Genomic DNA, 60,948 nt, shown 5'->3' with positions numbered 1-60,948 from the left:
TGTGGGGTTCACTGACCGTCGAGGACCCGATTTGTCAAGGGCCCGAAATAAAAAAATTATATACATACAATTTCTGGATTATCTACATAATTGGATTGTCTTGGGCTCATTAAACAATTAAGGCAAATTAGAAAATAAATAATCCCACCTTTTACGTGTTGACCGATAATAATTCTGTCTTTAAAATCCATGCCAACAGTCAAAGATTTCGACTATTTTCCTCTCATTGGCCCTCTGTTAAAAGACACTTAACGTCGTTAAGTGTTTATATCGATACGGTGATTCAAATGACTTGATTTTTGTTAATTGGAAATTCAACCACCTGAATTGAAACACTGTTTCGTCGTTTGGATCTCCGTTTCGAGATAAATTTTACACCAGTCAACCCGTATCCTTCTTCCGATCAAAAGCCCAAAAACATAAGGTTAAAATTAGAAAAAAGAAAACTGTTTTTTAATTAATGCCAAAAATACTCGAAAGGCTATTAGATTTTTAAAGACAAAATGGCAAAAGACGTCCTTCACGTTTGTCTTGATTTTCATTAGACGTCCTTTAATGATAGAAATAGCGAAAGACATAATTCATGTTTCTAATTTGTTTCACGTTACGTCCTTTGTCACTAACCCAGTTAAATTTTTTTGTTAATCTGCTCATGTACCTTGTACATGAGAGTAATTTTGTAATTTTATATATAAATTATTTTATATTAAAACTAACATATAAAATACACAAAAGGACAAAATACTCTCTCTCTGCCCCCCTCCTTAAGCTAATCGGTTTCACACCCACCCCCCCCAGCCGCCGCCACCGCCACCGCCACCACCACATTCAATTTCACGAACCGCCATCGCCATCGTCTCCAACGCCCCATCACCATCCCGAACTAAGCCACCATAACTGGTACCGCACGATCGCCACTCTGAACCGCCACCATCTCTTCATCACACGATCACCACACAAACCACCCACCTACAATAACCTCTTACAGTTACCGGTAATACGAAGCGAGAGAGGGGGTAGCCGGCGAGACAAAGCGGTAAATTCCTGCCACCACTCCCATATCTCTCGCATTTTCCAGCCACCAACACACACCCAACCACCACCATCTCGTATCGCAGCCACCATACCTTCTTGTTTTCCGGCGACTCGAGAAGCCGCACAGCCACATAAACCACCACCACCACCGTGCTCCCACCACCACCACAATCTGGAACCACTTACAAATTTACCCATCTCAATTTTCATCTCCATCGGCAATTTTCATTAGAAAAATCATAGTTTCGCCGGAAAACCCAAATCGGAAAACCGGTCCTCGTGTAGCCGTAGAAGCCATCAGTTGTTGCCGGTTGTCTCAAAACCCATAAGTAAGATCGAACTAAGATCTAACTCAGATCCGGCTTCACTTCGATTTGGGGTTTATGACTTCAAACCCTAGTCCAGCGGTGGTGATGGTGGCGTCCGTTTGAGACGGTGGTGACGGCGGCATTCGTTGTAGACGGTGGTGGTGGCGGGTTCTTTTTAGTTGGTGGTGTGGTGGTGGTGGGTGGCGGCGATGGAGGTGGAGGACGGTGGCGGCGATGAAGATGGAGCGGTGGCGGTGATGGAGGGTAAAGAGGCAAATGGGTATTTTGATGAAATCTGTTTATAATTATAAAATATATTATGTGTAAATAATATATTTATAGATATATTATATGTAATATAATATATTTATAAATATTTTAATGAAATCTGTTTTTTAACTAAATTATTAAAATTTTTTATTAAGAAAATGAGTAAAATGGCCTCACTACCCTCATGTGCAAGGAAAATGACCAGATTTAACAAAAATATCTAACTGGGTTAGTGACAAAAGACTTAACAAGATTCGAATTTGAAACATGAATTATATCTTTTGCTATTTCTTTCGTTAAAGGACGTGTAATAAAAATCGGGTCAAAACTTAAATTACTTCTTTTGCCATTTTGTCATTTTTAAAAGTCGTACATAAATCCTGAAATACATCTTTTGGAAAACAATATCTTAGCCTCGCATAACCGCCGGCGAATATGACATCAGCAAACGGGAACTCTGAAATCAGAAAAGGCGCCGTCAACAATCGGACGGTCATCCTCTCTCCGGCACGATCTCGCCGTCCGTCGGACTTCAAATCCAAATCCGACTCGAACCGGAGCTCCGGCGCCGATCCACAGTGTCCGTTCTGTGCCGGAAACGAGCACCAATGCGCTCCGGAGATATTCCGGTCACCGGAATATTCCACTTCCGACTGGAAGATTCGTGTGATCGAAAACTTGTATCCGGCTCTCAGCAGAGATGTTGAGGTGAAATCGGATGACGTGGATTACCGTCACGCTGACGTCATCTCGGGTGAGGTGAGGTTGGGTGGGTTTGGGTTTCTTGACGTGGTAATTGAGTCTCCGGTTCATTCGGTTCACTTGCCGGATTTGGCACCGGCGGAAGTTGCTGGTGTGTTGCTTGCTTATAAGAAGAGGATTGAGCAGCTTTGCGGTATCGGTTCGATTAGTTATGTTCAGGTATTTAACGGATTTGTGGCTTTTAGAAAACAGTGCCTAACTAGTAGGATATTATGGTCATTTTACACAAAACTAATCGAACAAATGGATGAAGGTTAGTTGACTTGGAGTTAATTGCCACGACATACTGAAATTGCAAATTTTAAACTGTTGGACTGAAATAGCGGTTTCTAATGAACTAGGTGGGATGAAAACCGTAGTTTACTACTTTTAAATTTTAATAGGGTTGTAAAGGATTAAGGAACTGAACAAAACGTTCGATGAACTGTTTGGCTAGAAGTTCATTTATGTTTGTTCGGTTAGTAAATGAATGAATATGAACAAGGAATTTCGTTCGATTAACTAAATGAGCGAACACGAACAGACTCCATTTTCGGTCAATTGTGTTCGTGAACATTCGATGAGGTGTTCGTTTCCGTCTGTTTATGTTGGTAAATGTTTGACCATTAAAAGTTTGTTTTTTTAGGGAAAATTCCCAAAATAAGCAGTTATGAAAAAAATTTCTAGTTTTAGGTATCGTTTGTAAAAAATTCTATAAACTAGTTGTGACGAGTAGTTTATAGAACCAGTTAAAACTTGCTACGTATCCTTAAACTAACCGTAACGAGCACGTTCACTAATCATTTACTCATCACGACTAAATAAATTTCATGCTTCGTAATCAATGCCAATGAGTAAATCATAAGTCCTTTAGTCGCGACAACTAGTTTACCCGGTTTACATTCCCTACATGAGTAGTTTATTAGTAGTTAACTCGTCGTGACTAGTTTAACCTTATAATCTACTCGTTGCGACTAAATGACTTATAAATTACTCGTGGGTGTTGATTACGAGGCATGAAACTTATTTAGTCGTGACGAGTAAATTATTAGTGAACGTGCTCGTTACGGTTAGTTTAAGGACACATGGCAAGTTCTAATTGGTTTTTACAAACTACCCGTATAATACTATTTCTGGAATTTTTTACAAATGATACCTAAAACTAGAAATTTGTTTTCATAAATGCTTATTTTGGGAATTTTCCCTTTTCTTTAATATTTTTCTAATATTATCATATAGATTTAAGCAAAATTATTAACTATAAAACAAAAATATACTAGTATTAAAGAAAACATCAACTCAAATTTGGTAGCCGGACTAAATGGTTGACACTGACCATCATTCAATTAAAACATCATTTGTGTTTGTTAACCGTTCACGAAGAAGTTTATTTCCTTTATGAACGAACAAGAAACTTCATTCGGTTAGTTGTTCGTGAACCGTTCGGTTGTTTGATAAAAGCTTAACTGACGAACATGAACAATGCCTTGTTCGGTTCAGTTCGTTTACAGCCTTATTATAAATGTGTGATTTCAAAATTGGTCTCTATTTTTTGTAATGAAGGTATTCAAAAACCATGGTGCTTCAGCTGGAGCTTCAATGAGTCATTCACACAGTCAAATTCTTGCTCTTCCTGTTATTCCGTCAACTGTTTCGACTCGCTTCAACAGCATGAAGGAATACCATAATCAATCCGGAAAATGTGTTCTTTGCAATATCAACACAAACAACTTATTAATCGATGAATCAAACCATTTCATTTCCATTTCACCATTCGCATCAACTTTCCCATTTGAGACATGGATCGTTCCTCGTTATCATTCGTCTCACTTCCATGAACTTGACGAAGATAAGGTACTACACTAGTTCACTTATATTAGATTTATGATTGTTATTTATTTATATATTATTGAAATTTTGTTATGGTGTATATTTGCAGGCTATTGATCTTGGAGGATTACTGAAACTCACACTTCAAAAACTGTCAATCCAATTAAACGACCCACCGTATAATTATATGATTCATACATCTCCTCTTCAGGTCACTTCATCTCAACTGCCTTACACTCATTGGTACATACAAATTGTACCACAATTATCTACAATCGGTGGTTTTGAAATGGGAACAGGTTGTTACATAAACCCTGTCTTCCCCGAGGATGCTGCAAAGATTCTTAGAGAAGTAAAGATCCCCGCTTGATTAATCTTATTATAGTTTCGTCTTTTTGTAATACTCTAATTTCATAGTTTAAGACTTGTTTATGCTTATTATCATAATGTAAGAACACGAAAGATATCAAATTCCATAATGCTACAACAATATTATCCTCTTACAGAACATAGAACAGTTTAAGAAATTAGGTAGGCACGAGGTTGTTGTAACCGTCGTCTAGATCACGCATCCACAAGTAACAAACAACTGCAATGAACAGAACGAATAATGCGGAAGCAATGCTGACAGCCGGCAATATCTGCAGTTTTGATTTAACCTTAGTTTCAGGAACAGGTTGTTCTTGAGACAGCTGCAAATTACTGGTCCCGTTCATGAGGATGTCTTCAGTTGAAGACACTGATTCTGAAATGTTATTAATTTGTTGATCTTCGTTAGTGAAACTCTCGTTGAATCCGTTTTGATCATAGCTTGAATTAGGGCTCCAGTTGAATTTGCTAGATGGTGGGCTTCTGAATCTTCGGGTTTGAGTTTCTGAGCAGTCGCTGTTGGAAACCTGAAGAGACTTCACCAGCTTTTTAGGAGTCGCGAAAAGGTCGGTGTTGTTGACATTAACATAGGATCTTGATCTCTGAAACAAAAGTCAGAATTAGTTTGACTGCTTAGATGTTAAACGGGCCGTCGGTTTAGAAATGGGTTATGTGTGTTAACCCATTCCAGACCCGAGCCCATGAAGCCAGAACCTAAACTCGTCTGTTTTTAAGCCTAAAAACCCCTAAATTTTACGACTAGACGAATTAAAGAAATACAATTCTTGAAATAGTATAGCTTTTGACATGTTTCAACATGATTACTGGTTGTGACCTGAACCATATTTAACGGGTCCCCCCCCCCCCAAACATTTTATTCATTCTAGAAAAACATAATTCGTGAAATGATTTAACTTTTGAAATTTTGACTGGTTTCAACGTGTTTACTGGTTTGGCCTGTTTCAAAATTTTAACAACAGAAGAAAACATATTAATTAGTTTCACCTGAGGACTAGGAGTAGCACTTCTTGGGCTTTCCGAGACACCATTGGTTGGGCTTACGAGTTGAAAGCCCGAAAATCCGTTTTCGTAATCTTCTTGAGTCTCAGAACTATCAATGACACTTCTAGGAGTTAACTCGCCCGAAAACAACCCATCTTTTAACGACACGTCAACATTGCTCCAAAGTTTTCTATTTATACTTCTACTATCAGAATCACCACCTCGTGATTTAAAGCATGTTGAAAAAGGCGAATACGATATAGAAGAACTACCGTATTCACCAAAAGAGTCTACAATTTGCGATAGAGGCGATACGCTTCTACGCTCATGTTTCGAACCTTTCTTGGCTAATATTCGTTTAGCGGTTTGTATCGCTTCAAAAGCCGCTCCTTTGACATACGCCATTTGATCAGTTTGACACTTTTGAAACTCTTCAATCACAAAGGGTGATTCTGCCACTACACACTTGTAATCCAAACACCTCATTAAATAGTTAACCATTTGAATAGCCGACAACCGTTTCTGCGAGTTCTTCTCGGTTACACCCATGTTTAAAATCCCGACACCAGCCCGAATCAGCAGCCGTGCATAGCCTTCAACATCCGGCCCGTTATGTTTAGCTAAAGCCATAACTAACCCGATATGCGAGTTACCCTGCATAGGCTTTTCCAAAGCTGCAGCCACCCTTTGACAAACCTCGTTGACCATTTGACCCAAACAAAACCGCCAGTTATCCGATTCCACAAGTGCTTTTAAACAAAGGGCTGCACCGGACGATAAATTCTCATGGCTCGCTAAAAGAGAATCTGACAGGGGTTTACAAAGAGAGTGAATAATTTCACTCTTTTTAGCATCGGGTGTCGTGGGGTCCATCCCATATCGAGCTATGGCAGGGACCACCTTTGAGCAAGCTTGGTGAAGAGCAAATGAGCCCGCGCTTTGAGTCAAAGTCTTGATGATGTGACACATGATGTTGTCGATTTGAGGAACGATTTTTGGGCCGGTAACACGGGCCAGAACTTCGTAAAGTGAGATTGTGTATTCGCCTGATGTTAACCCTGTTTCTTTGGTCTCAGAAACTTGAGCGAGAAAGATTGGGATCGCCTTCGAATCCAAATCTTTTACATATGATTTCAATGCTTTCATGGTCAGTTTTCGACTGTCCGAATCCTTATCAAGATTTTCCAACTGTCGTCTAACCACCGGGCTCAAGTTTCTTCCCATTTTGAAACAAGACTGCAAAACCAGAACTCAAATTTAATGTGTCTTCAAGAAAACAAAACAAGTGTTAACGGCTCGATTTAGTTCATTATGGTCACTTTTTACCAAAGTTTTGAATCGACCCGCTAATTATAATTGACAGATTAGCAATTTTAACAATTTCTTTTATTCAAAAGCATAAATTTGAACTAGTTCTTTTAAAATTATGAAGATGGTTCAAGAATATAATCTATATACATTGTTAATGTAGATTAACTAAAGATAAACATCTAACTCAATTTGCAAGGTTCATGTTACAAATTGTAAACCATCAAACCGTAAAACCGAACCGTATATATTTCAAACCGGCCTACTTGCGTCAGTTCAGTTGGTTTCAACTATGTATGAGCACCCACACCATGCATACATTAACCTAAATATTAATTCTTTTACAGCTTCCAAGCAAGTTAAAATTTTAACAAATCAAAAAAGCCAGATCTGAAAATCCCATTTCTTCACATATTTTCAAAATTTTTAAAAATATATTTACACCCTATAAAAAGAAGTCAAAATTCAAGAACAAGATCCTAACACAAATGACCAAATTCAGTGAAAAATGGTCAAAATTCAAGAACAAGATTTTAATCTTATAATAAAAAGATAGATCTGGAAAATATCAATTCTTCATAAATTTATATAACTCAAAATTTAAAAATTTAAAAAGAAAGTAAAATTTGTAAACACTATAAAAATAAGTCAAATTTAAAGAACAAGATTCAAACCCAAAATGAACAAATTCTCTAAAAAAATAAAAAAAAGGTCAAATTTCAAGAACAAGATTCAAAATTTAATCAATACCTGTGACTGTAAATCTGTATGCGGCTATTTTTCACCTTAATCTTTAATGAAATCTTTTACAGCTTTCAAACAAGTTAAACATTTTTGACAAACAAAAGAGATGGATCTTGAAATACCAATTCTTCATAATTTTTTAAACTATAAAATCTATTTTTTTTTAATACTATAATCTTAAAACCCTAAAGATTCAAACTTTAATCAATACCTGAGACTGTAGACCTGTTTGCAGCTGTTTTTCACCTTAATCTTTAATGAAATCAAATGGGTTTTGATTAAAATGCCAGAAAGATGAAGCCTTTAGAATCAAGAATCTTGAAATAACTTGGAGCAGAGTGTATTTCGGTGGGATGTAAAAATGGAGGAGTGTTTTAATTTGATCTGAATATTTCCCCCCTTTTTGGTAAGGACTTGTTTTTTAGGGTTTCCATATCATTTCAAATATTATTCTTTATTTGTTTTGTTATTTGACGAATTTGCCCCTAAGTAAACAAAAGTGATTACTTGAATAATAATGCTTTTTATTAATATACAATTATACATACATATATTATTATGTATCGTTCACTGTTTGGGTTATATCTCATCACACCGTTGTGCCGTCAGACTAGTGTTCACGGACGTTAACCTTAGGTGAGGGTTTTTCTCGAATCGGAAGACTTCGTTGAAGAATTCGTTGTCCGTTAAAAAAACATGCATATATATATATGTATATATTTTAATGATTTAAGAATAATATACCTCATTGTAGAGGTGTTTATAAGTCGGGTTTTATCGGTTTGATTTTTTTTTATTGAAGTTGGATTCAGCATGTCCAAAAATCGAAATGAATTCTGAATACGAGTTCAAAATCTCGGTAACGATAACCCAATTCGATTTCAATCGAAAACCGGATACTTAATTAGTTGGTTTTTAACGGTTTCGATTCGTTTTTTTGGGTATGAATCTGAAAATTGAATACTCATGCTCCATTATTACACTTCTATTGTCCATTAATAATAAAATTATAAATGCATAATATCGAGTAGGTACATTTAATACATGTTTTAATTATAAAATGCATCTTTTACTTTAGCATTTAAGAGAACATTAAATTGTAAAATGCAATATGTGGAAATAACAATAATTAATGGTTAAGAAGGTCAAATTTGTCATTTCAGAGTTTGGTATTTTAATCAGGCCACTTCATTTGATTTTTGCCGCCTCTTGTTTTCAAATTTTCAGACATCCAATCCAAACATGGAATAGAAGTCAATACACCTAGAAAATAATTAATAATACAAACAAATCCTTTTAGCCTTTTTGAAATGTTTTCGGATCCGGCCCGAACGTTGATTCGGACGCCTTACCGAGTCAAAGGTCGGACCGACCCAGGAGGGCGGACTGGTGTTTGACCCGGATGACGTCATAAATAATTTAAATATATATTTACATATATATATATATATATATATATAGGGTTAGGTTAAAATAAAAACTCACTTGAGTTGAGAAAACTCTGGAAACTCATTCTTAACCACATGTTTTTAATTAAAGTTTAAATTTTGTGGTCCACAATTAAAGTTAATAAAAAATGTAAATATAAATATAACATTTTCTCTCTTATGAAAACATATATAAAAATTTGTAAAAAAATATTAAAAAATAGCAAAACAAATTTTTTTTATGTTTCGATATTTTGTATTAAATGTTACAACATATATTACGTGTTCAAAAAAAACAACAAAAAAAAACGATGTTACATAGGGTTTTCACAGCTCAGGTTGGTTTTCATTCTATACTTCCCCTATATATATATATAATTCATATACATATAAAAAAATAATAATAATAACAAATTTAATGTTTATTTATGTTTTATACATTGCTTTTTAAATATATATGATTTATGTTTGATCAATAGAGACATCAATGAAGCTTGGTTGGTTGGCTGGCTCACGGAGTAATTATTAAAGCTTCTATCTTTGAAATGACACAAGTTTGAATACTAGCATTCACATTTCATTTTGGATTTAATAAAAAATGAGTTTTACCGGTTCACCCGCCGGGTCAACGGGGTCGACCGCCACCCGCAAAACCCGGCCGGGTTTTTATAACGTCAAAAATATACTGACCAGGATGGTATGGGGACCAGGTCCCGGTCCGACCGGCCGGGCCGGGTTTAAAAACACTTCTTTTTGTTACCATAAAGAATATTGTATTTTTTTTTTTAAATTATACTCGTTATTGATGGTTCACTATTTTACAAAATACCAGGATCTTGTTTCCTTACAAAATACCAAGATCTTGTTTCATTTTAGATTATTTTATATTTGGTAAATGTCCTAAATCTTACCAAACACATTACACACTATTGACTCTGTTCTGATTTTTTTTTATTTGTTCTGCATTTTGAACATAGATATATGCATATTCAGGGTTTAAGATCTTCGTTTCTCGTCAGTTGAAATTTATGAATTGAGATTTCTACGACTTTTGAATATGAAGTGAGATGTTATACGCATTTTGATGAACATGATAAAACAGCCTACGCATTTTGATGAACATGATAAAACAGCCGCGAACTAGTACTTTTTATCAAACATAATTATCAAATTTAAAAACATGGTATCCTGTTTGCAATTTAATCTAATTGGAGATTCACTGTTGAATTAATGAACCCGAACAAGCGAACACGACTCATAGTCTCATATATCTATTTGTGTCACAAGTCAAGCCACTTGTGAGTTATTGGAAACCAGCTCACTAAAAACTTGAATAGGGCTTAAACGAGCTCAACCCAAAATTTATGTTGAGCTCTTTCAATAAAGAAGCTCGAATTAGAGCTTTGCATGTACAACTTATATCATCTCTCGAGCTTAAACAAACGTTTATTTTGTAATTTTTTATATAATATATTAAACATATATTTTGATATAATTATTATTATATATGTAACTCTGATAAAATTGGCCAATGGTTATCCTATGTTATATTAAAAATTATAATGATGCATGCTGATACAAATTATTGCAAAAAGATATATATAAATATTTAAATAACTAATAAATAATTTTTTTTTAAAAGTAGAACTTAAACAAGTGTGGCCTCAAGCTTGAGTTTATATTGAAACTTTCTTAATACAGAAGCTCGAGTCCGTTGACTAGAATCACGAGGTTAAATGAGCTTAAACAAGCTATTACTTATACATAACTTTTATTTCATATATTAGATATAGTTTCAAAATAAATAATATTAAATACAAGTTTTGAACCAAAAAGTCAGTAAATATATATAAAAAATAATTTTTATATAGTTAAGTAAAATATTTAAATAACTAATAAGCCTAGTCGTCCTCAAGCTTGACACTCCTCATTTACATCTCGTACCTAGACACAAGTTTGAAATCAAGACATAGCCCGTATAATTTATTTACTTAAACAAGTCAAATGGATTGACAAATTGTAAACAAGTCATAAAAAAGTTGCCAATAAATAGATTAAACATATTGACGATTATGCAAATCAGCCCGAACACGACCTATTCATTCAAGCAAATCAACCTAAACCGGACTTAACTCATTTAGCTAGTGGATACCTGAGAACCCAAAACCTAAATATTTACACCCTAGGATCAAACTTTAACAAATAGTGACTCAGCAACAAACCAAACAGGTAGGCCTGTAAACAAATCGAACGTTCGGTGAACTATCGTGAACCGTTCGGCAAGAAGTTCGTTTATGTTCGTTTATTTAATAAACGAATGTACATGAACAAAAAATTTGTGTTCGTTTAATTAAACGAACGAACATGAATGCATGTTCGTTCGTTCATTTATGTTCATGAACGTCCGTTTATGTCTGTTTATTTATGTTCATTTATGTATTAATATTAATAGAAAATAATTAAGTATTATCTGGATAGATCATCTGCTTAAAGGTTTTATATTTGTTAATTTGTGTTCATTTAAGTGTTTTCATTTAAGTTCGTTTATATTTGTGTTCATTTACGTTTGTTCATACATGTTCGTTTATCTTTGTTCATTCATGTTAGTTTAGATTTTAAACAAACACACACAAATGTCCATTTTTAAATAAACGAACATGAACATAAATATTTGTTCGATTAAGTGTCTGTGTTCTTTTAAAGTTAAATGAACGAACACGAACATGCCCTTGTTCATGTTCATTCGATTCGTTTACAGGCTTTCTTATTCACATTGATGAATACATCGGTCTCAATCTCTAGGTTCTGCCGATTTTATTTGTGTTCGTTTGTGTTCGTGAACCGTTCGTGAACACATTAAGTTCCTTAATTAACGAACACGAACATAAAATCTCGTTCGGTAAGTGTTCGTGAACCGTTCATGAACACATTATTTACTTAACGAACGAACATGAACAAGGCCTTGTTTGTGTTCGTTCGGTTCGTTTACAGCCCTACAAACAGGCAAACACCACCTCAAGTATCAAGCAATCAAGCATTTTTCACCAAATGAATTTTGACAATTTACTGCAAAGAAACAACCTTATGGGAATAATTATGCTTTACTGCCTTACTGGTCACAGCTTAAACTTTGTGTTTTAAATTTATCATACAATCAAATCTGAATTTCTTTCTAAACAACCCCCAAAACATGTCTCCTTATTGATTGGAATCTTAGTTAACTGCTTTCAAGAATTTAATAAATTACATCAAACAGAGAAAAATAAGCCGATACATAAGTCGTGTTATACAACACAAAAACCCACCTGTTACAGCAAAAGTTGTCTGCAAGTTGGACAATACCACTTCCCCTTAAACCTGGTCTCAGGTGTCAGCCCGACACACGAATAATGAAACCACTCTCCACCTTGACACTGTCAAACACAGAAAAAAAAACAGTTCTGTTATATTATTATTGTAACTAACTTGTTTTCATAACCATGAATAACTCTATAATTATTTAAGAAACTAAAAGAAATTAAGAAAGTATGAACATAAAAACTTACATTCTCGTTGTCACACGCAATCATATCACCATATGAAACCTGAAGAGAAAACAATTATCCACGATGTTATTCAAATCATTTTTTACCGAGTGGCATTAAATTACACAATTTAAATTTATATTTAAAATTTTGAATGGACTTAGTTGGAACCTGATGACAAACACAGTAGGTGGGTTCGTTTGGATCAATTGGTTGATCGATCTCCAACGGGGCAGCATACTCTCTTTTGAATCCACCAGGTGGCGGCATGAGCTCAAAGTCCCGGTCCCGGTGGTCCCACTCCCGATCTCTATAATCAAGTTTCTTAGATTGTGGTGTTGAATATGGTAACTTCCGCTTCTCGTTTTTAGGAACTAAAGGTAATGGAGGAAGTATTGCAGGTTCATCTGCTGGTAATTTTCCCTCTGCAGATAACCAATATTTTTTTTTTCAATTAGTAGGCATTTCTAGAAACTGATTCCTGTATAAAAGATGTAATAAGTAACACATTTCATTTTGACCAGGGTCTAGGAGTGCTAAACGATTCGTGTTCGGCATGAACCCTAAATGAAACGAATATTCACGGGTTGACACAAACACAACCCGTTTAACGCAATCTTTTTTTCATATTAATACTATAATGGTACAAATTTACAGCAAATACAAATGCATATACAAATACGTTTAAATTATAAAACTTCAAGTCAGTTTCTCTTTTAGTTTTAAATTCTGGCATTAAAACGATTATAAGTTATTACATAATAAAAATTCAAAAAAGCATATACGAGTCAACCCACGAACCCATCAGTTCAGCCCAAAGCCATCCCGTTTAGCTAAATATGTTCGCTGGTTCGAACGGAAACTGACCCAAACCAGTGGATTTCGTGTTAGGTTCGTGTTGTGTCATAAATTCGCACCCATAATTTTGAGTTATGCCATAAAATGCAAAGTTTCTGTTTTTCTTTTTTTGTTGGCATTCAATCTTTATTATAGATTAGTAACTTTGACCATATTACATGAGTTAACTTTGTTTTGTGACTTTGTCCTTCAAAAGGGGCATTTTAGACATTTGACTAGTAATCAAACATCGATATGTGGGGATGTATTAAGTAAACTACGTAACAAAAATTTATTCAAAACCTTGTTTTAAATCCTCAGCAAAGTTGTGCAGATCCTCGTCAAGACGTTTTACATGACTGTCAATCTGGAAGTAAATAGGAATAAGCATAAGACACAAAAAAAACTCAAATACTAAGAAAAAGGTAATTTTGGATTGAGACAATATTCATAGTGTAGTACATAAATGAACACATATTACAGAAACTCACAAGATCGTAAGCTTGGCGTGCTAGAAGGACCTTCTCGGTACATAGACTTAAAGCATTATCTTGGTTTGCTTCAATCTCTTTCTTCATTTTCTCAAAAGCCATGTCATCATCTTCATGAATGCCTTTATAAGAGTTTTGAGAAGCAATATCCAAGCAGTTCTTTGTCTGCTGCCTTGTCTGATTTATCATAGCTAGAACACAAAAGGAATAACCTTGATCAGCTCAAATTTGACTATCAATACCATCATCACCTAAGTACCCAACTGCAAACAAGGTCTGTAAAAGTACAAACAAAAAGTGTTCTATGCAAACGAACAGATTTTCTTGTTCGTATTCTTTTATGCCATTCATTAATATTCTAAACGAAAGTAAAACAGAAACGGATAACAATCATCAGATGATTCAACAATAACCAACACTTTAAAAGTGAAAACAATATCCAACATTCCAAATTAAAGTCTAATACAATCAGATGATTCAATAAAGAATTAGTAATAACAAGTAATACACTTGAATTAATACATAAACGAACGGAGTATGAACACCAACAAACCTCAACAAACGAGCACAAACAAATGCAAATGAAACTGACATAAAAAAGCGAACATGACCTGTATTCATGTTCATTCTTTAAATAACCGAACAACTGGTTCACCAAACATTAAGTTTACACGATCACCTAGAAACATGAAATTGCCTATATAACCAGACATTTTGTAAATACATTTTCAGTTTCAAAACATCACAGACCACTTATATCCTTGCGCAAAGATCTAAAGTCTAAACCAGATACAAACACTCAAACATGGACACACACTTTATTTTATAAAGTGTGTGGCGCTCCAATGCGTTTTGATTCCAAAAGCTGATGCGCGAAGCGCACGTGCTTTATGCATCATTATTAACAAAATAATAAAAATTTTAAATAGATAATAGTTTCACTTGTTAAGTTTAAAACAGTAAAATATAAGATATTCTCATCAACTCTGGTCAAATTTGTTAAGCAATAGCCTAATCTGTTAAAATACCAGTTGGCTGCATATGGCATCGAATTAGGCCCATAGTTGTCAATAGCGACAAGCTACCTATATGCTATGTAGTTAACTAGTTATAGCGATGAAATAGCGCCCGTTATTTCATGTTTAGGGATAAGATAATAGAAATTTTTTTACACATTTTACATTTAAGTAGTCAGCCAAAATAGCACCTATAATCAATATCTAAACATTCATGCCACCAAAATAGCAATGATAATCAACAAATACCACCAAAATAGCCTAAAAACGCTATTCATATTAATATTTAAATACCACCATGTACACAAACATCATTAAGTGTATGCATAGGGATATTGCAAGTGATGTGAGCATAACATTTAAGTATGTCATCAAACCTATATAAACAAGTTCTCCTATATATACATGTTTCATATTGTCCAATACTAAAGCATGTTAATTCCACACCAAATTACACACAGATTTAAATCATTTATATGTCAGTTACTTTCATTAACAATTATGCTAATTTCTCAGCTTATAACACATATATTTAAATCATTTATTTATATGTCCGATACTAAAGTAAGTTAATTTCACACCTAATATTTACATGTCAACTGCTTAATTAGCAATTAATACTGTGTTTAAATGCAGCAGTATAAATAAAAGAAGATAACGCGTACACTGCGATCGGTCATCGAGTTCTCTAATTGTATTAAGAAGCCTCTGCAACTCTGCTGGCAATGTGCTTGCATCTATTAACTCAAAAAATAATAATAATTTAAGAACGAAATTAATTAATTAATTAAGATTGGAATGAATGAATAGAAATAGAAATAGAAATTGTTGAGCTTACACTCCAAGTAATCGTCGACGAAGACTCCAGTTCTGGCGATTGCCATATTAAGATCTGAGCGCGCGTAATTTTGAGCTAGGGTTTGCACACTAATTTGAATTTACGAGACAGCCAGAAGGAAATTTTGATTTGGGGAAACTAATCGCACGTCGTCGTTTTCACAGGGTAAACAAACCGGTGCAAGCTCGGCTCATTTAACTTACATAAAGCTTAAGTTTGGCTCGTTTATTACTTATAGTTAACATTTATATATTTATGTATATAACATATATATAGAATCTAAAAATTTTATAAATGACTCGATCATTTGGGCTCAACAAGTGAAGCTCGGGCTCCTTTAAGCTCGGATTGATCGAGTTTTACCGCGAGCAGATCTCGAGAAGTTCGCTAGAGGCTTAGCTATTTCAGGCTTTTTCACAAGTCGATTTCGTATAGGTTATGCTCAAGGAGTTGTCAGCTGTGACTTAAAACAAAGTCTTTGAACAGGAAAACGAAGAATTTACACTACTGTTGGCAAGTCAACCGAACCAATGATCATGGTTAGGTGAATTTGGCTAAACGAGAATCCGGTTATGGTTACGGTTAACGTGTCTTCATAACCCGATTTTAACTGAAACGAAACCGAACCAAATCGAACCTTGTATGTTTGTATTTTTTTTAATCAAATTTTGTACCCATGTTTCTATTTATATCTCTCTAATTCTGATGCAAAGTCAGGAAAATTGGTAAGCACGAGAAGGCGTGTGCGGAGAATCAACATGTCTTCATTTCTTTTGCTTTCGATACATTTAGGTCTCTTGCCCCCGATGCTGCTATGTTTATGAAAAGAGTTTAGCGGGCCGTACACAGTAACTCATCGACGTCGAAGAACGATAACTTAGTTTTCAGTATGATCGGTTTTGCCATTCAAAAGGGGGTGGCGGCGCAGATTGTTGCCCGCTTACATGCATCTCTATTATAATTGGATCCTTATATTTTAAACGTGAATTAGCATGAAAAAAAAAATTATAGTTTTGAACATTTAGATAAATGCTTCAATTGTTTATAACATAGCTTGAAACACCAAAACTAAGCCTGGAAGTGGAACATACAAATTTCAGCTTCGAAACTTTAAAATTTAGCTTGAAATACAATAACTAAACAAATTTCAACTAGAATAAGGGATAAAAAAACATTAAAAAAATACATTGGACAACTAAACGGACTCAACTAAAAGCAATGGTTAATTGACCTATGATTAGCCGATCGTTCGGTTATGATTATCAAACCGAACTGGCTTTGCGCATGTGTAGATTAATCGGTTGAATTTCAAGTTCAATGTTATGTCTAAATAACAAAAATTGTCACACCCCGCTCAGGGCTTGGGCGTGACAACCCAATGTTGGTACCTGTTTTGTAAATACATCAGAGTTAAAGGTTGTAAAGCGGAAGATTTTTAATAAAATATTATTATATTCAAATCACGGGGTTTGAAACACCCGTTAAGTTATACAAAAGTGTTTGGATATTAAAACCATGATTTACATTATTTTAATATTAAAACATCCTTTGAGCCATCAGATCGTCTAACGGCTATCCTCTGTCTCCAAACACCTATCCTTCATTACCTGTAAAATAGTTATAAAAAAAAAACACGTCAGCAACACATGCTGGTGAACATGCTGACTCAAAATATTTTAAGTTACTTAATTATCCCCTCGGATATCTGTGACCCGGCCCATCGTGGCTTAGGAAACAACCAGGTTAAATATACTATTATAAACCTCTAGTTATACTTGAAACCTCTCAGCGATACCGCAGCATCGAGGTCTTGGCAACTATTCAATATACACGAGATAATCCTCTCTCGGACATTACTTGGGTCCGGCCCAACATGGCGGAGGCATTAGCAAGTGTGGTGCGGTATGCCCACCGTCTGCCCACATATGTAAGGATTCAAACAAACGTATACAATAGCCTGAGGGCCAGTATTACTTTTGTTTATAAAGTTTTAGGGATATAATCCCATGCAAACATTCAAGACTTTGTTTTATAAAAAGTTGGACGTATTCACCTTTCTTCTTGATTGGTGTTTCTCACCAATTTGTCTCGTTACCTCGGACCTATAATACGAGAATAACATTTTATAAGTACTGGATCCACGATCTAGCTTCAGACCTTTAGTCTGATTGCATAACCTTTACCTTGACATTTTATCTCTTTATAAATATAAGGACCTCTAGTCCTTTCTTTTTAATAATTTATAAACCTTTGTTTCTTCTTCGTGAAAAAAACATATATTTCAAATTCTTATTATAAGAAATACAAAATCTTTATATAAAATAAAGAAGTATTATTTTATCTATAATCTCGACTTTTTATAATCTTATTTTCACTATATAAAATCAAGGTACGGGCTATATCCCTGACTAGGGTCTAAGCCATTTATATTATAATAATCGGGCAGAACCCCTACCTTGAATGGCTTATTTATAGAAATGCTTGAGCTTTACTTGAACAGCACTTCTATTTGAAGGTAAGTCGAGAGGGTATTTAAGTAGGGTTATGACACACATTTCGAGGTAAGGCTTGTCGGGATATCGCCATCTCAGGTCATGGCACGTAAATCGAGACAATGTGTAGTTGGAAATGTGAGTTGGATGGTGAGGACCACCACCCATGGCCGGCCTATTTATAGAAATTTTTGTGCAACTTCGCGTATCGCGAAGCTGGACTAGCTTCGCTGAGTCGCCGCGTAGGTTTGCCACGTGTCGCCACGTGTCGTTACGCGAAGATGCACAACTTGGATTCTTCGCGTATCGCGAAGATGCAAAACTTTGAATCTGTTTATTTTTAGTCCCTGGTCTTTTGGTAACTTGCCATATCTTGATCTTATCATCATCCAAAAATACAAAGGCGGCTCTTAAGCGGCGATACGAGCGTGCGCCGTCATAGCACCCATCGCCCGTGCCCGTGCGCGTGGGGTGCTTCGCACCCTCTGCTAGGACTAGGGAGAGTGGTTGGCCATTTAAGAACATTTCCATGGAATGTTCTCTCCTTATAAAGTGCTTTATTTTTCTTTCTTTTTCCGACGTGAGATGAAGTCTCCTTACTCCATTCCTTAACATAAGCTACTTTCATTCTTTGTCTTATTTTTCTCTTTACATTTGCCATGAATATTTTTAACCCTTAAGTTTTATTAATTTGTCAAATTTGGACCAAAATTTTTTGTGATATTACAAAAATCTTCCATAAACTATCATTTAGAAAACAACTGTGGTCATTTTCTACTTTTTAATATAGTAATCATGGATCGGGTCAGGTCAGATATGGTCGAAACCGAATCTATAACCAATATTTCATATTTAGATTTTTTTAACTATACCCTTTGGGAAAAAAATTTATAACTAATCGGTTTTGTATAAACTGCTAGGTTAATTCAATTATTGGAAAAGATGATTTGATTCATCATCGGTTAGTCGTCCATTGTGAATCTCATTTTAATTGATAAATCCACTAATATCTTAACTCTAATAATAATATATAGTTAAGTGTCATTTTAGTACATATGGTTTGTTAAATTACGCAACTTTAGTACCGTTTTTTGAATTTATTGTAAATGGCCATATCACTTTTCTAAAACATGCAATTTTAGTATTTTTTTTCTAACCTCGTCTATTTTGTCCGTTAAGTCAGGGGCGAATTAGTACTTTCGATTATTTTATTTATTTTCTCTTTTGAGCTAAGTGTCATTTTCATACATGTGGTTTGTTCAATTATTCAACTTTAGTACATTTTTTTTAACTTATTGCAACTGGATACTTTGATTAGTTTTGGATAGATAGACAAACAAAAGAGACATAGACATTACATATTATTGCATATTACAATTAGAATGTAACTAAAATACATGAGAGAAGATGAAAAACAACTATAAAATGTATAATTTTTTATAGCCTTTTGTTCTTGATTGCCAATTTACTTATAGTAGCTCAAAATCCGAGTTCATCTTAGCCATTTTTCTTGCATTTTCTTTATGTGCATTGTTTTTTTTTTCCAAAAGTTCAGGTATGATAACAGTGGCTCTTTAACGCATAGGAGGATTAAGCCAAATAACAATCAAACAACTTCGCATCTCTTAGTATAATATCAATTGAACTTGTAGATGAACAACGGTTGATGAATCACATGGGCAAAACACCATATCGTAATTCATTGAACTTGAAGATGAACAATGGTTAGGGTTTGAAGAATCAATGAGCGTGCGAGGGGGGGGGGGGTTATCTATTCATTTAGGGTTAGAGATGATTTTCTAATTGTAATATGTAATGTATCTTTTGGTTTACCTATATATCCAAAACTAATCAAAGTATCAAGTTGCAGTAAATCCAAAAAAATGTACTAAAGTTGCGTAATTAAACAAACCACAGGTATGAAAATGACACTTAGCTCAAAAAAGAAAATAAATAAAATAATCAAAATTACTAATTTGCCCCTGACTTAACGGACAAAATAGACGGGGTTGGAAAAAAGTACTAAAATTGCAAGTTTTAGAAAAGTGAAGTAGCCATTTGCAATAAATTCGAAAACGGTACTATAGTTACGTAATGGACAAACTACGGGTACTAAAATGACACTTAACTCTAATATATAAATGGTCATTGTAAGGCAAATTCTAGATATCTCACGCTTTTAATGTTTCTATATGTACTAACGCTTTTTTTTGCAAGTAGTCGAAACAAGGCTGATACATGTGTTGTATGCCTTTATCTATTCATGACATGTTCACCTTCTATTTTGTTTAGATTGGTCTTCATGTTTGGTTGGTTAATCAAGTTATGCACATAATCACAACGAAGCCATGAAAACCGATAATCAAAAAATCATAACCGAACCATCTTTCTCTTAATTTAAACGCTTATTTCTGTTATCCGCTTTATGGCATTTATTATATTCACTTTTACTTTCTAAGATACACTTAATACTAGAAGTTTAGGATGTGACACTTAACACAAATCGACCAGAGGATAAATGTTGATTAATAAAACCTAATATAAATGTATGTGTTTATATATGTGGTCATTTTTACAGTTTTACCTATCAATATAATTTTATAAGGAATAATCACTAAACTGACCACTTCGATCAAGATAATTAATAAAAACAACTTCGAGCTTTTGAATTTTCCAAAATAGTCATTTGGCTTGCTTTTTCTTTCAATTATCAATTAATTTGACAAGCAAACCATAACAGGTGTCCCCAATTGTATCACGATTCTTCTGTTCCAAGATCATCTCTTACGCTAAGGTAATATGTCATATTCAGATCTATTGTGCAATATTAAGATATGTCCCATTGCCGTGCTCATATTCTTTAGTAATTTAAAGGTGTATTGGTTTTTTATTAATCCCAACTATCATTTCTTTTATCGCTGTTGGTCCCAACTAACGAGTTGGCTGCTAATGGTCTCATCTTTTAACGTATTTGTTCCTAACGGTCCGTGATTAACAAAATCCTAATGCCAAAAAATTTGTTCTGTTAGTCGAGGACCGTTGGGAACAAATATGATAAAATGTGGGATCGCTATTAACCAATTTGTTAGTTGGGACCGATAACGACCAAAAGATGATAGCTATGATTAATAAAAACCAAAACACCAATTCTAAGTAGTCATTTGCTATCTTGTTAATTATTTTTTCCAGCATGGTTATTTTGATGATTATCCAATTTTCTAGACCTCCGATCTAGATTACATATCATGGTTATGTATAAAGTAGACGTGACTCTAGTATGAGTGTGCTTCCATAGGCAATATTTGCCACAAAACGAAATTATTTAGGATTTCTATGAATCCACTTTAATGGCTACTTTTTAAGAAATATGCACCAAACCAATATAAGCAACATATTCAAGTTTTCAATTCCGGTTCGGTCAGGTTGCATTATTGCACATGTACACATCCATCCATGAATAAATATACAAACAATTTATTGAATACCAATGAACTAACATAACTGAATTATACCTATAAAAATAGAAATACATAGAACTCATGTAGATTTTCTAACTTTTTTCCTCGGTATTTTCTAGACATATAAACCTTAACAACCCGAAGCTTATGCTGAGACATGAAAGAATGGCCATTATTACAAGAAATGTTATTTTTTGTAATTAAATCTTACGAGTTATCCTTCTAGCAGATGATTTTCATACATCGTTAGAAGGATAAGTCAGGAGCTTTTAAACTTAGGATGCGTTAACTAAAAACAAAACAACGAAGTCACAACCGAGAGGGCCAAACCAATAGTCGCTACAGGTGGAGCGCGCGTAAAGTGTGACGATGAAGTCGGTGCTGGTGCTGGTGCCTCTGAATCTAAATTTGACGGTTCTTCTCCATACGACTTGATTTGGATGTTGAACTTGCATTGATCTTTTGACGGGTCTTGGTCAGTTTGTGTGGCTAACCCGCCAAAATCACAACTCGCTCTTGATTGGTTCGACGCTTGAAAGTACGAGTTAAAAGCATAAGATGCCTTTTCACAATCACTAAGAGCGGTACATGATCCCCCATCTGCAAGCGCGCTACAATCAGCACGGTCACACGCATAACTTGTACTTTCATTAAGTTTCTTTCCGTCATGAGGAACATCTGTCCTCAAAACACACCACTTCTTAGGCTGAAATTTGACATCTTTGACTCCTACTAAAGTCTTGTTCTCTTTTCCACCTAAGCTTATGTTGAGCTTCGGTTGACCCGCATAGTCAAAGATTCCCCAATGTCGTCCAAAGTCTCCGGGAAGTAAACTTTTCGTGTCCTCGTCCATAAGGCCAAAAAGGTAAACTTCAATGTAACCAGGGCGCAAAGGCGTTCCCTTTTTGGCCGCCAATCGAGGCAATAACCCTTTATAAAACCTTGTTGAAAGTGAGTTGTTGGCCCATTTATATCCATCAGTGGGCCAACCTATCTCACCAACAACAATGGTCATGTTTCCATGACCAATCTGTTTCAAAGCTGATACACACGTGTCATAACTTGCATCAAACACATTTGTGTATTCAAGATCACCGTCTTGAAGAGTGTCATTGCCATCAAAAAATGCATAATCCATCGGAAAATCACCGTCATCCAAGGCGAGGCTATAAAACGGGTAAATATTGATAATAAACGGAGCGTTGTTCTTGGCAAGAAAATCAGCTATATCTTCGACTTGATCTGAAACATCGGGACGCAATAATCCTGCAGAGGGTAATGGTCTCCACGGCGGGGACAAGCATACATCCCCGCTGAATGGGACCGAGGCCTTGATCTTGTCTCCAAGCTCAGCATCATCAAGAGCCTTTTGGATATTCTGGAGAGCCGGTAGTGTCGAGTTTATATACTTATCTTTATAGTCTACTAGAAACGGCTCATTACCAACGGCCACACTCCTGTATATAACAAACGACGTGTTACATAACTTGTATATAACGCGCACTAGACCAAAAAAATAGCGTGTTAAAAAGTTGTGTTTACGTTATCTTGACATTATTTTTAACGTATTCGACAACGTTGTCATCGACCCATTTTTTGGAATTGTTTTTTTGGGTCATTGCATCGAGTTCATCATTCGTGGCGCCCACCATGATCTCGATATCTGAGTCAGCGAATGCTTTTATTATGTTTGGATCGGCATCGAACAGTTTGACCTTCTTAAGACCATTGTCTTCCAACATTTGAACCACTGTCTCGGGTGAGAGTTGGTGTGAAGATTTGGTACCCCCAATTCACACCCAACCCTTCAACACTTGACCCAAAGAGGGTCAATACAAGTGCACCTACAAACAATGGGTTTACCATATTTGAGTGTCTTGGCATTCCTTTAACCCTGCCATAAAAAAAGTCACTTAAAACATAACATATTAATATTAAGACCAACAAAACCAGACTGGTCAAGTAACAAGTCAAAACGGATCATTTTAAAAAAGTATCTTTTTGCTTAGGTTGAAATGGGAACTTGTCAAAATGGTCATCGGCGGGGCTTCAAATCCGTGGTCGTTTTAAGTCAGCATGTTTTATTAGAATTAGAGCATCCCATTTCATTTTTTATTAGACTAGACCCATTGACCCGTTGCATAGTATAAATAGACCCATATTGGCCCGTTGTATAACTTGTGTAGACCTACATTGACTCGTAATTTGAGTTAAGTGAACCCATATATATAAGGGTGTGGTCAGGTAACAGAACTAGAAGGCCGTGTAGATCCGGTCAAGCATATTCAAGTTCTTGCGTGTCTTCATTTTAATCCGAACTAAAATTAGTTTGACAGACTAATGACGTTTAGCAGGTCGTCAACAACCGACCAACCATATAAACTATGTACAAAAACCATGTTTAACATTCCCATTTAAAACCAAACAAAAGTTAGAATTTTTTTAAGCTTAATAGGATCATATGCCATGTCCATAATAATAATAATAATCTTGAAATAAGAAAATTAGAAACATTTAAACATACAAATCTAATCACCGTGTGCTCGATTCAACAACCAAGACCATGAGATTCAGATTGCAGCCCGAGGCGTTAGCAATAACGGGACGTTTGAATTAGTAATCGAACGCGTTAATGTATCTATGTATTGTCAATGTTGAGTTCATAAGGATGTTGATCATCATGTGTAAACAATGTAAAGACTTATCTAAGATACTTATATCAATAACTTAGACCTGCCCTCAAAATATGGGACAAAGATCCAAAAATAATGCCTTAAATAGTCCCATCCCATAAAACCTTTTTTTATTTTAGGAAAATTTGTTAACAAAACCAAGAACATGTCAAAGTAAAGTTTTTAAAATTTTCATAAACAATATAAAATAACAAATAGCAAATCTAGATGTATTGTCAAAATTAGTAAATCAGTAATAAAACCTATCAAACATAGATGAAAAAACTAAACCCATAACGCGAAAACCGCGATAACAATCAAGTATAAAAATACGTAAACCGATGCACGAGAACCCGACGAGTACGTCCCGACGATCTGAACTTTAAAACTGCACGTCTCGGTCGAGATATTAAGTGTTGTAACCATAGCCAAACCTTGAAAATAACACGCCATTTCGTCTTGATTTTGCACTTGAAAATAAGCATTAAATGCGTACGACGCATTCGCATTCGCGTCCAGCCCGTTACACGAAGACCCGTACCCGAGTGGTGTACAGTCAGCAAAAGTACACGCGTAATTAATATTCTCCCCAAGCTTACTCAAATCCTTCGCGTTCGGGTTAAACTGACACCATTATTAATGTATAATAATTAAAAAGATGATCTAGGCCCAAATTCTTTTTTCAACCCAAAATTTTCAAACTCAAATGTGAAAACCTAAAAAACTAAAACTGAACCAAACCCAAACTGCAAATCCGAACTATATTGTTTGTAAATATTCAAAAACCAAAGTTTCAGTTTTTGGTTCTTTTTTATCTCAAAACCAACCCAAACCCAGCTCAAATGGTAAACCAGAACCGAACCCAAACCGCAAAACTTCGGTTCCAAGTTTCATTTTATAAAAAAACGGTTTATAAAAACTCAACAAGCACAGTTTCAGTTTTTGGTTCGATTTGATCCCAAAACCAACCCAAACCAATCAACAATCTACACCTATCAAAAGCATCAAATCATCTCACATCAAGAACATATGTAAAAGAATGTACACCTTCCAATGAACAAAGTACAACCTCTAAAGCACAACCTCAAATCACCAAAAAATAAATAAATAAACAAAAACTTACTTGATATTAACACCGCCATCGAAGTTATACCGCGTGACATTCTTCTTAGCTCGGCTGTAGTCATTCAACGCCGCCAGCTGATCATTCGGGATGGCTATCATCACCTCTATCCCACTCCCGGATAACGCGCTCATGGTCGTCTGCTCGGCGTCAAACAGCTTCACCTTATTAATCCCGTTATCCTTCATCATCTGCACCACCGTCTTCGGATCCATCTTCACTCCCAGCCCCTCAACTTTTGATATGTTCGCAAACACACCCACATGACACTTTTCACCCCTGGCATTGCGAATAAGATGTTGTTTTGGACTGGGAAAGATGGGTTTTTAAGGTGGGTTAATGGCGGTTGAGATGACGGCGGTTAGTAAATAACGCGGTAAAATCGGTGAAGAAGAAGAAGAAGAGAAGAAAGTGGTGAAGAGGAAAGAGGATTTGAAATCACGAAAAGAACGTTACAGGGTGTTTTGTTTTATTATCAAGCAAGATTGATTTGATGATTTATAAAAAGTTGAGTTTTTTTGGGTTGTGTAAACTTAAAAGTTTTTTTTTAATATAAAAATTGTCCTTTTGTTTTTTGAGGTTATTAAGTTAATTTTTATAGGTCGGTTGCTTCGAGATTTTAATGTTTTTATTCTTATTAGTGCTGCCTTGAGAATTCATTTTAAGTTTTAGGGCTTGGGACAGCTTAATAAAACCCATAAAATTATGTTTTCTTATGTTATAAATAATTTTACAATTTTATCAATTATGTTACGTTTCTAAAGTCCAATACGAACCAAAGCAATAACAATAATAATACCAATACTACTAATAATAATAACAACAACAACAACAACAACAACAATAATGGTAATAAGCTACTAAAATAGCTCACGTAAAAACAAAGAAATGTTTTTTCATAAAAATAAGATCAACAATGGAAATTGAAACCATGACCATAGGTTTCAAACACTAACACTCTTTTCATAATAATTATGGGCCTTTTAAGAGAGTAGGTTTGAATGTTGTCTTTCTCGCCTTTACTATGGGCCGGCCCTGATTTTGAGATTAATATATAAACCCCTGCTTAAAAAACACTAAACCATACAATGTAAATGATGCGAAGCTTTGGTTAATTTTGCGTTGTAGTTTGGGGTCGTGAGTTCGTGCTGAAACCGTGACCACTAGATTTTTTGGAGTCGGAGTCATGTTGGGAATTAATTACGCTATTTGTTAGTATGGTATGGCTTGACACGAAGTTAAACATGTTGGTATGTTGGATAAATATGTTTAAATTATTAATGACATGATTAAAAATGCATCTAAATGGTTTCAATCCGCTTAACCCATTTATGACATATAAATTTGTTGTGTTAAATATGTTAACAGGTCTACACGACACGTTTGTTACATCTTTATCACAACGAGAGAGATTTATAAACAGTTAGATGTATTATAACTAAATAAAAATTTGTAAATATGGTAAGATTTAATTCATCATGTTAATTGTGTTATATTATTTTTTGGCCGTGCTTAGTGAACCGTGTTAAAGTATTAAACATGTTATGTGATTGGGTATAGTTAAATTGTTAATTTTGGCATGTCATGCATGCTATTAAACTAATTACCTTTAATCATGTTAGACATGTTGTGTCGTATAATCGCCTATTAAACATGTTTGTATTAATGTTTTATAAAATGACACGTTTAGTTATATATGCCATGTTATGTTCACTAAGCATGATAAATGTGTCATGTCTAACCCGTTTAACACTACACGACATGCTTTGCCAACTCTAAGTCAGCTTTTCATTTCTTTTCTTTTGGAACATGGTTGGTATATGTGTGACGGGTCACAGGGGATAAGATGAATCTGATGAAAACACATGAAAAGGGTATCGAAGTGTTTATTCATTATCGTCCTTTGTTCAATTTCGTCCCATATATATTCTGAAACCAACTTAGCTCTTTGATCATAAAGGTTATTCGTTTTAGGATGAGCAGAAAACCAAATTAACCGAAAAAACCGCACCGAAAAAACCTAACCGAAGCATTAACCGGCGGTTAATTTTTTATTTTTTTTTGAAAAACCAAAATTTCAGTTTTGATTCGGTTATCCATTTATAAAAAAACTGAAAAAAACCGAACCGAACCGAACCGATTGATGATGATAAAGATTATCAAGATGATGAGGATTTGACTAAACTTTTAAGATAAATAAATAATATGATGAATGAAGATCGATACTAAACTTTTAATGTTTTTTTAGTTTTTAAACTCTATTTAGCAACTTTGTATTCGTATAGTTCCACGTAACACATGCCTGTTTTTGTTTTTTGGATTTAATATATATGTGGACTGTGGTACTTAAGCACATTCTTATACAAGCTTAAAATATGTATTTTCATTTTTTAATATTTTTTTTTGCAATGTCTACACATACTTGGAAAAAACCGAAATTAACCGAAAAACTGAAAACTGGAAAACCAAAAACCAAAGGGTTTGCATTTTCAAATAACCGATTACTTCGGTTTCGATTTAGGTTTCGCCTAATAACCAAGCCGAACCGAACCGTGCTCAACCCTAATTCGTTTGATGAGTTATTCAAATTTATTCATGAAGCCAACTTTTTTTTCCTTTGATAACTTCTTCCCTTCAAGCCTTTGTACGTTGTAGGGTCCATTTTAATAAACTTTTATGTTTGCATACATTGGGATGCATTATTTTATGAGGGTTCTTATGTGTAAAGTCGGGCAACTTGATTCATCTTGTGGTAGATCAATATATCATCATCTTTAAAAAGATTAGCCTTATGTATATATCTTTGGTGTAAATATTATCATCACTGTCATAATATTTGCCTATTTGAACATGCTTGTTTATTAACAACTAGTATTATGCCTGGCGCGTTGCGCCGAGACAGGTTGGTAAAACCCGAGCGGTAATAAACTCAAGCATTGAGACGGTAAGTTGACATGAATTATGTCAATTTCGGTTGCATGTGTTATGATGACGGAACTAAAAACCAAAAATAAAACAAAAAAGGTATAAAAATTATTGTGCGACCAATGGGGTGGCGTCTGCTAGTAAAACTTGGGCGATGGGAAGACCCGTTGTCGATTCTAAGTGTTGAGCCAGTGAGTCTATGCAAATTTTGGCCAGTCTCTGTCACGTTCGTTACTGTATTGGAACTAAAACAAAAAAAACATACGAACAAAATTGACATTCGGTCTGTTTTCTTTACGTTGGTCACGGAAATGTGGTGAGTCTAAATGAATCCGGTCAGTTTCATCACATTTGTTACGGTAGCGAAACTAAAACAAATAGAACAAAACAAAATTGACATTTAATCGATTTTCATTACTGTACCGGAAATAAAACAAAAAAAAATAAAAACAAAACAAAATGCCGTGGGCAAATTTGATGCCGCCAAGCGGCCTAATTGGGACTTAGCAACACTAAATCTTTCAATTGTTATATATAATAATGTTGTTTACTTCTTCATCAAAGTATAGTTTTCAAATTGAGCACTACGTAATAAGTTTTTATTTTTTTTAGTTTTCATTTTATAGTTGTCTTTTTTTTTTTTAATTTGTTCGTTTGTTATGTACAGTAGAAGCTCTATAAAATAATATATTTGAGACCACCAAAATTTATTAATTAAAATAGTTATTAATTAATTGATAAATTAATAATTATTAATTTATATTAATTAATATTTTATTAATTTATAGTAGAATGTTCTGACTCACCCAGAAGAAAAATGTAGTTGCACAGTTGTTGACTGATGAAGAAATTATTGAAAGCGTTATTGGAATTAGTAAATATGATATCGATGAAGAAGATGATGAAAGTTCTACAATGGAGCCCCCTTCGCGAAACGAAGCTATTAAAGCGGCAATCACATTGAACAATTTCTTGTTGAGCTATGAGAAAACAACACCAGAAGTTCTTACCATGCTAAGGAAAATTAAAGACGAGATTCAAGGGGAAATTGATTTCAACAAAAACAAAAGACAATTGAGTCATTTTTCAAGAAACCTTCATAAATCATTCATGTAATATGCTATATATAAGGAATTATTAATTTATATTTTATATGGGGTCTAAAGAAATTATCAAAAATGTATTATCTTATAATTTTAGCGAATTATTAATTTAGCACCATATCCCCGAGTCAGGACCGGCAAAAAATATTATCTTAGAGAGTTTATTAAATAATCGAGTATTAATTTATCGAGTTTCTACTGTAATTGATTGTTATTCACTTGCTCGTACTTTTAGGCTTCTTGCTTTTTACATTTATAATATAGGCTTTAAAGATTATTAATGCAATATCGTCCCATCACTATACCAGATATTCAAGTATTCTTATTTAGTTACTTAAATAGCCAGATAGAATATATTTTATCTCATACATCATATAATTTATTAATTTCATTGGTTAGAAGTAAATGCTATAAATCTTACTAATATATTAAAGCAAGATGATTCTCTCTTTATATGTCCTTATTCTAGCTTATTTACATAGATAGGATTCCATATAATCACATTTTCATATCAATAATTTTCACATATTCACAATTATTTTTAATCCACTAAATTAAAATCAGCATTCCAATTTATTTCAATTAATTCTACAATTAAATCTATTTATTCAAATTAATGCAATTAACTCCATGATTAAGTCTAAAAAAAATTAAGTCTATTTATTCCAATTAATAACCACCTTGTCAAATGTATGTCTTTCTTTTTAAGTTTCTGTTTCATTTAAATCTATTTATTCAAATTAATGCAATTAACTCCATGATTAAGTCTATTTATTCCAATTAATAACCACTTTGTCAATGATTTAATTTACTCTTGATGAAAGAAGAAGAGCCGTGAATGGTGATCAACCGAATGTTCTTTAAGTTTTATTTATTTACTTATTAAGAAATGACATGAAAAATGCTATAAAAATATAGATATCTTTGAAAATTATTTATAAAAAACACTCTAAAAGAAAAAAGAAAAATAACGTTCTTTAGAACAATTAGGAACATTTAAAAATAAATAAATAAAGCTATCTACAAAGAGATTTTCGGAAACTTAATGTGATACAGTTTAAAGCTGGTATGTATTTGTAAACTTAGTTTTCAATTAAATTAATATTACAAAGTCTTTTACTAATATGTGTTTTTTATTTTTTTTCAGGTCTAATGGTTCATTTATGTTATATTATTTCTTATTTATTGCATTGCTTATTTATAAAGTAGTTTCTTTTTATGTTATAGACATAGTTTAACATCTTTTGTAACATCTGAGGGTAAAAAACTTATATCAAATATTTGTGTTGACTGAATGCGTAGTTTATATTTTATATTGTTTGCTGATATATTTTCCACCCGTGTGTAACACGGGTTATTATCCTAGTAAATATTATATCATAACATACAAATTAGAGATTTTTCATCGACGGATTATCATTGAGTCATTAAATTCTTGTACTAGTTTTACATTTTACCTTGAAAGTAATTTATTTAAAAATAATAAAAACATATATAGAAAAAAAAATCCAAACACCCCCTCCCACTGTAGATATGTCCTGTTTTTCCATTAGTAACATTCATTTGTAGTGTGAATGTTGTTTAAAACTTTAGGATCGGCTAATGATTTATGGCAAAACTCGTTAATATGAGATGAAGTTAAAGGGGCTATTGTTTGGGGGTAAATGGGGTCGGGCCATAGAATAGATGGGTTACCACGATTAAAGATGTGTCTAAACACGTTCAACATGCTTAACCCGTTTATGACACGTTTAACATATTGTGTTATATGCTAATAGGTCGACACACTTATGGATACATTATAAGGGTTTGTAACTTTGGTAAAATATATTTTACCATGTAAATTATGTTTTATTATATATATATAGGGGAGATTTCAAATGAGAACCCCTTTGAGCTTTAAGAACTCGAAAGAACTCAGTGTAACGATTTTTTTTTAATTTTTTTTACACATGCGTAATATATGTAGGTTACATAGGCGTAAAAAAATACAGAATTTTTTACGCACCGAGTCGACTTTTTACACATGTGTAACGGACGTAAAAGTTAGTGTAATCAGTTACATCTTTATTCTCTCTCCTACGTTGACTTTTTTTGCCAGATTTAACATCAACCACATATTCCAATCAATTTAATTAAATGTTTGGCCTAGAATGGAGTTTTTAAGTTCTTAAAACTCAACATGGTTCTCAAAAAATCCCTCTCCTATATATATATAAATTTTTTTTAAAAGAATCATGCTAGATGTGCCATGTCATTAGTGCATTTTAACTGCCTATCGTGTCGTGTCATTCTTGTTATTGAGCTAGTTACCTTGAATCGTGTTATGTAACTCACTTACTAAACATGTTTGTGTTAGTGTTTAAGAAAATGATATGTTTAGTTAAACACACTTATTAAACGTGCCCTGCCACATTTGACCTGTTTAATACAACACGACATAATTTACCAGTTCTAAGTCAATACTTTCGTTTATGTGTGACATGTCCAAGAGGGTAAGATGAAAACATGAGGAAGGCGATTGAAATGCTTATTCGTTATCATCCTTTGTTCAGTGTCGTCCCAAATATATTCTTGAAACCAACTTAACTCCTTGACCATAAAGTTTATTCGTTTGATGAGTTATTCAAATTTATTCATGAAGCCAACTTAAATCTCAGATCATAAACTTTATTCCTTTGATGACTTCTTCCCTTCTATACTTTGGTTTGTACTTTGTAGGGTCCAATTTCATAAACTTTGATGTTTGGGATGCACTATTTTAAAGTTGGGTAACTTGATTCGTCTTGCGACATTACCATCATCTTTAAAAAAAACATGTATTTATTTTTTATATAGCAACATCATCCTCATTATCGTAATATTTGAACATATTTGTTTATTATCAATGTCGTTTTCTTCTTCATTATAACGCGGTTAACACAATTTAATTTATTCATAACCTAGGTCTCTGTATGGTTTGATTCGACCCCTTTAACCAACCTTGTGTCTAAACGCCGGCTTAGAGGAATTACCGAAAACTAAAATTTGTACCTTCTAAGATTTTGCCTCAATTTTGTAAGTTTGTGAGTTTCTATATATTTGATGAGTTTAAGTAAGATTTCAATTCAAACATACTGGCAAATGATATTAGTTCATTAGAGCATTCTTAACCGATCCCTTATCCTCATCTCTATAATTACACTAAAAAACACTACATTTCTCTCTTATGTTTAATTAAATAATATTTTTTTGTATTTTAATCATTACAGTTTTCTCTCTCCACCCTATAATTTACAAAAAATCACTATATTTTCCTCAAAATTTATAAAAAATCACTATATTTTCTCTCTCCATCCTATAATTTACACTCACAACCACTCAAAACCCCATCCTATAATTTACAAGCTCCCCTCGTAATATTTTGAGGGATTGAATGAGAATGCTTTACAAGTTCACAATTTTCATATTCTTGGGCACTACCTCATAGTTAAATTTATTTCAATGGTTAGCAGTAGATGCTATAAATAAATAAATAAATAAATAAATATTTTACCATAGCATACTTATTGCATTATTATTACAAATAAAAGCACGGGCTATCCATGAATCATTAAAATTCTTATGCTAGTTTTACCTTTTTTGACATTTAAAGAAAAAACGCCCCCTCCCACCGTAGACATGCCCTCTTTTTCTTTGTGTCCTTTACGTGGTTTACTTCTAGTTATGGTACTATGCTAATTTCAGTAATTTGGCAACTTATTAGTTATTGGTTTAAAATCAACTGAATTTATGATTTCTCGGTAAGACTTACTTGACCTCCAACAAATATTATTTATGGAATTATGATTATCGCATGTTGGTGTATTTGGAAGATCTAGAATGAGCTTTAGTTCTCAAATAAAAAGGTTAATTCGCGGGAAGTAGTGGAAAATAGCGAAGTTTTGGGGTGTTTATGGTTTTTAAATAGATTCAAAAAGAAATTAGTTTATTAGGTAGATTGGTGTAACTTTCCCATGTAATTATGTTACTCGTGTCATGTTTGGGTTGTTTTTATGTAATTTGCTTTAAAAAAATGTCTTGTTTTTCTTAATTCTCCGGCAACTAAACCTAACCACCTCGGAAATTGAATCACGCACATCAACTACCTCTATCCACCTCACAACATCCTCCACCGTCACTCCAAGCCCCTAAGGCAACACCAAAACCAAGACTCGTCATAATTAATCTCACTCAAGCACGTTATTACATAGTTTCTCCTTTTCATCATAACCATTGAACCCAAAACATGTTGGATTATTTTAAGATAAGATTTTCTTCATGGCTTGATATAACTCGTGCGAGCAAAACATAATGAAGTGAGAGTTGCATAAAATGTCACATGGAATAACTTTCATAGCCATGTTACCTAAATTTAACATATCTTTTAAGTAAAATAAAGTTAAAACACAAACTTGTTACGAAATGAAAACTAAATTACTTGACATTCAACTTTTTAAACCTGGAACCCAAAGCTATGGCTAAATCGTATAGACTATTTGTGTAATTAACAATACCTTTTAGCATTAGCATGCCCTTGTCGAACATCGCGTCGCTCACTAATATATTTAAAAATTTTAGTTTTATTTTTCTCGTTTATGTTTCACATTGGTTCATTATCACCGACGAACCCAACGGTAACAGTCTTTTTTGTAACAACGTTGGTTCATTCCAGCATTTTCACAACCAGAACGGACTAATCGGTCAGATCAGGAACCTGTCATGTTAAGCCTATTTTACTGTTCCCCATTTGAAACGGTCGGTTATCTTCCTCTCTAATAAAAGAGTGGAATCTTAAGCAACTATTCATGAAAATGGGTTATTTTGCCACATGGTAGTTAGATAGCCATTTTTGTCCACATAGCCACTCATTACACCATATTTCTATTTGGGTTTTTTATCTAGCCGATGGGTTTTCTTTTAACCCGATTTCACTTTTGCAAATAGTCAAGCGTCTATTTCATTCAACCCTAATTTGGTTCTTCAATCTAGCTATTGTGATTCGGTTAGTTCATATCAAGAATTTCAATTTCTACCACGAATCCCCTTTTGTAAGTTTCAACATAATGGATTATCAAGTGTCAATTTCTCAGCCTCTTACTGCTTTTTTGAATTCAAAGCATCTACAAACACTCCAACTCTGCACGTTTATTTTATTTGTAGTGTATGTTAATATGGTCTAACTTGAAAGACCCCAAATTTATTAAGTGTTACTCGGTTAGGCCATTTTAGTAAAGATTAATCATTTACCTATTGCTAAATGTTAATATTGTTGTTACCTTAATCGTTTTCAAGCATCATCACAATTCATTGTTTTTATTTCTTAACTATAATCTAATTATGTTGTTTTAACCTACTCTTATTCTGTTTACTTTTGTAGGTAGGAAGTACAGCAGTTAGTGTGCATGATTTATATGCACATACATTTCAAAGTTGGAGAAGCATGAGGATGTGGTTCGATTTGTGTGAGCAAACTCTAGATTCAGCTGAAAAGAATGTTGTAATTGAGTCGAAGATTTTAAGAAAGGGTAATTTGGAAAGATAGCAAGAGAACAAATTGTGCATTGCCTATCAAAAGGCAAATGTTTGAATTTTACTATACACAAAAGTTGCGAGATGAGTTCTAAAAATAATAGAGAAATAAGGTCAGTGCAGGATGAAAACAGTAGTTTGGTCATATCGATAATTATAAAAATAAGAATAAATTGTGACAATTTTGGCTTTTCAGTTAAATATGACGCTCTCTGTGGGTCAAAATTAACTTATGGCATAGACTTTTTTTTGTCATATTGGACCAAAACTCAATGGTGAAATGTTGACACCATAAAATAATAATAAGTTATTTAGTGTTACTGTTCGTAAATATGAGTTTACTTTAAACAGACGTAATTGTTGGTTTACAATTTTTATTTAATAGCAAGTAACTTGATTGACTTTTGAGTAAAAGTGACAAATTCAATCTGAACGGTTAGATTTGCTAACGGGTCAAATAGAAGCTTATATATATGTGTGTAGATGTGCCGGTTTCAATCTAATTACTTTTAATTTTGGTAATGGGCATAATAATTTTTTTAATAAATATATAGATGTAGTGATTTCAACCGTGTACATCATAATTAAACCGTTTTCAAAAACGACTTTCAGAGGGTGTTTAATTACCATTTGTGGATTGTGCTCCACGTTTTTTTTAATTTAGTTTCACACTTGTGCTACTTTTCATTAACTAAAAAAAGTGTATGATAGTCAATTTTTTTATACTATAAATTTAATTTAATTGAAAGTTGGGTGACCTTTTAAGCATATTTAAAGGTTAAAACATTTTTGGTATGTAGGGAAACATACTTGCAAGGATAGTTCTTTTAAAATAGTCAAAATGTTCTGTAAAATAGCTTTACTAAACATAAATAAGATTGTTATTATTTATATTATTATATTTATATCTTTTGTCGGTTTTGTTTTATTATCAACCCGTTTATCACACGGGTTCTAACCTAATATCATATATGCAACAACTATTTATATCAAATATTCAAATTTAATAACAATACATGATATATCTTATCTTACTAATATATTAATGCAAAACAATGTGGACACATGTCATCTTTCTAAAGTGTCCACATATCATGACACATAAGCTATTTTCAAAATTAAACCCTATTTAAATATATTAAATTAATTTGCTACATTTATTATTATTTTTAAAATTCATAAATTAAATTTTCATTAACTCTAATTTAATGTGATTTCTAGAAAAAAAAAACGTTTAATGTTTATTTATTACGTCTTTTTAACTAATTTTATAAATACTTTATTGCAAATTATTATTATTATTATTATAAAGATCCTTTTGATTTGCGTAAAACAACAAACATATGCTTAAACTATTAAAAGTCTCTTTTGGAACGTATGTACATCTAAATACCTAGAATTTGCCTTATGTGAAAATTTAATTAAACTTGGCTTGACTGTTGATTTATTTTACCATTTTAAAATATTAAAATTATCCTTTCGTGCTATTGAATAATTAATATGGAAAAACCATATATGTTATGTCGAGTGAGATATTTGAAGGTTTATGAACAATTTTAGTATTTAATTTTTTTTTCCAAATTTATATATATAATGTAATATTTTATTTCATATATGAGAAATTGTTATATATTTCTAAATTATACCACGTATATAAACATATTTTTTATGATGTTATATTATCACACAAGTTTCTAACTCCCGCCTCCTGCTACCCTTCTTTTTCAATCAACCATAGCTCCCTTATTATGTAGCCCAATTCCTCATACGGCCTGTTACACTTCCAGAAACCCTAATCTCTCCTTTCATTTCTTGTGTAATATCACAGACGAATCCGTGCTGCTAATTGATTAATAGGGGGATGTGGATTCAATGTTCATAGCATTCACGACTTTGTCTATGCGAGGTTTGAATTCGGGCTTTCGTAACCATGGTTTTGTTTATGCGGCTTTAGACACCTTTTCACTTTAAATGGTCTGCGAATAGGTATGAATTGTAGGACCTTTCTAACATGAATCTAAAGTAATTGAGAGCTTGAACAGGATACAACACATGGTTTTATTATCTCAGGTACTTTTTATTCTTATATTTTTGGTTTCACAAATATCCTGATTTGTAATATTTTATTCTGTTGTATAAAACCCAAAACGATTATAGAGCAGCCATCACAATTTGATTGACTACCTAATGCATACTTTGTTTATATCTCAATAATATTTATGTCTTTGTTTTGATTGGTTCAGCCAATTTTGATTAGTGTGATTACAGATATGTATTTTTTTTCCTACTACAACAGGGCTTTGAATCATAACAATATTAGATACTTCGATTAGTTTGATTACAATAGTATAATTTATACATAAGGATAAAATTTTGATTACAACGGTACTTTAAAATTTTTGTTATTTTCTTCACCTCAATGTTCTTGATCACTATATTTTTGTTACTTGAAGCTGATTATAGATGGTCAACTTGATGATGCAATTGGTAATCAAAACATTAGTATCCTTAAACCGTTCAGGTAACATACTGAATTCACTATCATACATGCTTCAATGATTTTTTTTCCTATACATCATTGTAGTTGTCTATTTTGAGCTAATGTTTTATATATTTTTGTTTTCTTGAAGTTAATTATGGATGCTCAACTTGATGATACAATTGATAATCTAAACAAGTAAAATCCTAAAACCGTTTAGGTATATTGTTGAATTCATTACTTATCGTACATGCTTTAGTGATTTTTGTTTCAATACATCATTGCCGTCGTGCATTTTCAATGAGCAAAACTTGTCAATCGCGAAAGCTTTTTGTTGTCTATGGTATTCAATCCACTGAATTTTCAAATTCAAATTATTCAATTATGACTTTAAAATGACTTAATCCAGTTTAGCAAGTTGACTCTTTTAATTTATGTTCCAACTTTAAATGTCAACTTATTTTGTTAATTGCAAATTTCGTGACATTTTAGGCGAATTATGGAAATTATGTTAACAGTCAATTTTCATTTAAAAACTTATTTATGTTAACTGCAAATTTCGCTACATTTATACAAATTATGGAGTTATTTGATTAATACTCAAAATAATTGTTCTGTTTCCAAAACAAACAATTAATTCATTAAAAGATTGCTAATTCTATAACGTTATAAATGCCATAATGTGATGACATTTTCATACCGGATTTAGTCCTCTCTGCTTTTGGTAAATTCATGCTTGAAGTTGAATAGCACACATTGATGATCACAGTTTGTTATATCCTATTGAATAGCACACATAACAAATCTTCACTTATGTTCAATGGTAAATAGTATTACCATTATGGCTAACCAATTAGGTACTTCTTATATTTATTTCTCTGATGCATAGGATAAATGAGCCAAAATATTTAATTAAATTGAAAAACCTTGATGTTACTATTTTTATATTTGTCAATCACAAATATATTAAACTTTTAATGAACCAAGAGGCAAGTAAGCGTTTATAAAACTTACTTCCCTAAGTTTGAAAAATACCTCATATCAGTGCAATTTTTTATAGGTCTACGCTTGCTGAAAATGGGACAAACGTCAAGCATGTGAGAATGCCCAAAAAATTTCTTTTCGTGGGGAAACATCATTTACAAAATGCACCAACTTTGAAGAGTCGAAGTGTTGTTTCGCGTTCACCATTTCCGTTATTCAATGTATAATTACAACTTAATGTTATCCTTATTTAGTGTAATATTTAATAAAATACACCATTTTTTATATACTTATGATATGTATAATTTATATTTGATCATTTATGGTATAGCAAACACATCAACTATTTTTTTCTTATAGTATGATCATTTATTATACAATGACCTTTTTGTAAATCAATTATAATGCTATAATTTATTTATTTTGTTAAATATCTAACGTTATATGCAGGAAATGCTATGTTCTGACATTTATGTTTGATTAAACATAGTTTTCTTCTGAAGTGCAGTCAATTCCAAAGTTAATTATAATACAAACACTTGATATCTATCTTATAATATACATTGATTTATGATCGATGTGTCAATAAAAAAAATTATGTATTTAATTATAGTTTATTCATTTTTTATTTAGTAAGAAAATTAATTATTCACGCCTTTTCGTTATCAAAATTTCAAATTCTATCGACTAATAAAATTAAATTTGTTAAACCCGTTTACACGGGTACCTAACTTAGTAAGAAAATATAGGCAATTTGCAAACCAAACCCAATAAACATAAAGGAAATATGCATTAATGCAGGTTTTAAGACCATCACCCACCACTAAAATACTAAATCAAGGGATATGTTTGTGTTAAATTGTGATAGCCAACTTTTTTACAGGTTGCATTGTCTAGAAATACATGCTACCAAATTATTGAAATCAATTTTTTTTTGGTTTAACCAAACTATGGATGATGTAAGTTTTGGCATTTAAAATGGCTTCATAAGAATTCATAAGTTGTCATCAATTATGTTATTCAATCAGGGGCGGATCCAGCATACAAACGGGTGGTTCCCCGGAACCACCCGAGTTTCGAAATAATAGTGTACGGATATATAGAAGACGCGTAGGAACCACCTTATACATTAAGAGGGAACCACCTAAAAAAAATTCCTGGATCCGCCACTGTATTCAATACAAGTGATGACATGCTCTTATAGATTTACCACAATAGTAAATATGACAGCAACTCATGTTGCTCTAAAACCGAATCTCCACGATTCATCGATTGACATATCGCGTGTTTCTCCAACTATTTTCGCGCTACAAAAAAATTCTGAAAATGCATTACAACCTCTTTAATGATTGATCACCAACTTAGTCCATTCAGATCAAAATGCTTGCTACTTGAAGCTGCATCATTCCCATGATCATGGGCATTAAGGTCCAGTTTTTGTCCAAAATATGGAAACAGTTCTTCCTTCATTGAATCCGTGTTTCTTTGATTGGTTTGATCAGTTAAAATGACCTTTTCGACCCTGCCCATAAATCTTTCGTCAGTGTACCATTCACTACTCTTGAGCCCTCCAACACTCATTGACAAATCACTTGCTGAAAGTTGTGGCTCATTGTCAACCTTTGACTTTAAAAGGGTCAAACCGATCATGTCTTGTTCGGTTTGTTGGCCTTCACTGTAAGTCAGACAGCTCTCGATTGAACAGTCTGTTGGTTGGACGTTTGTATGCATTGGCCCAACTTTGACTCCCGAGAATGCAGAATTTAGGCAGTGAGTTGATACTTTAGAGACCAATTCAGACAATTGAACTTTTGCAGCCTCTAGTCCTACTGTACCTAAGTTTTGTCTTCCAAGTGTTTCTTGTGCTTTTTCAAGAACCGACTGCAAGTACTTTCCCTGCGCTTCAATCCGAAGCTGCAAGTGTCTCTGCACCTATTTCATATTAAAAATAATATATTTATACATTTTATATTATTTAAAAGTATGTATATAAAAATGTAATATATATATTGAAGAGGTAGGTCCCAGCAGAGCCCAGTTGGACCCGCAAGACTCACCTTGAAGAGGGACGTCTGCGCAAGGACCAACTGGTTCCGCAGGACCCACAATACTCAGAGATGAAGACCTTACGCGCAGTACGCCAGCTGTTCCCGCAGGGAAAGCCTCCCAATGGTGAAGTACCCCGCCTGTCCCCGCAGCTGCGGATACAAGCCATCAGGGAAGGCTACCCGCACTAATAGCAAGGCTACACGCACAAGGCACTAACTCAATAATTCAGTGTCACCTGAAGGAATGAGCAAGGCGGGAATACTCCCGCCCAAATGAGCCAGTCCGTATGCTTCTGGAAGATCTTTTGTACTATACCTGCCAAGGTATGGACAAAATAGACAAGATCTGACCAAAGCAGCCCATGAACCAATCACAGGGTGACAGCTCACCGACAACAGTACGAGGAGGAGCATGCTCTAGTACTGTTTGTCACTATTAGCCGCTGCCTACTCACCAACCCTTGTCGTGGCACGCACATAGCCTGCAGTTGGTGGAAAGGGAACAGTACACTGCCGGCCTTGTCACTATCAGCCGCTGCCTACCCACCAACCAGCATGGCACGTGCCTAGCCCATAGTTGGTAGAACAGGAATATTATACAGCTGGCTGCACCTGCTTGGAAACCTACCTTCGGCTATAAATACTCCAACACCTTGGAACGGTATGATCATCTTGAATCTTACCTTCAATAGCTATTTCTCTCAATATACACTTATGTTCAGAGCAATCTAGTCTGATTCTCAAGCCGGAGGGTGGTCACAAGGAGGAACCCCCCCTTCTCAGTGACGAGCTCACGGTGTCTGTTTTGCAGGTCATCTGAAGAACATCCTTCTTTGCCGGACCTAACCCTCGTGGGAAACATTACTTAACCCCCAGATTATCCATAATCTGCCCGGGGTCACTTAGTGTTTCTTCATATATATATATATTGTTGTATCCTCAGGCCCAAACTCCAGACTCTACCATATGAGTGGGATTTTACTAGGTACTTTGCTTGTTTGTTTGCTTATATATTATTTATGTTGTATCAAACTATTAGTTCTGTTGATATAATGATGCATACCTCAAGTTAAATCATGTGTGTATTGTATGTAAATGTATAACAAAATGTTTATTTTATATTAATTTTTGTGTCCCCACCCCCCTACCAAATGAGTGAGATTTTACCGGGCACGTTTGTTTGTTATGTTATTTTTTGTCATGTCTTTGTTTATATAATGATGCATACCTCAAGTTGTTCATGCAGCCTTCTTTGAACATCAATCTGCATCTGTATGGCTTCACTTATCTGCAAGTTTCTGAATTGAATACATGCATCATTAGCTTGAACATTGTAGGGGTAGACTTGTCATTTAGCTTACAAATTAGACCAGGATAACTGTTTCTTACTTGTTTGTTTGAGGACAAACATTTGAGTTGCTCATGTGAGTTTCATTTGTTTCTTCAATTGCGTCTGCTGCTGGTGGCACGATATCTACAATCCGAGTTTTTGTTATCAGGAAATATTCTTTTTTTTTTATGAATTTTTGTAATTAAAATGGATTTTTGGGAATTATTACCAACTTTGTTTGTGCTAACACTGCTAGTCTGCCTATAGAGATTCTTGCTGAGCCGGTATTTCTGTCAACCGAAAAAGCAAATTAGTTGCAAGGAAACGGTCACGTGTGACACTAACTAAAAGAAATTCTAACTAGTATGTGTGTTTACCTGGAGATGACTCTAAGTGGTATAAAGTGAGACCTTGAATTCCCATTAACTTCAAAACTGATTTTGGAGTAGCCTCTGTAACATAAACACAACGATAACCAGTAAGCCTTTTTCCCTCCTTTACTGCTATGACTACTACTGCTACTGCTACTGCTGCTGCTAGCTGCTGCTGCTGCTGCTAGCTGCTGCTGCTACTGCTGCTACTACTGCTGCTACTGCTACTGCTGCTGCTACTGCTGCTGCTACTGCTGCTGCTCCTGCTGCTGCTACTGCTGCTACTGCTTCTGCTGCTGCTTCTACTGCTGCTGCTGCTACTGCTGCTGCTGCTGCTGCTGCTGCTACTGCTGCTACTACTGCTACTACTACTGCTACTTCTACTTCTACTGCTACTGCTACTGCTACTGCTACTGCTACTGCTACTACTACTGCTACTTCTACTTCTACTGCTACTGCTACTGCTACTGCTACTGCTACTGCTACTGCTGCCACCGCCACTGCCACCGCCACTGCCACCGCCACTGAGCTGCTGCTGCTACTTCTGCTGCTACTGCTGCTGCTACTGCTCCTGCTCCTGCTGCTGCTCCTGCTGCTGCTGCTGCTGCTACTACTACTACTACTTTTTTAAACTGTACTTACTGTCTGCTCCTCCAAGCTGGTTGACCGCTTCTATAAACCGTTCATGGAGATCCGGCGTCCATTTAAGTCTAGGCTTAGCATCAGTAGAAAGAACAAGGCCCTAATCGCCTCCATTATTACCTCCTTGTAGAAACAAATGTCTTTCTGGTGTAATTGACATTCTTGATGTAGAATGAATGTTCTTTCCTTGATGATGATGTTGGTACATCTTTATACAACAAATAATAAAACTTGTCACACGCGTAACCTTATGATATGTTACTTGAAAACATAAAATCATGTAATCACTTTCGAAACACAATAGCAAATACACGCGTAACATGTGTTAATATTGTACCTGCATGGTTTATGATCTTCAAGGTAATGAATCTTGATTCTTATGTGTTTATCAAATATGCAGTCTTGATACTATAGTAGCTCTTATCTATAACTTATTATCCACATAATAATGGTCTGCTCAGCATGGCCTTATAAAGCAAATGGAGAATGTGGGGTGGGGTGGGTGGGTGGGTGGGTGGTTTTGGGTTTGGGGGGGGGGGGGTAGGAGGGGTGCTTTCCAAGTGAAGTATAGAATCATGGACAGATCTAATGAAGGAAAACACTAAACATTAAAGTTTAAACCGTAATCCAGTGTTCGTGGCGAATTGTAAATAAACTCTTTCTTTGTGTTCTCATTGAGTGCTTTGCTTTGCAACGCGACTTTTTATTATTCTCGGACCGAAATCTAGAATTCCTTTGCATTATAAAACTCTAAACACCTTACAATGGGTACCAGAATAGATCCACAAATATGGTAAAGTGAAAAGAACCTTATTCCAAGATTTTTCTGACCAAAATTACATGGTATCTAGTTCACCATAATATAAATATAGCCGGTGAACCCTTTTTTATACTTTTTTCCTTTAAAAAATGATTAATTTCAACTCGAACCCATTTTGGTCAGAACTCGTTTTGACCAAAATGGCCTGTTTTTTACCAAGCGCATCTTGACCCGAGCCCATTTTGGCTCGTTACCCAACCCAGCATGTCCTTTTTGCTAGGCTTTTGTATCCCGTGCATCATATGGCGAACCCATTTTAATATTTTCTTCTTTCTAAAATTATTAATTCAACCCAAACTAAACTGGTATTTTTTTGGAACGGCCCGTTTTGACCCGAACCCTTTTGACACTTTACCTGACCCTTTTCCAGGCTTAGGATACACCATCTTCAATTTTCAAACACATCTTAATTAATTTTTATATGACATTAATAGTAATGACAATTATCTTTCATCTTTAAGTATTCAGCATATATAGAATGGCATAAAGAAAATGTGGAATATTAAATATGAGTAAAATGAACAAGATTATGTTGACAAAAGCATCTGCAACTTGGAATATATGCAAAAAAGGTGGAAAAATCAAATATGGAGAGATGCTTCTTCTTGGAGGGCAGGTATGGAATAAGAACACATTCCTTTTTGTCCCCTTCAATAAGTTTGGTACTTATTCAGCCTATACAGTGTTTCTTTATTTTCTGGGCCCACAACCAAAATCTTCACATTCTTCGGTTATTATACAACAGCCGCCTCGCCTTCAAGAACTTGAACCGAGGCGGGTCCCTTTGAAAAGAACAAACGATCAAATGACCGGCTGTACTTCACTTCATACTTGCATTTGATGAATACATGCATATGGAGTATGTTGTCCTTGAAGTGTTCTATTAAAACTGATTTTGTGTTAAACGTGCTCCTACATATATGTATACTAGGTTAGAAGCCCGTGTATTACATAGGTTGAATCATTAAAAGAATACAATTGATAATTCACTTATGTTTTTTATTACTGGAATTACGTATTACCTTACATTTAATAACGAAAAATGATAAGTTACAATATAATTCACAAAGATTCGGTTGGAGTTGACATCAAAACTGACAACACCAAAACAACCGGTCATGCTCGGGATGACTTTGCAAGCTTGGATGATAGACTTGCTTCACCTGTCAAAATAACACAAGGGGTTGGAGTGCTCGATCACTATTACTTTAATCTTGTATTTGTAAGAAAAAAAAAAAGAAACGTGTTCGGATTGATAGGGTTGTCACTGTTCACGGGTTTAAAATTTCCTTTTCTAATAAAAAAAAATACAAATACTCTAAAATCACTCTTGATTCCTATTCTAAATTTCTTTAATCAATTACTATAGGCATTTAAACCGGAAGAAAGGGAAACATTATTTGACATAATTTTTTTTTTTTGACAAAGCTGACTAGATTATAGAGTTTAGGCGGAAAAACACAAATCCAGATAGGCTAAATGAATAGCATGTGCCATAAATTATTTTTATTTGTTAGTATAGAGACATCAGGTTACACTAGAAGGGAGATTTTGCCTAAAAGTGTAAAAAGGAATTAAACTTGGTGTCTTAGAATTTTAAGCATGGTGTCTAGAAATACGCTATATATTTATTATTATTATTATTATTATTATTTTTTATTATGGCGTCAAGTTTTATTATTTTTCACATAGTGTCAGCGTATAACACAATCCCTAAAAACTTAAGACATCATGCATTAATTTCCATTTTACACTTTTTAGATAAAAAATTTATTTCTAGCAGTACTCAAACCTATATGTGTGTCACCAAGACATCATTTTCTTTTTCTTTTTCCTTCTTTCTTTTTTTTTCTTTTGGGAATTTGTTACATATATTTTTGTAAAGAATTCTCAAACTTAGCACTTGTGGGATTTCTTTTCAAGTTATAACAGAACTTTTTCAAAGATTATGCAGTTTTAAGGGAATCTTTAAGCCTTTAGATAAAGTGTAAGTGAAAGAAAAATTCCTTAATGGTTTGCTGGCATGTGGATAGGAATAATAATTCTCATGAGGAACATTTTCTTTCTGTACATTTTAAAGATTATTACGGCGTACGCGATTATTATATGGCGCAATATAATCATCAATCTGATTGCTTAAATGATCAAAATATATGTATACTTCGATCGCTTGAATCACAACATTTTGTTACTCTCCCTCGCGTTCAGGGAACTTTAAATTGCAAAAATATTCGACCCAGTAATTGCTTTAGTTCAATCATCCGTGGCATGATTCAAGTATTTTATGCTAGTCAAGATGTCTGTTAATGTGCAAAAATTCTATAAAATGGATTCACAACACATATATGCACCAACACAGTTTCTCATTTCATGCTACAGCCATCACTTCATGTCATTCTTATAAGGATCAAATGGTCATCTTCCAGTAATAGCACACATACAGAATACAAAGATACTTTAAAAATAAACAAATATCTATCATTCCATATATGCATCCACATCATCAACTCATCAAGCTAATGCAAAGGAAGAATTTTTGTAAATTAAAGTAGTAGGTTTTGAGAAAATAATTTGTAGAATTAGTAGTCTCTTTTCTTCTTGTAAAATAGGTGGATTTGCTGCCATAATTGCTGATGCGTAGGCATGTAAACGAACCAAACGTTCGGTGAGCTGTTCGTGAATCGTTCGGTTGGAAGTTCGTTTATGTTCGTTTATTTAATAAACAAACAAACATGAACAAAAAATTTGTGTTAGTTTAATTAAACGAACAAACATGAGCACATGTTTCGTTCATTCATTTATGTTTATGAACGTTTGCTTATGCTCGTTTATGTCTATGTATTTATGTTCGTTTATGTATTAATGGGAAATAATTAAATATTATCTGGATGAGTCATCTATTTAAATGTATTATGTTTGTTAATTTGTGTTCATTTAAGTATTTCCATTTATGTTTGTTTGTGCTCATTTACATTTGTTCATATATGTTCATATATGTTCATTTATGTACGTTTATCTTTGTTCAGTTATGTTCGTTTCGATTTTAAACAAGCGAACATAAACGAACACAATGTTCATTTTTTTAAATAGATGAACATGAACATAAATATTTGTTCGATTAAGTGTTCGTGTTCGTTTAAAGTTAAATGAACGAACACGAGCATTCGTTCGATTCGTTTACATGCTTTCATTCTTCACATTGATGAATACATCGGTCTCAATCTCTAGGCTTTGCCGATTTTATTTGTGTTCGTTTGGGTTCGTGAACCGTTCGTGAACACATTCATTTCCTTAATGAACAAACGGTCGAACGTGAAGATAAAATCTCGTTCAGTAAGTGTTTGTGAACACATTATTTCCTTAACAAACGAACATGAACAAAGCCTTGTTTGTGTTCGTTCAGTTTGTTTACAGCCCTATGCATATGTCTAGAAGTTGATAAACTGATTACGATATCAGAAAATATGGATACAACTCAATTTAATAAAAATTTAAATCTAAATGCAGAAAGAAAAACTAAATACTGCATACAGAATTTTGATAAATGTTATTAGTTATTAGAGAAAAACTAAGTTATTTGTTAGATAAACTTATAAAAAAACAATAAAAGAAAAAGTAGAAATTTATCACTGAATTTGCGGTCTTCAATCACGAATTCGAGTTATGGACAACAAATCCACTAGATTTATAACTTATAAGACAAGAAAAATCTACTAGTTTTACAAACTCTTTTGTAAAACATACTGCTTTTACACAAAAATATATATATATATATATATATATATATATATATATATATATATATAAGATTATAATCATTGTGTGCAATGTTTTCTCTTCACATGCATAGAGTTACATGTATATATTCTATCCAACTTTAGAATCTTGAACATGCATGAGTACTTGTTCTTTTATGTACTTGTATTTCCTTTATTTAAGGCTCTTATTCTTTTAAGTACTCAAGGTGAAGTTCACATAAAGGAACATATCAGCGTATCATAGTTATTAAGAATCATGTTCATCTTAGACTTTATCAAACGATTAACTTAAAAAACACGTGTCAAAGCCTCATTGGCCGCGGTTCAAACCACACGTGCCTCGCGCCCTATGGAAGAGAAAAGGAGTAGAAATGACTATGGAATGTTATTCTCTTGGACAGCTGAGAGATGGAAAAAGGAAAAGAAAGAATAGAAATTAGAATTAAAGAGAGATTCTTTAAGAATAGAATCTTGGAATTTTATTTTAAGTAAAGCCAATAGGTCTTATTCTCAAGTCAAGAATGTTATTTTAAGTCTTATTCCTTTCTACTCAAGGCCACAAAAAATGGGTTCCCACCCACTCCCATCATACCTTTTACTATTTTTGGTTAGCTTATACTCCATCCGTTTCGATGCAAATCGTGACTATGCTCATTCTAGGACATCCCATGATTATCGCGCTATTCTCCTTTAATTACTTTTTAATCTATGGTAGAGGAGGAAAAGTGTTTCTAGTGTAAGTTGAAACGGACCGTGTTGCCTATCTGTTATAAGTTTAGATATGATTAAAGAAAACCATGTTATCGCAACGCTTGTAACAGTTTAGTAGGTTGTAAGCAATGAAAATACACTATGTTATCTCTTGAAAGTTGGAGTATTCTCCTTTGGCTAATTTTTTAAGCTATGGTAAGGTGGAAAGCAGGCCGGGTTGCCTATATGCTATAAACTTAGATAGGATTGCAAGAACTATGCTATACGATGAAACTTGTAGTATTTTCTTTTCGGCTGCATTTTTAAGCTAGAACGAGTAGAGGTGGAAATTAGTGGGCCGGGTTGGTTAAATGGTTTCGAGGTTTGAAAAGGGTTGTTTCTAGTGATGGTTGAAACTGGTCGGGTTGCATGTCTTTTGTCACTTTAAATATGATTACAAAAGTTAAGTTGTCACATCAGTCGCATTTTAGTATGTTGTAAGCACTAAAAATACAATTCAGCTAATTTTATCTAGTTTGATTAGTTGCCCGAGTCATTTCTTTTTTATTTTTCAGATAAACGGAACCTAAACCACTCTCTATTAATAAGTAGTAACCAGACATCCATCTACATCAATCTATTTTAAACAGCATGCATGTGCTGGGTTGTTTAGTCATATGTATTGATCATCCATAGTTCAAATGCGCCTTTTGGTCATAGCGAATCGATATGCCAAACTATGACCACTTCACTACTCTTAAAGAGTGTTGGCTTTTGACTTTTACAATGTAACAGTAACTTGAGGTATCATTTTGTGTGACCAAACATTTTTATAATCATCAAACAAGAATACATCAATAACTTGAAACGAATAGTTTCCAAGAATCTGTTTTTAAAAAAATATATATGGTAAGATTTAGATGTGGAATGGTGGGCTTTTGTTGCAAAGGAATCGTGTTCCACCTTTCTACTAAAGATGTAAAACAAATGGGATATAAGCTATAGGCCTAAATATGCAATAATCAAACACAACTTGAATTGCAATAATAAGGCATTAAAAACCCATTTTTTTGGTTGATATTTTTCATATTCCAATTGATTGCTAAGGATCATAAAGTTCATGTGCGAACACGAGTGGACATATGGGTTTTTGAGCGTTCTTAAAACTGGGCTAAGTTGGACCTTGTTATTAATAAGGTCCCTTATAATAAAAATACGAGGTCCATGTAAACCCATGTTTCGTATAGTGTTATTATGTTTACTCTTCAATGAGTTTTTTGTATTGCATTCTCTCTAAATCGATAGAGGATATATAAGACTCAAAGTCTTAACACGACATAAACCAAACACGAACAAAATTGGTCTAAAATGGGTCGACATGAAATTGAGAGGAAAATACTTAGGTCGGGTTTGGTGAACCTCGTGATATATTAACTCGATAAACTTTTGATTTAATTTACTTACGATAAAAAAAATGTTGAAGTGATAACATATGTGCATACATCAATGTACGTGTACATGTATCATGAATATTGTGAGACATGAGTAGACATGAAATACGACCTCAATCTAATACTATTTATGCAATACAAATCAAATCCCACAAGAAAATAAAATGGGTTGGCACAAAATTATATGGGTTGAAATAAACACAAATATCAACCCACAAACGACCCATATTTCCAAACTTAGTAAAGATCAATGTAACAATGTCTAAGACGACAGTGATCGCTCTCAGAACTATAATAACATGTTCTTAAGAATGTGTTATTGTAGTTACGTTCTTAAATTTCAAGACTTGCGAGTCTCTTGATGGATTGTATCATATTGAAGCCATCTTGGATATTTATGTTCTAAACACTTTGAAACTTGGATCATCCTAATTATTTTATGTTGAAGCATCGATCAATGACCATTTGTTAGTGTTGGACCCCTCAAGTGTGTTTTATTTTGTTGTAAGAGGTTGGTTGTCAAGGTGTTTTGAGTGTCACATTTTCAGAAAAAATGGAAGCTAACCTGGACATGTATTTGGGAATGAGATCGGATATGAGATTAATTTTAAAAATTGTTTCGATTAAAGTTTCTAAATCTTATTTTTAAATAATAATAATAGGATTAATAATTTCGATTTCGAATTGACATGGTGGTATAGCAGTATAATTAACGTAGAAGAACTAATATAACAAATAGACAAAGAACCAAGGAAGTGTCAATATAAACAATTAGAAAAATATCAAATAACTCTTAACAACAAACAAAGAAAAACCATTAGTGTAAAGTAGACAAAACATAAAAAAGGTAGCCATAAGGTGGGATCATGGGTGGAAAGCTGCTTAAATTTATAACTTGTTACGTAAAACCCTTATAGTTTATTTGAAACTAAAAGGTCACAATATTCCCAAACTATTCATATCTCCAAATTTGATACTCTAAAAAGTCACTTTAGTGGTCATTAACATTTGGCATAATAAAAAAATGTATTTTCAATGATTCCTGAAATTTAATACAAAGTTTTAAACTTGTAATCGTGATATTTTTACTAGGTTATGAGAACATAAGCATTAGTACAGTAAAAAGAATGGCCGAATGGTAAAATAAATATAACTCGTTTTAATGAAAAGATGAGAAAAGGAGAAACCTTAATTACTTTTTGTTGATGGGCTTTGTTACTGGGCTTTAGCCCAACAGAAAAGTGAAGCGGCAACTCGGGCCACCTACATAATTCAAATTTGTTCTGTACTTCTGTTTCTACCTTTTGAATCTGTCGATAATGATTATAAAATTTTGTTTCTAGCATATCCCTCCCTTGAAAATCGTTTTGTGGTAAGGGTGGGATTCGGTAAAAATTATACTAAACTACTAAACATAAAAATAACTAGTATTATAGTTTTAAACTAAAATAATTATGTTTTAAATAGTTTTTTTTCAAACTAGTGTTGATAGAAAATGTATTTACCATTTTGGTGTTTTTTAAAAAATATTTAAATATTTATCAAACTAGTGTTGGTGGAAAAAGTATTTTCCATTTTGATGTTTTTCATTTATTTTATTCACCTTTTACTTTTAAATCTAGTTTTTATATTAGTTAATCTATTATTTATTTTTGTTTCATATTTCTTATACATTTTTTATCCAATAACTTAGTTTTTATATTTTTATCAATCAACATTTTCTTATTATTTTACTAACTCTTTGTAAATATTTTCTTTTGATTTTTTTCTCAAATATATGCATTTTTTATGTCTCTTTGTTTAATTATATTCATTTTACGAATCAACATATTTTTTACTTTCCATTTTGATTTGGTTAATCTATTATCTAATTTTATATCATATTTCTTATATATTTTTATGTCCAATCAATCCAAAATGTTTTTTATTATTTTTCTTAATAGTCAACATTTATATACTTTTGCTAACTCGTTCTAAATCTTTTCTTGTAATTAAAAAAGAAAACGTGCAATTAAATTTGACCCGCTTAAATGTTCATGTTGAAGAAAAAACTCCAATAAAAGTCAGTAAAACCTATACGTTGGTAAAACACATGCGTTGCAGCGATTATTCGATGAGAATTCGGTTAGTATCGGCTATGTTCGTTATACTGCTGGAAGTAAACCTAAAAATAAATTCGTGGAACTATCATATTTAATATAAAAAAGATTGCTAAAGCCCGGGCGTTGATAACAACCGGGCTATTCAACGCGAATTTGGTCAGTATGAGCAAGGTTTGTTAAGGTATCGGATCTAAACCAAAAATAAAAACTTGTAAAACGCGCAAATTTAAAACAAAATAAAAAAACAATTTAAATAGGTAAAATCCGGGCATTGGTAAAACGTAGACATTGTGATATTTAACCTAAACTCGATCAATATCGATTAGGTTCGTTACGGTGCAAAACTAAACCCAAATAAAATTCGTAAAATGAATATATTTAAACAGAAATACAAAAAAAAAATATTTGAAGACAAAAAAAAAACAAATGAGAAAAGAAACAAAAAAAAGATTTAGAACGAGTTACTAAAAAAATAAGAGAACGTTGATTGACAAAAAAATATATAGATTTATTAGATTAAAAATTATAAGAAATATGATAAAAAATAAAAAAATAGATTAAAAAATAGAAATATTAAATTTAAAAGTAAAAGGTGAATACAAAATAAGTGAAAAACACCAAAATAGTCAATACTTTTTTCCACCAATACTAGTTTGATAATATTTTTTAAAGAACACCAAAGTGGTAGATACTTTTTCCACCAACACTAGTTTGGGAAAAATTCATGTTTTAAAAGAAAACATAATGCAATAATAATTACTTTAGTTCAGAAGTTATAAAGTCATAATAATTATACCAGTAGTAGCATCATTACTCTAATTATTTGTATACTTTTCACGATAAAAGTCATTTGTATTTGATTCATACACTTGTGGTAAATCATGTTCGCAAAAACATATTTTAACTTCACTTTGAAACCGAGACTCTAACAAGATGTATAATTAATAACCTATAGGTATTGGCGTATTGCAAGAACTTTGCAACTAGCTAAGTTTACTTACCGTGAAGAAAAGTTGCATTTAAATCGATTTTCAAAGTAGATATTTGAAATAAAACTTTGAAGTCAATAGTTTAAAGAAGGTTGCATGATAAATTGCTTATAACGCTTATGTAACCATTTTAGATTCGATCATATTAGCATTAACCAAATTCATCAAATGGTAAACACAAAACAAGTAATAACTAATGAAAATCATAGATTTATAACACATGCTAAAAGTCTAAAACAATACAAAATTGTAAAACCATAAAATTTATTACATAACAAATTTAATACTACATTTGTTCCATAGAACATACGGCCAACTAAGAACTGATGCTAACTACATAAAATGAAACACGTGCATACAAAACATAAACCAAATAATAACTATGAAAACCCAAAGCAACTAAAAACTGAATTTTCCATCTAAAGTTGATGAACAAGTGTGACAAGAAACGTTTTTCTATAATTAGTACCCAAATCAGAACATACAATCATGATAGAAATTGGGCTAAGGTGGGTGATGGGGCGGACAAAATGGCATAGGAAAAAGACTTATCCTATTTCCGAGTCACATTCTACCCGCCACTATCATAAGAAAAGCACATGGAATACGTCTATCCGCGCATATAACCCTTTTAAGTTTTGTTTTATTAAGTTAGAAATAATGACATAAGAGGGTGTTCACCAGATGGGGACCCGGGTTGAAGGGGTTGCGTAAGAACACTGCTACAAGTGCCTTGATGTAGCAAAATAAGATCATTTATGGGTTCATGAACCCACACTAGATAAGAGGAAAGGAAAGAGAAAGTGGGTGTTGGTTTTCTTGGAAAGCATGATGAGGTTTCAAGTGACGGAGCTAGAACACTGGTATAGGTTTATTTGAGTTCATACAGGTTGTGATGAGATGACACTCTATAATTGATTGGTGGTGAGAGTTCACAAGGGTTCTCATTTAAATGCCCCTTTCCGTAGCATTTAAAAAACGATAGTGTTACACATGATTTAACATATTTAATTAAATTATCTTACATATGTTACATCATAACTCGTAAACAATTACAAAGGATTATAATTTGTTCCATTGTATTTGTAATTTATTAATTATAAACAATAAGCAATCTTATCCTATTAAACCAAGGAAATGTAGGGAATCTGACTCATAAAAAGAATCCTCAAAAGCCCATAGAAATACCTAATAACCTTTCGTTTAAGATGCATATACCATTTTTTATGCAAAAATACAACTTGAAATGAACTATAAAAGATAATTTATTGCAAGAAATATGACATCTAGCATGACGTTCATCCTACATCAGTTCTAAGTCGCGATTTTGATATCAAACCATCTATATTGCCATAACAAGAGGACCACCGAATATAGATCGATAAGTATCCACAACTTCCTGTTAGTGTTTATAACATGAAAATGATTCTCAGATGATATTACACAAAGATTTGTTTGAAGAAAGGTCTTCGTATGCATCGTATTCTTTGCATTCTATAAAAAGAAAGTTAATACGTCTCGAATCGATGTCCAAATAACTTGTTTTTGAGCATACTGTGTTTCTCGCACGCATGAATTTTAAGTTTATAAATATTCTTGATCTAGTGTTTAAGATAGTGTCAAATCTAATATTTGGATAGTGCTTGTAAAATGAGCATCAACCTTTGAATCAAATTCTATTCCAATACGGGGCTATGAACCATAGCCCTTGGTATTTCTTATGATTGCGTACTAATTTGTCAAGAATTTTAAATAATATTAAACTTTCAAAAATGGAAATAAAGTACAAGTTTTATTTGTTAGGAAATAATGAAAGTAATATTCCAACTGCCCTTTAAATCTTTAATAATTTCCCATTTTATAAAATTTGAAATTAATGTTTCTTCCACATTTGTTTTATTGACATGATTTTAGATATGTGTAGTGGGCCTCAAGCCACCAGCTACATAAAAAAAGGGGTTTTAAGCACCAAATCGTGAACGCCTAGGGCACCCCCTTGTAGAGAAGTGCATGTAGACCCTATTGATCAGTCAATAAGAACCTTCCATTTGAAAAAGGACGTCAAACCAACTACACATAGTCGAAGTTTAAAGTAAATTCATAAATTAAAACATAAGAATTAAATTATAATGTTAATAATAAGTTTTCATTTTTTTACTTTACATATATAATATATTCTTCATTAAAGTTCATAGTTAATTAAAGTTGTATACTTTTTTGTTTGTTATTATTTGAATTCTATTTGTTTTATTTTTTAATATTACGATGTAAATTTTAATTAAAATGAATTTGTAATCGAAATAAAGTTTTTTTTATTAGTTAATGAAATGCTATTTTACAATCTTGAATAAATACGTGTCTCATGTTTATTGAGGTTGAGGCAAACTAATAAAAAACGTTTAATAAATATTATTTAAATGTTTGTTTGCAGCAAAAGAAAAAAAAAAGAAGTAAATTACAGCACTTTGAAAAGAGTTTGCACTCCAAATTTAGACTTTAGGCTTTAGCACTATGTTTAGGCTAGGCATTATTTTGCATTGCAAGTTTGCAGCCCCCTTTGGAAAGTCTTTGCAGCCCAATTCAAAAGAAATGTTTCACACTTCACACTAGCTTCACACTAAACTCTTATTGTGGAACCGATACATTAATGCGCCGCAAAATCTAAAACCGAACCACTCGCATATAGTGCGGTTCTTGCTTCTAATTTGCACATTAACGGTTCTTGGGTGAATTCGATAGTAGAGGTGGGCATACAAACCGGTTAACCGAACCGACCCAGAAACTAAACCGTAACCGAACCCATTTGAACCACACTTTACAAAAACCGGTTTTAAGGAGCTGTAACCCGCCGGGTTAGACCCGTTTTGGAGTTTTTTTGTTCTAACCGGTTTGAGCCTGACTGTTTGAAACTGGTTTAAAAAACCCGGTTTGCATATGCATTATGATTAACAGTAAGTCATTTAGTATATAATATGCATTTAATTTGTATAACGATGTCTTCAACATAATGCATTTAAAACTCAGAAAACTCCTTTAAATATTCATTTATATATGGCATATCCATAATCCATTCCATCTAATATGTCGTTGGAATTTTTATTGTAATTGATAATGTCTTTTGTAATACAAACGAATTTAAAATTTGATTAAATCAATTGCAAACTAATTATATTTGGAAACAGGTTTTCACAATTAATTCACAGCCTTTAACATCTAATTTCTTAATTGTGGCATACAAGGAAACAGTCAAACTTGCATAGCTTGTCTCCATTTCCAAACAAGAAAAACCGGATTTGAACCGGTTTAAGCAAGACCCGTTTGGAACCAACCCCAACCGGTTCAACCAGTTTATAATTTTCAATCCTTCAAACCGGTTTGGGTTCTAATCTGTTTTGACTGAAACTGGTTCTGGTTGTTAAAAAACCGGTTTGTACACCTCTATTCGATAGTGACAGATCTATAACAAAATCTCAGGAGTAATGTTCATAAAAAATTTATTTTATTGTGTTTTCATATAATGTAAACGAAACACAAATAGAAACACTAATGAATAAATTTAAACACATTGGTTGCAGATTTCTCCACTTCTTTTACTTTATCAAACGTTTATATTTCGACCGCATAAATTAAAGCATTGTTCAAATACTCATCACCCATTAGATTGCGCAAATCCATCTTGATAAGCTTTATTTTAGAAAAACATCTTTCAACCGGTTTCGGTTGCAACTGGTAAAGCCAACGCTAGCTTCAATATTCGGTAAACCGAAAAGGACAACGCTTTGCCTTTGGTTTATCGAATATTGAAGCGTTGGTTTTACCAGTTGTAACAACAACCGTTGAAAGGTGTTTTTCTAAAGTGAAACTTATCAAGACGGATTTGCGCAATCGAATGTGTGACAGACATTTAAACAATGCTGAAATTTTGCGATCAAAATAGAAATGTTTGATACAGAAGATGTTGTAATGACTCGATTTCAAACATTCAAAAACTGAATATGAGCAATTTGCACACCATGTGTTTAATTTTATTTATTATCGTGCTTCTATTATTGTTTTGTTTACATTGTATGAAATACGGTAGAACAAATTAAATTCAAAACTTTAAACTCAGCAAACATAAAATAAATATGGTTAATGAGTTGAGTTTTAATTTGTTTGTGATTTAAACTTTGGTTTGGTTTGAACTTTTAATTTGGTTGAGCCTTAAACAAGCAGGGGTAACATCATATTTTGTCAGAGGTAGCGAAATACAATAACCGACAAAATAAAATTTTTTTTACACTACTGACGAAAAATTAAGGGATAGCTGAGGCTACTCTTGCTAAGTCTGTATGTCTGCCCGTGCAATTTGAGTATGGACTGATACGCACCCGTTGTAACAATTTACATGTAAAAGATTGTGTTTCTTTACATATAAAGAGAAAACTTATTTGAAAATATTATAAATGATAGCGAATAAATGACTATAGAGATGAATGCATAACCAAATTTTCGTGTAAAATGTATCATTCATGGAATAAATGACTTAATAAAAATATTGACAATGAAACTATAGAAACCCTATTAACTTATAAAACTGATTACTTTGTTTATATAGTAGATTAAACAAATTTCTTCTATCAAAAGCATATTTGATCAATTTAAGGGTTAAATCAATACAAAAAGTACGTATTATTATGACATCACGTTGGTGCATTTGGATGGGTGAAATCAAATAATCTTAGATATTAAAATTCTATTTTTTTAAAACAGAAAATTGAAAACATATAATATATTTAGTGTTTAATAATTATATTAAAAACTTTATATATATATATATATATATTTCATTTCAAATGCATAATTGTCTATTAACCATTTTTGTAACCGTTTTTTTTCTTCATAGAAATAAGTTCGTTTCAAATTAAGATATAAATATTTAACATATAGAACACCACAAGACATATAAAACGAATTAGCTAATTCGTCAAATGAGAAAAAGACGTGTTGGAAGAATTCGATTACGTAAATTTGCATCTAACGGATCTAGAAAAGTAACTTAATAAAAACATACTTTTACACATACGAAAAATATACAAAACATACAATTTTTTTCCCATACCAAGTCACCAACTATAAAATTTTTGTTTAGTGTTTTCGGTCATAATTCATAAGCCTGAATAAAGTGTGAGAGTTTAGTTTATATGAACATGTTTGATGAGGTACTAAATTTTGTTTCACGGTTTCACCTAGGGCCAGAACCACCTATGCGTATATGAATAACATATAAATTTTACTTAAGACCAATCATGTATTAAAGGGGCGTTTAGGATATCTTATTTTTACCTCCTTATAACTTATTTTTAAAATAAGTCACAAGTTATAAGTTACAATATTATAAATTATCAACTTATTCCATTACATGATAAACGAAAAGGTTATAAGTTGGCTAAAATAAGTAAGGGAAAGTAATCCCAAACACCCTTAAATCATCAAAGTATTACACATATTCATGCCTTTGTCCATAACGTTAGCTGAACCTGCTCATAACTAATAACACCCCTTTTCTTTGGACGTTAGACCACTACTCTCTGTCTAGAAATATAGAATATATTTAACCATTTTCAATTGAGAAACACCGAATTAGAAATAAAAAATTCTCCATATCCATGGGCCGTGCCTCCTTTCCGAGTTCGTACTAGTCACAATGTCAATTAAGGTCGGCATCCTTAATAATTTAATTAACAAACAGTAAATATCCCCAATTTATTAATCAACAATAATCCCTCAACTTGCAAAACATTGGCCTCCAAAATCCACATATAATAAACATAATAATAAAAACAAACAAACAAACAAACAAACAAGGGTTTACTTCCTGATTTGCTGCCGACTGGTTACAAATACAAATTATCTTGTCATAGTCCAGTTACGGTCATTCCCAAGTTGTTCTAAAATATCAATCAAATTCATCATGCTTTGATCTTTATTTATAATTTGTAAAATCTGGGCGAAAAGATAACCAGAGGAGAAAACAAATGGAGAGCATAATAATATCAATACTCACATGGCAAGTGACGTTTTTGTTGGGTGTATTGACATGGGTCGTTGGATCCTCGATGTTTAATGTCACCCACATAATCAGATCCTTTCTTCAACCCTGGGTCTCTCTTCGTGTTATCTCCGGCACTCCCTTTATCCTCCACATCCAGGTTGTTATTATTATTATTGTTTCCAGAAATTGAATGCTTGATTGTGTTCGATTTTGGATTAGGGATTTTGTGGGTTTGTTTATAATTCCAGCATTGTATGGATCTGTGTTTAATTTCATAAATTGGTTTTGTTATTAGAACAATTTAGACGAATTCATGTTATTAATCTTGTGGATTTGCTTAGAATTTGCATATTGTTAAGATGGGTTATTGATTTCTTGCTTTAGTTTTTCATTGGTGTTACTAATTACACCTAGGGGTGCAAACGGGCCGAACTGCTTGCATGCCACTAGATAAAAAGCTCCAAACGAGTCCAGCCTTATCGAGTCCAAGCCAGACCCGGGTCTCAAATAATACTCATTTAGTTATTGAGCCCGAGCTAGAGTTGAGCTTAGGCTCATTAAGGATTTTCTAAAAATATATAAAAGTTCTAAATTATTTTTATGTAAGTTAGTTAGTAAATAACAAACGAATTGAGCCGGAGACCGAGCCGAGCTCGAACTTGAGAATACAACTCACGAACCGAGTTCGAGCTTTAGAGAAATAGCTTGAAATGAGCTGTGCTTGAGCTCGAGTTCTTGTAAGTTGAAATGAGGTGGGCTTGGGTTTAGCTCGGCTTGTTTACACCAAATTGCTTATTTTTTTTCTTGAATGATTGATTTTGACCTAATTTTATTTTTTTGAATTTATGCAGAAAAACCAGCATGGTTTTTGGGATGCATTCTTCTCTGTGTTATCTTGTGTTGTATCTGTGCCTTTTTATACTGGCTTTCTTCCCTTGCTATTTTGGGTAAACTCACATTCTATTTGTAAGCTTAAATATTTCATCTTCTAGAAGAAATAAATTTTCCTGATATAAAAAGCTTAAAAATTCAGCCTCATCTTCATCATATATATTTTTTTTCTTAAATATTCCTTTTGTTTCTAGCATGTATTGAATGGTGTTAGTTTTATGTTGTAGAGTGGACATGGGAAATTGGCGAGGCAAATGACGCTTTTGATGGCGTTTTGTGATTATTTAGGGAATTGTTTAAAGGTATAAATGTATAATGCCGTTTTAGCTACTAGCTATGTTATTTATGGTCAAATTTGCATGTCTTGTGTAGGACGTGGTGTCTGCGCCTAGACCTAAATCACCACCCGTTAGAATATTAACCGCCACTAAAGACGAGAAAGAAAATGCATTGGAATATGGCTTACCGTCTTCGCATACTCTTAATACTATTTGTTTATCCGGGTATGTAACAGTTTTCAAATCTTGATGATTCATTAGGCCTGTAAACGAACTGAACTTTAGTAACTGTTTGGTGGGAAATTCGTTTATGTTCGTTAATTTAATAAATGAACGAACATGAACACATGTTTTGTTCATTCGGTTATGTTTGTGAACGCTTATTTATGTTTGTTCATGGACGCTGTGTTATGTTCGTTCATTTACATTTGTTTAACAGTTTAAGTGTTTGTTTATGTATTCATTTACTTTATCAGGCCCATTTTGTCTAGTCTTATAAAACATAAAATATCAGCCATTACAGTTTTGTCTAGTTTTATTTTTTTTTCAGCCTAACAGATGATATTTATGTTTACATTTTATTGGTAAAGGCTCAGATATGTTTGTTTATATTCGTTCATTTATATTCTATTATATTTGTCATTTAAGTTCGTGAAGCATTCATTTATACTACTAACGAACGGACATAAACGAACATGAACACATTCTTTTTCGTAAAAAAATGAACATGAACACGTTCGTTTTTGTAACAAACAAACATTAACTCGTTCATTTTCGTAACAAACAAACATGAACAGGAAACCCCTGTTTGTTTGACTGTTGGTGTTCGATCGTTTGTCGGCTAAAGTTAACTGCACGAACAAGAACATGCCCCATTTGTGTTCGTTTACATGCCTATAATTCATGAATTCAGGTATACCCATAATCTCATTTTTTTTTTCATAAATTTTGTTTCGGGAATTTCAGGTACCTCTTGCACTATATCTTTTCATGCCACGAAAATATTGATGCATCGTAT

At 33.2% G+C, this 60,948-nt stretch overlaps 5 protein-coding genes and 1 pseudogene across 6 annotated transcripts in view; 2 read left to right on the top strand and 4 right to left on the bottom strand.

The window, feature by feature from the left end:
• Nucleotides 1–2,048: 2,048 nt before the first annotated feature.
• Nucleotides 2,049–4,689, top strand: LOC143585095 (ADP-glucose phosphorylase-like). The gene is made up of 3 exons (XM_077066965.1): nucleotides 2,049–2,534; nucleotides 3,918–4,208; nucleotides 4,294–4,689. The coding sequence occupies exons 1-3, from the start codon at nucleotides 2,049–2,051 to the stop codon at nucleotides 4,552–4,554; spliced, it is 1,038 nt and encodes a 345-aa protein (XP_076923080.1). The 3' UTR covers nucleotides 4,555–4,689.
• On the bottom strand, nucleotides 4,581–6,844 carry LOC143585094 (protein SINE1-like). Its single transcript, XM_077066964.1, has 2 exons — nucleotides 5,559–6,844; nucleotides 4,581–5,155 (listed from the first exon to the last, which is right to left on the bottom strand). Exons 1-2 carry the CDS (start codon nucleotides 6,777–6,779, stop codon nucleotides 4,712–4,714), a joined length of 1,665 nt encoding a protein of 554 aa, XP_076923079.1. The 5' UTR covers nucleotides 6,780–6,844; the 3' UTR covers nucleotides 4,581–4,711.
• A 5,283-nt stretch (nucleotides 6,845–12,127) lies between these two features.
• LOC143585108 (PHD finger protein ING2-like) lies at nucleotides 12,128–15,840 on the bottom strand. Its single transcript, XM_077066973.1, has 7 exons — nucleotides 15,741–15,840; nucleotides 15,568–15,639; nucleotides 13,887–14,077; nucleotides 13,699–13,762; nucleotides 12,730–12,983; nucleotides 12,580–12,618; nucleotides 12,128–12,447 (listed from the first exon to the last, which is right to left on the bottom strand). Exons 1-7 carry the CDS (start codon nucleotides 15,784–15,786, stop codon nucleotides 12,343–12,345), a joined length of 771 nt encoding a protein of 256 aa, XP_076923088.1. The 5' UTR covers nucleotides 15,787–15,840; the 3' UTR covers nucleotides 12,128–12,342.
• Nucleotides 15,841–21,979: 6,139 nt separating this feature from the next.
• LOC143585112 (glucan endo-1,3-beta-glucosidase 8-like) lies at nucleotides 21,980–26,424 on the bottom strand. The gene is made up of 4 exons (XM_077066975.1): nucleotides 26,416–26,424; nucleotides 26,262–26,342; nucleotides 25,486–25,700; nucleotides 21,980–23,147 (listed from the first exon to the last, which is right to left on the bottom strand). The coding sequence occupies exons 1-4, from the start codon at nucleotides 26,422–26,424 to the stop codon at nucleotides 21,980–21,982; spliced, it is 1,473 nt and encodes a 490-aa protein (XP_076923090.1).
• Nucleotides 26,425–39,704: 13,280 nt separating this feature from the next.
• Nucleotides 39,705–43,354, bottom strand: LOC143585107 (myb-related protein 2-like; annotated as a pseudogene). The gene is made up of 7 exons (XR_013144493.1): nucleotides 43,255–43,354; nucleotides 42,918–43,125; nucleotides 42,282–42,356; nucleotides 42,134–42,194; nucleotides 41,964–42,048; nucleotides 41,803–41,872; nucleotides 39,705–40,458 (listed from the first exon to the last, which is right to left on the bottom strand). The product of XR_013144493.1 is annotated as a myb-related protein 2-like (transcript).
• Nucleotides 43,355–58,744: 15,390 nt separating this feature from the next.
• The window catches only part of LOC143585106 (lipid phosphate phosphatase delta-like), a 4,095-nt gene continuing 1,891 nt past the window's right edge, over nucleotides 58,745–60,948 (top strand). Inside the window, exons 1-5 of the mRNA XM_077066972.1 lie at nucleotides 58,745–58,918; nucleotides 59,613–59,708; nucleotides 59,880–59,954; nucleotides 60,025–60,155; nucleotides 60,897–60,948. The exon at nucleotides 60,897–60,948 is cut by the window's right edge and continues 52 nt beyond it. Of these exons, the coding sequence (XP_076923087.1) occupies nucleotides 58,745–58,918; nucleotides 59,613–59,708; nucleotides 59,880–59,954; nucleotides 60,025–60,155; nucleotides 60,897–60,948 (528 nt within the window). The remainder of the gene's footprint in view (nucleotides 58,919–59,612; nucleotides 59,709–59,879; nucleotides 59,955–60,024; nucleotides 60,156–60,896) is intronic.

This window comes from Bidens hawaiensis, unplaced genomic scaffold (genome assembly GCF_021521415.1).
Source record: "Bidens hawaiensis isolate Kalapana, Puna unplaced genomic scaffold, B.hawaiensis_p1.1 tig00033563_1, whole genome shotgun sequence".
Classification (NCBI taxonomy): domain Eukaryota; kingdom Viridiplantae; phylum Streptophyta; class Magnoliopsida; order Asterales; family Asteraceae; genus Bidens; species Bidens hawaiensis.
This window is presented reverse-complemented; position numbering and strand designations above follow the sequence as displayed.

Coding starts and splice junctions, on each gene's coding strand:
- LOC143585094 (XM_077066964.1), bottom strand. CDS start 6,779: ATGGGAAGAAACTTGAGCCCGGTGGTTAGACGACAGTTGGAAAATCTT. Junction 5,156..5,558: donor GTGCTACTCCTAGTCCTCAG/GTGAAACTAATT, acceptor CTTTTGTTTCAG/AGATCAAGATCCTATGTTAA.
- LOC143585112 (XM_077066975.1), bottom strand. Junction 25,701..26,261: donor TTATTATTGTTATTGCTTTG/GTTCGTATTGGA, acceptor CTGGGAGTGAAG/ATGGATCCGAAGACGGTGGT. Junction 23,148..25,485: donor GATGGCGGTGTTAATATCAA/GTAAGTTTTTGT, acceptor TGTTATATACAG/GAGTGTGGCCGTTGGTAATG.
- LOC143585095 (XM_077066965.1), top strand. CDS start 2,049: ATGACATCAGCAAACGGGAACTCTGAAATCAGAAAAGGCGCCGTCAAC. Junction 2,535..3,917: donor GTTCGATTAGTTATGTTCAG/GTATTTAACGGA, acceptor TTTGTAATGAAG/GTATTCAAAAACCATGGTGC. Junction 4,209..4,293: donor ATGAACTTGACGAAGATAAG/GTACTACACTAG, acceptor GTATATTTGCAG/GCTATTGATCTTGGAGGATT.
- LOC143585108 (XM_077066973.1), bottom strand. CDS start 15,786: ATGGCAATCGCCAGAACTGGAGTCTTCGTCGACGATTACTTGGAGT. Junction 13,763..13,886: donor CACGCCAAGCTTACGATCTT/GTGAGTTTCTGT, acceptor ATTTACTTCCAG/ATTGACAGTCATGTAAAACG. Junction 12,448..12,579: donor TTGCGTGTGACAACGAGAAT/GTAAGTTTTTAT, acceptor TGTGTTTGACAG/TGTCAAGGTGGAGAGTGGTT.